This window comes from Periplaneta americana, chromosome 9, assembly GCF_040183065.1.
Source record: "Periplaneta americana isolate PAMFEO1 chromosome 9, P.americana_PAMFEO1_priV1, whole genome shotgun sequence".
NCBI classification, from domain to species: Eukaryota; Metazoa; Arthropoda; class Insecta; order Blattodea; family Blattidae; genus Periplaneta; species Periplaneta americana.
Window position 1 is genome coordinate 70384792 of NC_091125.1, and position 72089 is coordinate 70456880.

Below are 72089 nucleotides of genomic sequence, written 5' to 3' on the forward strand. Positions count from 1 at the left end.
CCATTTCGCCTTCTTTCATTGCGTCATTAATCATTACACTCATTATCTACACACGTACCCCATTACCTAATTGTTAGATAGGGTAGATATACAGAGGGTTCCTGTGCAGACTGGTCCCACTCCAATCTCTACCTAACAAAATCTGTTGTTGGGCGGCGAGCGGTCGTACACCAATGTATGAACAGATCCGTGCACTAGAGATTAACAAAAGCTAACTGCCACTCTCGCTCGTTGTGTTCGTTGCATATGTCTTTCGAGTCTCGTCTCGTCTCGATTCGTCATTCTCGTGCGTTTCGAGTCTTGCTCATTATTCTCGAAATAGCATTTGGTCGGCGTGGAAAGATTTCGTAACTTTGAATAACATACATCAATGAAATAAATAACATTATAAATATTTAAATGAGACAAAAAGACAAAACAGAACAGTATCTTAGTTATCAAAATATTCTGGTTCTATTATATGGTTATATAAATAGAAAACAAAATTCTCAAATAAATTTGCATTTCTAAGAAACATAAAACATAACGTTAGTATCTTTTCACTTGAGATTGCACATTTGATCTCAAACATATGAAAAGAAAATTCCTAGCTTTTAGTAAGAGCCTAGTAATTAAATAAAGACTGGGGGACGGATTATTATACATTGAAAGGCAGAGATGATGTTCAAATAGGCTACTTGATTGTTTATACATATATAACACTTGCCAAAGTAGATAAAAGTTCAGTCAGGTATAAACAACTGTGGCGATTCAAGGTTGCTTGACGTTCGGGATCTCGGGAGTGATCAATCTCGGCATCTCGAAACACTCACAAGCAGCCTTTACGCCAACGACGCGACGCGACGCGACGTGTAGATTATTGTCGTGCGGGTTTTCGGCTTTGCGGGCGCTGTTAGTCTTGCTTTCTCGATCGTTGTTCATCTCTACCGTGCACGCTTCCCTACGCAGTCCAGTCCTACTCCAACCTTTACTGTTTAACTTCCTCTGGCCAAGCACTTCGCACTACCGTTCTGCATAGGTACTCTCTGTATACATTTATATTATACTCAATTAGAATTACGCATCTTACAAGGAATTCGCGAAGTCACAGTCGGAAGACAAACACCCCGAGATTCGCTGCGTTCTTTTACGAAAGAACGGACAGCAACGTAGCACTAATCATTAGAAAATTTGCTCCCAAAGAGTATTAGAAGAGCCTAACTTTCACCACATGGATGACACCCTTATAAAACTTTTCTCCTGGTTGGTGTACTGTAGTCTGATTCAATCGCTTAGTTATTTTTGACGTTGTTATCAGTAAAAAGTAAAATTATCCCTATTATAGGCCATAAAGTCCTAAAGGGTAGCGGGCGGATAAGGCTCCTACTTTTCCACAAAATCGATATCAGTCCTACGTGCTTATCATCTTTAACCTCAAGGAAATACCCATGGTACGCATTTCTGTTAGAGGATGAATGAATCACAGGGCCATAGTTCGGCTAGGAGGATTAGATCAATATTGAGAAAATCCATAACCCCATCGAGAATCGAACCAGCTTCCAACGTAACGCCTTTTCCGCGACGTTATCGCGCACTCCTTTGCTCTCGTAGACAATGTGAAAAATGTTACTGTTGGTTAGCGGGACTGTATGACCTAGCCGGGAGGATTGTCAGGCAGCTCCACCCTCTTCACCACTTAGGGGATGCTTGTGTATGCCATGGCAGGTCAGCACGCTGAAATGACATTTCCTCCATTTCTGATGGAACAGTTATGACACCTTTACTCGATTCCCAGGGCTTCTTTTGTTAAAAACAGGTTGCATCACGGGGATGTGAGAATGGGATTTGAGCAGGAGAGGTTATGCAAAACACTTCACCACTCCTTGCAACTCGTGTGAAATGTATTAACTTTTCAAGTACAAATGTTTATGGTTAATTAAGAAATTATGAAATTATTATCATGTAAATCGGAGTACCATGAATTATCTGCCACTGCCCATCATATTATATACCGCTTGAACTCGAAAATAACATATAAGAACGGAAGTGAAATTATCCTGCAGACTGAAAGCGACTGTAGGGTACACTTTAGTGAATAGAAAACCTATATTATGTTTTGTGATTAAATAATGCACGGTTAATTAGAAAATTGAGTTGGAAATTTCAGCAGTCTGGAAACATCGCCGTCTCTTTCTTTTCGTAATAGAGATGTAAGAGGTCAACGCAGATCTGTCTGCCTTAGTGAACTACCTCCCATCTCCCTTTCTGGCTACAATTTTGCAAGCTGATCGCATTGGTCAGTGGTTTCAAATTAGTGGTTTTTAAATTCAATTTGCACGAAAATCGTCTATGCTATTGAAATACGCCAGAGAGATATATGAATCTTTGTTGGATTTTCTTTCGATATAAAAAAATCATGATCCTATTTGCAATAGTTACCGAATAAGAGGATGTTAAACATTTGGGGAAAGAAAACTTTTTTCTGAGAAAACTATGGACTTTTCACCAATAAGGTATTACACTTAGGTCTATTTGTTACATAGGCTACAACATGAGCTATTCGCTCTGAAATTCTGCAGGGTTATTATTCCACTTCCACCCTGTATATAAGTTTAGAGAATGTACCAACTTTCCATACCGTGTCAGATACTTGAATAGGCTATCACCAGACATTCACGATTAACGGGACTACGTCTTATTGATAGCGTGTCTTATGATAAAAAAAACGCAACCTGCGTAGCTCAGGTGGTAGTGCATTTGCCTGATGACCCGGATCCTGAGTTCGATTACGCTTGGGTTGATTACCTGGTTGGATTTTTCCGAGGTTTTTTCAAGTAAGGAGAATGTCAGGTAATTCCATGTAGAATCATCGACCTCATCTCGCATCACTAATTTCACTGACGGTAATTAAGCCTAAGTAGATATAACGTCGTTGAATCGGACTACAAACTAACAAACAGTAAATCAATACAAGATGAGGTCTAGACCTATTGTTCTCGCCAAGCTCACTCAATCACACCACTCTGCTGACTCGTGCCTTACCCAAAAACATAATAAATCATACGGTGCATGCCTGTTAGTTATCCAGCTTTGGTACATTATGACTCTGAATTTAGCCCAGCCGCTGGGCTGAGGCAAGTACGATGTTTTTTAACAGAGAAGTTAGTAGTTATCTCTTGCGGCAAGATAAGCTGACCTCTCTACTCGGGCTGAGGCCGTCTATGTTTGGCAACGCTGTTATAAAGCAGTTCAGTTATCGGACGCGGCCAACTGCATAACATAAACATCGAGAGCATGTTGATGTGACTTCTTTTCTTCTTTCCTCTGAGCTGAGATCGTCTAAGTTTGGCGAGTACAATACGTATCCAATTCTGATAACCGAAACGTAATCTCCACCTCTTTACCAGATACCAAAACCGAGTTCACTGGACGTAAAGTAGGAAATGGTACCATATGACCCATAACCGTGGGTTAAAGATCTTAAATCCAATACCACAGGCAACAGAGTTAAATTGTTCGAATATTGAGCATGAAATAGTGAAGTTGCATTTGTTATACTCCAGATTGTAACTTCCATCCATTTAGGATAAGCATACTGTAAAGAATGTTTCTGTGTACAGTCGCCATTGTCCCCCTGTACAACAACTCAATTAACCAGTCCGCCACTGATCATTGTGCTGTTGGGAGTGTTGCATAGCACAGCAACAAAAAGCCTCGTCGTCAATGGCACAATGGGTCTCTGGGAGCCTATAGAGCCCCTCTACCGGAATATGTTTAAATTAAAGTCCATTGTGCAGTGGAATTGACATCTGTTCCACAGTTCAAATATAAAATTCCACAATTCGGTTTGCAAACAAAGTTTGATTCAGTGTAAACCTTGCCATGAACTTAATTCGTGTTGCCATGATTACTGCATCCCAGAACCCCTGTGCATTCTGATTCCCTGTGCATGTCAATTGTTTTCCCGTTCACTATCACTGTTGCTGCGTTTGTTTCCTTTGCGACTCGAGCCGAATATTAAAATAATTATACGAGTAACTTCATGAAGATACACAAGGTCAAGGCACAGTATAAGGAGATACAATTGGGACAGCTCTTGTCGGCACCTTTGATGTTCGCACGAAAATCCAGCTCAAAAGGTTAAGTTTTCAATGAATCCAACTATGTCGCTAGTATCGACGGAGCTAATTTGTAGCCAACAGCTGGTTTTAGCGATCAGTTGTTTAAATATGTTAAACTTGCAGATAACATTTTATCTATTATATGTATCTCAGAACCAGACTATCGTATCTCCACTCTGGCCGATTTTCAGATATTTTAATATTACTATGGTTATCAGACTGCGTTTTAATGCCATAATATCGCATCTGAGCTAAATTATTCATCATCATCATCATCATCAGCCACATGTCGACGTGGTTGGCGAGTTGGTATAGCGCTGGCCTTCTATGCTCAAGGTTGCGGGTTCGATCCTGGGCCAGGTCGATGGCATTTAAGTGTGCTTAAATGCGAAAGGCTCATGTCAGTAGATTTACTGGCATGTAAAAGAACTCCTGCGGGACAAAATTCCGGCACATCCGGCGACGCTGATATAACCTCTGCAGTTGCGAGCGTCGTTAAATAAATCATAACATTTATCATCAGCCACATGGTTTAAGCCTTGTTTGGCTCGTTCTGGTCTCATGAAGTATATACATTTTAAAATTGTTGAAGCCATCTTTTCCTGGGTCTACCTATGTTTCGTTTACCAGTTGGTCTGTAGTCTAATATTAATTTAGGAATACGGTCTTGAGTCATTCTTTCAACGTGTTGCTTCCATTTATTCCTATATTCTGTGCGTTTTTCAATTAAATTGAATATATTCAGTTCTAGTCTGATGTCTTGTCTAAGAGAGTATAACCTGCTATACTCCTCAAAAATCTCATTTCTATCACCTCGATTCTTTTTTCTTCGGATTTAGTAAGAGTCCAGAATTCAGAGCCGTACAGCAACATAGGGACTGCCATAACTTTATAAAATTTTAACCTTGCTTCTTTGCTAGTGTATTTTAAAGTTCTTTTTATTACCCCACAGAAATAATTAAATTTGTTTATTTTATTTGTAAAATCTTCTTTTCTTGCATATGAGATATTGCAGCCCAGATAATTAAAAACATTAATTTGTTCTATCATTCTTCCATTCAACACGATTTTGCCTCTAATTGTTTCTAATCCTCTAAAGGCTAACACTTTTGTTTTAGTAGCCGATATAGTTAAGCTATTTTCTTTGCTAATTTTGTTTAATTTAAATATTGCCATTTGTAGGTCATCTTCGGAAGCACAAATTAAAACCTGATCATCGGCAAAAAGTATTGTATCTAAGTTTATGTTTTTTACTTTAAAATGTACTTTCAAATCCATCTGCCACTTTAGCACTTCAGCACACATTAAAAAGTGACGGTGACAATGGGAACCCTTGTCTTACTCCTCTATTTATATTGGCTAATATTACTACTAAAGTTCTCATGAAGCTAAATTATTAGATAACGAATAGTCATAACCAGACTACATTATGTCCCATACTACATTAGAACCAATCTATGTTGTGTGTACATACTAGTGTACTGCAATGTTCGAACATGAGAGAGGCAATCAAGACATTAAAAAATTCGTCTTAGTCCATATGAAAAACTAACCACGATATCTGTGCTAAAATTCTTAAACGATTAAAACGTGAGTGGAAAACAGCGAATATTTTTATAACAAGGTAGAACAAACATGACAGACCTCTTTGTGCACAGCGAACATCGGCGAATATCGAACTTCGCCATACTCGACAAACTTGAACCGAACATAGCGCCGTAATGCACGACGCTAGTACTTACAAAACTATGGCTTTAAAAGTTAAAAGCCATACTATAGTATGTCGATACATGATACTTTGGCTCTGTTATATTGCTGCAATTGTAAGGATAATATTGAATGTTCATCTTGAATCTATTTTAATGGCATTGTCAGTGTGTTACATTATATATCCAGAACATGGCTGGAAGTAGCGGAAAGTTTATGGTAAAATTAGTTCTTGAAAATATCATTTCACCTTGAGGTAAGACTTGGTTTTATTTTTTTTTTTTCATTATACTTTTTAAAGTAGGCTACTAACAAGATCTTGCATTGACAAGTCCTTGATTATTTTCGAAAGCAACATTCATAAACATTTTTATTAGATGGAAGAAGCAGCTATCTCATTATAAGATAGTATCCACTGCAGAAAGAAAATCCTGTTAGAATTTGATTTTTAATGCTGCATAGGTTAGCGGTAAGAAGATCCATTTAGGTGCTTACGAACATAAAGAAGAAGCAAACTGGAAAAATGCTTCTGACACATTGCAACTAGTAGCACACACGCAGGGATGAAAACAGTTGCAGCAACATAGTTAAGTCCACAGCTGTTGAGTAACGGTTAGCTTGCCTGATCGTCAAACTAGCGGGTCTGGGTTCAAATCCTAGTTGGAACAACTTTATTAGCTGAGATTTTTTCCGGAATTTTCCCTCAACCCATTAAGAGCAAATGCTGGGTTACTTTCGGCGCTGGACCCTGGACTCATCTCGTTAGCGTTATTATCTTTATTTCACTCAAACGCTAGATAATCATAGCAGTTGGTAAGGCGTCGTAAAATAACAAAAGAAAACTTTATGGAATGTATGCTTGTGCCCATTTCTGAAAACAAACCTATCTATCCAACAGCTATGTATTCGATAGAAAGCTTTAAATTTGATCGCTAGATGGTGACACACGTTTCCAGTTTGATTTCAGCAGTCTTGCAAACATGAAAAATTGTAACATCAAATTAGCTACAAAATATTACACATTTACTATTGTTGATACAGAATTTTGTCAACTTTTTAACTTTTCACGGGACAAAAACATAACATTCATAATCGAATATACGTGTATTCAACGACTTCAGCGCAGTTTTCTTATGGCCTTCCATGAAATGGAGTTGTCAACACTGATTGTATGTACACCTAATTACTCGCCGTAAAAATGACAACCAAACATGGAAAACATTTCTACGATTTTTAAAAGAATTTAGTTATGGAAATATTTTTTGCACAACTTGCGCTTTCCTGTTCTTATAATCGTATTTCAAGAATTCTTATTAGAATAATGCTGTCGTCTGTTGATGCTGAAGTTTATATGTACGTACAGGATATCATGAGATTTGACAGTAATAAAATAAATATAGGAATAATGAGAGCCGACAAAAATATGTGAACTCTAAAAGAATACAGTGATACAGCGAAAGAAAAGTACTAGAAGATAAAAAAATATTAAATGTGTGTACTCAATCGACTAACCTCTCGGATATGTGCATAACACATTATCCAATAGGGCACAGAACTCTTTAGGATTACAACACTTTACGTGTCTTCTCGTACTATTGTAAGGATAAGAGTATAATTAAAAAATTAAAATATTTTAAAATTGACGCGAATTCAACAGGGTTTCCGGTGGATATTGAGTTTTTTTCGTATATCTAAAAGTCAAACTCAACTTAATTTAAGATAATTTCTTAAAGTATCATGGAAGAATAAGCTGTAATAATTATTTTATCCGACATTATTCTTTAATGTTAGGGAAATTATAATAAACATTATGTAATTATTTCCAACATAAATACAAAAAATATAATTTTACTCCTCAACTAAAATTATGTATTTAAGTACTCCAAGCTGGATTTCCTTGGATATCACCAATTTGTGTAACATCAAGATTTTCTGGCTCGGATATGAGCTGTTCAGTCAGCATATTGAATGTTCATCGAATACACGTAAAGAGTTGTCTGATCATTTAGCTTCAGATAATATATGGGAAGGTAACTTATATGTAGTCAATAACTGCTATCCGAGGTTTCGGAAACACTTATCGAACAAATAGTGCTATCGAATAGATATCCGACGTTCCAGAAACCGAGAATAAGAGGGACTCACTGCTATTTAGCAATGTTAATTTCCAGTAACTTTAACAATCACCGGCGGTGCTAGCAACATAATGAAACCAGCTTCCTTAAGTTCACCATTAAGATTTAAAAACTGATGCTTTCAGTTGTGTTTGCAATATTGCGTAGACAAATTCAAAATTACAATTTTAACTCTAGTAAACTGCGACATGGCTAATTCACGCGTTAATGAATGTATTTTTTTTATTCCAGCTTACAAACAAAACTGAATCACTTGGAAGATAATATTATTTACATTTACAGTACTATTTATTGTAAGAAATTTTAGACTAATAATGTATCAATGAATTACAAAGTTGATTTTACGAACATTTTCGCCTTTTTATAAGGTATCTTAGGGTCATTACAAGTTATGTTAAATTTTAAAATCATTGGTGTTCTTTTTCTACGTCTTTCCCTTTCGCCTCACGGCGTCGGATCTGCCTCAGTCCATCTCCTCCATTCCTCTCTATCCCTAAGCAATTATATAATTAAAGTGTCTGTATCCAGATTTAAGTGATTTTAATTTACACGCTAGTGGTCTTATTTAGCTATTATATATAATTATTTCATATTTGTTTGGCTATGTAAATACAGTATCTTTATACACTTAGCTAGTATGTATTATGACAATCCAATAGTTTCTGCAGCCGAGTGTCAGGTTTACTCCTGTCTTGTATTTGTCATACACATACACCAAATCTCCATGGAAGGGAGATAAAACTCTTACTTCTTTGAGAGGATTCGTATCCTGGTTTCCTGGAGTTGTAGTTGCATACTCTAGTATAAAAAATACTGGAAGACTATGTATATTACTATATTATTAATATTGTTATTACGGCCTATCACTGTGACAGCAAAATTGGACAAATTCAGAATACTGGGACTCGAGCCATGCACTGGCACAGTGGGGAGATGCTACCTGCAGGCACAGATCCAATCTGAACATTAAAATGAACTCTCAACAGAGCAGGAAGCAAGGTGTGCGTCTTGTCTGTCTGTAGCGACCTCGGGAGAAATGGCATCGGTAAAAATAGGCGAGAGACTCCAAATCGTAATTTATTAAAGAACAGGTCGCTATGGAAACTACGTCAGCTAGGATTTCTTTTTTTCGGATTATTAATCCAACATCGATATGCAGTTCGCAAGTGTGATTCAGTTTCAAACATCTGCAAATAATCGAAATTTCACTTCGTCTGCCTCTGCATGTCTCTGTGAAAATCTGGGCTTCGCGCCGGATTAGTTGTATAAAGTTTCATGCTTTTAACTTCAGAGCTTGTTTCATCAAAACGAAAATGTTGTGGGCTTCGAGTACATACATCGTAACTGGCATTATTCATCATTATGCAAAATTTAGATGACCTCATTTTAATGTTTCATATAAATAAGCAGTGGCGTCTCGTGGCCTAGAATTTGTCCGGGGCTATTTGATTTGGGTAGTTTGTCATGGGTGGTGCTAAAACTAAAAAGTTATTTCATTACTGCTCATAAAATTACATTATCTTTACTTGTATTACATTATTTTACCGCGATACGAACGCGACCGCGACAGAACTGAATGAGCCCCAACAGTCGTCCCTCTCCCAGTGCCTTCACTCGCAACATCTGTGTTATAGGATCTAGCATTTCCGTGCACTGAGCGCTACGCCAAACCAAGAAATACGTCATACTCTCCTCGTAAGGTCTATATTGGGGATCTAGCATCTTCGGGCTGGAATTTATCTGTCGCTTCCACAACAGAAGACTGTAGCATCTCCTCCGCGCAGATGAATTCCAAATCTTGACTATAAAGAGAACGAAACTTCTTCTATATTTGAGAGTTGTTCATAAATATCTGACATATACTACGCAAATTTTCATGCGGGGATGAGCCCCGAAAACCCCAAAGGACGAGACGCCCCTCTAAATAGGTACTATTTTCCATCACTGTCATCAACATCTCATTATCTATATTCAGGTACTGTCCTCTCAAGCTTGACATGATTTTCAGCTATGAAAAGCGAAACTTCTTGATCGCGTTATCAGATTAGCATACCTTTTAAAACACACTACACAAGAATAAGATTTACTTTAGGCTTTCACGGTGATTTTGTTCAAAAGTAGACTTTTGGAGATTCCACTGTGTGTTGGAACTTAACCTCTACACCGTTTCGGAACCCTTCCAGGGCAAATGGTCCAGCGAAAAACGTCCACATACACAGAGTGAACCGTAAGAAATGTCATTAATTTCAGGGGGTTTTTCTGCGAGATATTTAAAAAAAGTTTAATAAAATTTTGCTCGTTTTTGCTCCCTTTTCGAGATAAAAATTGTTTTGTATGAAACATATCCTAACGTGTTTTGGGAAAGCCGTTGACTGAATTCCCAATATACTCAGTCAACTTAAGAGAGCAGTGTATTATGATAATAAATTTGTGAAAGAAATTTACATTTGTCCTTTAAATGTACAGAAATTTAACATCAATAAATGTAACTTTTCGTTCAGCAAAGTAATTTTATAATGCGACAGTTTTCGAAACAAATTTCTGTACATTTAAAGGACAAAACTAAAATTGTTTCAATCATTTATTATCATAATACATTGCTCTCTTGAATTGGCTGAGCATATTGGGAATTCAATCAATGACTTTTCCAAAACACGCTATGAAATGTTTCATATAAAACAATATTTTTATCTAAAAAAAAAAACAAAAAAACAAAAACGAGCAAAATTGTATTAAAATTTTTGTTTCCAACATTTCAAAGAATAACCCCTGAAATTAATGACATTACTTACGATTCATTCTGCATATTTGGCTCATACAAAATGGTTCTTGATATTTCGTTGTTACAATCCATTGAAAACTACCATCAGTTGGAAAAAAAGAGATCTTACAAGGGAACTGTCCGAACTGGCCGCGGCTATTTGAATAATAGAATAAAATTACACGAGCTAATTTTTGTATGATATACAACGTAATAATAGTCGCTTATGCCGCTTTTTTGTTATTAACGATATATAAAATCGTGAAATTCGAATGCATAGATTTATTCCGCTCTTGAGCTGAACGTGACAGCCTAAAACGGGCACCCTCTCTGCGACTCAAAATAGGGAATCCACGAACACAGTTGTATATTGGTTGTGTCCATGGTTAGACAATCTGCACTCTGTTTGCATTATCTTGTGTTATATCCTTATGTTTCTTTCGTAAGGAACGGACAAGTTTTGTGTTTACATTTTGTATTGAATAGGAAGCTTACAATTATGATGTGCATTAAATCCATTAGTGTTGTGAATATTTTAAAACTGGAAGTTGATAAGGTGTATGGTGAAATAGTCAGAAAAGGAGCAGAAGATGAAGTATTTGCGTATGAACTTCAACTTAAACATGACAGTAACGTGTGACACTTTAGAGTCGATAGTGATTCGGATAGTGGCGAAACTTTACATGAACGAAGTGTAGGTTCAGAATCTGATCGGGACCTTCCACTAGTGAATACGAATCTTCAAGCCTTGAAAAACGAGTGGTCCGCACACGAAAAATGCTAATGTTCTTCACAGGTACAAAAAGATTACGGAACTTTATGAGAGCTTAAAAGCTTTTAGAGAAAACAAGAATCCGATTACATCTATAGCAAAAAAAAAAAAAAAACAGTGCACAGTAAAATATGTAGAAAGGGCTATAGAATATTTCATAAAGCCTCCAAATCAAGCATACGGAACATTATAAAAAAAATTAAATGCTACAGACGAGCAATTTGTCTCGCTAACAAACCTAACTGTTCACGATTTTAATTTATAAAAAAAACTGGGCGATATTATCAGCAAAAAAAAAAAAAAATGGATATTTGCAACTGAAATTTTTCTTCGACGTTTCAAGAAACAAAACACGATAAGCTCCAGAAAAATAACACAATTCGTTTCTAGAAAAGATGTACAGGATGAGTCTAAACTAATTGAAAAAGCAAAATATAACGTGACAGATATAAACAAAATTATTTCATAAAACCCATACAATAATGACAGGGTATTCAACACCGACCAATCTCGACGATATCTGCACATACATGCAGTTGTGTAATCATTATTTTCTATGACGCATTCCTACACTATACAGGTCCATATGTCTACCGCTTGCACTTTAGGAACTCAATTTTACCTTTGTTTCCAGGAACCGAAAGGAGAGTTTGGGTCCAAAGTTAAACTACTGAAATAAAAACTTCATTTAATCTTGTGGTTTATGCTAGTAATTCAGGGAAACTCACGAAAAACCATGTGAAAAGATGGCTAATGAGTGCGTTCATTCCTGATGGTAAGGTTGATATTACTTCTACTAGATTCATGGAGAGGAAACACTGATAAAACACTTTTAATTATCCTGAAATAAAGATATTTTTAAATAATAAAACAATTCAGACGCAAATAACTCTCCCCCAAGACCGCAAGGTTCGTGTAGCCACTTGACGTTTACTTTTTCCAGCAGTATGAAATTGTAATTCGGAGAATAGAAGATTATTTCAGACACAAAATTATAATTGAAAATAGTACAGAAAATTTGCATCATAGGGTGCTATTCATAGACATTTCGCTAGCCCGGGCTACGAGCGTGCTAAACAGGATTCATATCATATCATATCGCTGACACTGGTTTATGAATACGAAAAACGTTAGTTCGCTGATCATCCACCAAAAGCCCGCGCTAGGAATGTCTATGAATACGGCCCTATGTCTTTATAATAAAATTACATTCTTTTGTTTAACATCAGTTTTGTTCCCCTCTACTGCAAGACATGTTAGTTTAAGCGTGGCCAAAATCTGGATATGTAACAAAAAAACTGGACAATGCTTTTCGAAATATTCTTCAAACTCTACTTCAAGTTAACAGTAATAGAAGATTGTGAAGAAGCAGTATTTGTTAAATATCTGTCCGAATCACTTTGTTTTGAATCCACACTACCATCGGTAAGGTAAAAGTAGTTTAAAATTTAAATTTATTTAGAATGTAATATGTTATCTTTATATGAAAGTATTAAATTAAATAAGGATGAAGAGTATAGACTTAGAACTTGCCGCTTGTTATTTGCTTGCATTTAGCGCATGAGTAGCATATTTACGTCCTTGTTTGAAGTTTTTTATATATCGTTAATAACAAAAAAGCGACATAAACAACGTGGTAATAGTCGTTTATCATACAAAAATTAGCTTGCATAATTTTTTTATTCAAATAGTCGCGGCTCAGTTGAAACAGTTCCCTTTTATTCCTAATAGAAGAAGAAGAAGAAGAAGAAGAAGAAGAAGAATCCAGAATGAATGGTTCATGCTTAATAGTCCATAGTTTAAAAATTTTTGGGTGTATTACTATAACGATCCATATTATTAAGTTCATATTTAATAATTGTTTTATTATTAACTTCACTTTTTTATTTCAGTCTGACAAACTAATGTTACCTAACTACAATACGTATGAATTGAACGTTTATTTTTAAGTTGATTAGTTGATCGTTGAGTTCGGATTTCACGTTCATTCTTATTCTTCCTCGTCTTCTATTTCAGCACGATTACTCTTTAGTTGATAAGGAACTGCTGTCAATACATTTGTAATATTTATTATTACACCATACTTTTAATAATTTTGGCTACCACTTCGTCCTCTAAGACTTTACAAGGTTCTTAGTTTCTATCTTCTAATAGCCTGAAGAAATAAATTGCTTGTACAAGAGAGAGTCAAAAAGTAACCGTAATAATTATTTTATTAATTGAATATGTACAATAAGACTACAAACACTTCATCACATTTCAACATAGTCCCCACTACGTTCAATGCAAGTGTTCCTGTTATACTATGTTGAAAAATGATGAAATGTTTGTAGTCTTAATTTACACATTCAATTAATAAAATAATTATTAAGGTTACTTGTTGACTATCCTTCGTATTTCTTCAGCTAGAAGCCGAACAATGATTAGCCGTGTACTTTCTACGCCATGTTTTCAGAGCAGTCCGATCTAGTCCTAAGATAAAATTGGCGAGAATCATATAGTTTCTCATCTTCATCCTGCCTAAGGTTTTTCCGTGGTTTTCCTAAGGCGCTAAGACAAATGTCGGGATGAGCCCTAAAAGAAATGGGCAACGGATCTGCATTAACTTCCCCAGATACTGGTGACGGCTCAAAATTAATGATTATTCACATCGAACTCGGGCTCTAATAGAATTTAATCGTACCCCTCTAAAGATCAATGGAGTCATCCACTGCTCTGGAGTCATCAAAGAGCCAATTGGTTGGTCTCCTGATCTGAGAAAAATCATCTAAGAATCAATTGGCTATTACCGTTAAGATGACTAATTCCTAAGCGTTCCAAACTTCGAACAGCCAAATTGGTTATTACCTTTTCGTTGCCTAGACTTCGACCACTTCTCCTCCTACTTGGTACCATCGCGTTTCTAACTCCTCTGGGTCAGCTCGCTGTACTTCTCCCCCCCCCCCGTTAGTTGTAGTTAATAAGTTACGTCCATTTTCGGCTGTCCCCCTCGAAATTTTCTAGCGCTCCTTCAGTGGAGCAGCGAAACCCGAAGTGAGACAAGTGGCCAACAGGCTTTTGGAGCTCACATATTCACTTTTTCACAGTCCCAACTCCCTTGCAAGGACGTGTTTTCACGTACCTTTAAATTTTCTCCTCCCATTTCCCCTCTCATTCATTCAACAGTTGCCTTATCGATGGTGATCGTTAAATTGGGAGTAACATATATATTCCTCTCGTTCAATACGTCGGCTACCTCTCAAGAACACCCGGCGTCGAATCCCGGCCAACGCTGGAATATTTATACCATATCTCGTGCACTGGAGAGTTTCCGCGTTTCCACAGCAACGGCTTAAAGCAGTGGGTGATTGCTTGTTGTTACATCAAAATCTGAACTTTCTCGAAGTCTTGACAGTGCCACAGTTGTAATAGGAAAGACAGAATAGAGACAAACTAGAGGCAGAACGCAAGAACCGCTGTTGAGTACACAAAGACAGAAACGTACAGGCAAGCAGCGTATCTTAAACCTTTCGAAAACAGGTAATGGGGTAGAGTGGCCAGTTCCTTTCCCTCTCCATTGCATACATCGCTGGCTAGTAATATATTTTACTAATCAGACTTTTGATGTATGCAACAATTGTTCTTCCTCTGACACATATCGCCAAGTGAGATGTACTGTCTGATAATAGATGTATCAGTGATAAGGTCTATCAGAGGTGAAATTATGGACACAGAAATCTCTGAGGTTCCGATAGCGCTATTTCCTAACGACGATATTTTTCAATAATAGACTTACTCTTAATAGGCTAATTGTGTTCCTACAGCTCACATAATTTCCGAAATAATCCATATTAAAATATGAGCAAACATTTTGGAACACGTATTTTCTCATTGTACGAAGTAGATAAAACAAAAAGGTTTACGATGGTCCAAAAATTCTATTTAGACAAAAAGCAACAAGGCAAAACCAAAATATAAATATAGGAAAATAAAAAAAAAAGATATATGTCATTGTGCCATTCTGAGGAGCAATATAATTACAAATTTATTGAAAGTCTTTAATTAATTTTCTCTGACCAAATTGACGTTTGTATTGTGTTTGCATCCTCTGCACGAATATTGCGGGGAAAGAGCACTGGAGGAAGGATTAGCAGGTAGTTACGCAATTGAAACATATCTGCAGAAGCTGAACTACTGATCCTAATGAATTTATCTTATGTTTGTTATTATTAAAGTAATCTTCTCTGTAGTCCTGTGTTTTTATGTCTAGCTGTATTAATCATAAACTTAAATCTTAAGTTAACTTTACATATAACAATTTGTTATTTGCATAGGCCTAATATAAAGATTCTATCGTTATTTCTAATTCTACATTCCTGACTAATGACTAATGAGTAAATCATGATAATCCTTTCAGCACATAAAATGAATGAAAAGCATCCTCGTTCGGTCTATTACACTTACGGAAGAAAGCGTGTTCTTTTTTATTATTTCTTTCGAAGTCAGCAGCATTTGTTGCCATGGTAGAATAGTATAAACAAAATGAGAGGCATTTCTTTGGGCTTCTTTCCAAATTGGCGCACCAGGAAAGCATCTACATACAAGAAAATGCGTTAACATATTTTTAAATAAAGAAGCGTCTCGCTGTCATGGTAGCAAATAAAAGAAAGCTGATTTTCTTGATCTTCTTAGATTATTTTCCTTCCACAGAAGACGCCACGCAGGCGTGTGCTTATTTCCGCCAAGAAGCGAGATCTGATTTCTACAGAACTTGCTAGAAATTTCATGCATTTGGTGAGCGTATCGAAACTGTATTTTACATTTCTGTGCTATTCATCAACAAATATAGCGATCAATAGAGCTTCGGAGTTGCTTCAAACAGCAGATCTCCATTCTCTACAATGTTGGTCGTGTGGATTATGTAGGTGGGGTATTCCCGTTTTCTCTCGTAACATTCCACGATTTCACCTCACGTGTATGGACTTCATACCACTCAAGAGAAACTAGCCTACTTGAAGATCTAACACTGATTCATACTTCGTGGATTAGGCGTTTAAGGGGACAGACTTATTTGTAACGTATGACGCTTTGCCGTTATCATGGGACATGAGGTCATTAATTTATCAGTACCAATCAGTACTATCAGATCTCTGCTATAGAGGAACATCTTAGAAAACTCCGTTGGTTTGCGCATGCGTCAATTTTAAAGAGTTACACAATATACTATTCACTTCTTCCTTCCTAATTGTCAGCCAATAACGGGAGAAGGCGTTACTTACGTACACTTTCAATGAAGCAGAATATTTTCCCATTTATTATAACTTAATAATAACTAAAAATTAGTATAGTCAGATTCTAATAAGGAAAAAAAAAGCATGCTGAAGAGTATTGTTTGTAGATTTTTAAGATGTTTGAGTCACCGCAATATAACAAATGTAAGACTTCTTAATTGAGGTTTTTTATACTACTACTGTAGTGTGGGAAAATATGTTTTAGAAGTAGAAAAGCGATCAGCGATAAACTTTTTTCTTGAAGAGGTAAGTGGGTAGTTGCAGTGTATGAAATCGTCTAAATAGATTCTACTTCATGTTGAAAAAAAAAACATGTTAATAGAATGAGTCAACAAGATATCGTTACTTGTTAAGTTTATGTCTGACTGCTCGCGGTCCGTCAAGTAGCGCGTACATAAACATTATTTATCTTCAAAACCCAACCATGCATTTATTGTTTTGATTGGTTTCATTTACTTAAAGAAGCAGACTAAAATGTTTAGTCAGTTGTCTTAAGTCTTTTCAATTGGATTTTCGTAACAAAAATTGGGTCACCACTTAACATAAAGGAACGACTGTGTAGTCGCCTTTTCGCAGAATATGAAAAAGACAAGTAGAAGAAATGTGTTGAGCACCTTAAAAATAACAAAGAACAATATTTTTTCTAGTACCAATGTAATAGACAGTGACACTGACAGAATAATTTCGTTAGGAGAATGTTTAACTGATAGCAATGATGCATCAGATGACTCGTCAATCAATAGCGACAATGGTTCAGTTAATGGAGGGAAACTCCAACTCCGCCTCCAGCGCAGCGGTAAGGTTTAGTAACCTCCTACAACGGAGTTTTCCCAGTTTATAAAAAGTCTACTTACTTATCAAGTGTTTGTTATTGTATTCAATAGCTTAATGAAAACGAGGGTCATTGATCGAATGTAGCCTACGACTATCTGTAGTTCGCAAGCCTGTGTTACTATGTCTTGCTTATTCAAATCTCGCATAACACATGAGCAATGATGAGCTGACAACATAGCTTTGCAGAGCTCAACTTATATAGTACGTAATAAGCAGACAAACTTAACGTTTCATAAAGCGATATCGAAGAGTATTGTAGCGGTCAATAAATGGTGTCATAAAGGTGATTCTTTGCAGTAGGCCTAATTCATGATCGATTACGGTTCGCTTTATGAGCAATCCTTCATGTAAGATTTACATAAGTGCACAAATCTCTGTGTTAATTAAAATAAACGCGTCCCTGATGGAATAAAAGAGTGCAACTTCAAACGTAAACACCGTGCGTACCTGCAATATTCGTATAGTTGTATCAAAAGAAAGCGTGCAGTGTGCTGTGAACAATGACGTCGCAGAGTTTTATTTGTGGTGGAAAATGCCAAGATTGTGAAGGCTTTATCCTCAAGTTTTTACAATTCTTCCTCTTCTTTCAAACAACATGCTCTGTAATTCCTCCTTCGTTATCACTTCCGCTTCGAAAGCCAGGATTAATTTACCACTTGTTTGTACGGCGCCGATTCCATTGTCCGCTGTGGTCATTCTCCCACTTTGTTCAAATATTGGTAAACGTCAGTAACGGAGACCTCTAGACGACTAACAGATCTGCAAAGGAGGCGAAGGAGTTTTTTTCAGTTTCTTCCCTCATCCTGGCAGAAACATTAAGACTTGTGTAGATAAGTGGAGAAAGGCAGTCAACCACAAGAAACGAGTATATGACATGCGTCTTTAATGGCTGAACAGGAATGCGACGGGCCACTTAGCCGATCAGCAAGCAAATCATTCCATAGCGGGTGCACAAAAACCCTACTTGGACTGAAGTGGTTATGGATGCTTCATGTTCCGTCAGTTAGAATCTCTATCTCAACCTCTATTGCAGAGTGGGAAGGAATGTTTCACGATGTGCAAACAGTAATGCACCACGCAGTGTCTTACAAGGCATAAAGCTTCTTCTTTCAAAGTGTAACCTATGAAGCACCTGGCTGTTTTTTTTTTTAACTTTAGGTGGAATAGTTGTTCAAATACTAGTAGAAAAGAACATTTTACGTCAAATATTTTTAGTTGGTTATTTAACGACGTTTTATCAACTAATAGGTTATTTAGCGTCGATGAAATTGATGATAGCGAGATAGTGCCGAGGATTCGTCATAGATTGCCTGAACCTCGAAGAAAGAAAAAAACAACCAGGTATTTAGTCCAAGTCGGAATCGAACCCACGTCCGAGAGCATCCCGGAACGCTATATTTATACCCAGTTTTTTGTTTTAAAGTTTGCACATATTTTGTAGTTACTTCTTTAAAATATTTGTCAGTGTGCAAACCTTCAAAGAGGCCGAACTTTTTGTCGTGAAATGTTCCCTTGCAAAAATACAATTCCAAAGGATTAGGCCTATAACAATTCTCGAGATACAAAAACGCCATGTGCTTAAGAGGTGCATTGTTGTGGTTTATTTCAATAACATCAGAATGCAGCTGACATGGTACTGGACTACACAAATGAAACAAAGTCTACATCGCAGCGCTTTTTTTTTTTCATATAAACAGAACACAGTTGCCATGGTAGCACAAAGCAATTGAAAATGCACTTGGTTGCCAAGTCTTAATGAGACGTGCTCATAATGCGCACGCGCGCTGCACCGCAGCTGGCGGCGCCAGGTGCAGTAAATCACGTCAGAATTATTTCGGCACCAGGTGGCATCTGGGAGAGAGGCAATTAAGGAGAAGGGCGAGCAGCTTGTGTGGGAAGTATCAGCTATTTTCATTTGAATCTGCCCCAAGAAAAGAATCTGCGTGCTAATAGCGCATTCCTGAGGCACGTTAACGACGTCGTATCAACTACACAGGATTTTTCTTTGTATAAACAGTTGCTCCAATGCCATTGTGGAAGCACTTGTTGCTCTTTTATGTTCTGGAGACTTATCTGCGTCCTAACACAGGCGAGTTCTCATTCTCGCAACACGCATCTTCTCACCCTTACGTCACTCTTAGCTTCACATTTTCTTGTTGTACAGCATAGAGAAGTCATATTGAATTGGCACATCCTTAGCAAAATTTCCCGATGCTATGCTTTCCAAACAACTCTTATCGGAATTCAGGATGATCAAATCGACATGTCCTGAAGAGCTACAAACCAAATTATCTTGTATATTCTAATAAAAATATTATATTTCATCTGGTTTAAAATACTTTTAATGGTACAGAAACTCTTCTCAATATAGTTCATTATTTATTTGTCTATTATTCATTCTTTCGCCATTCAAGGTCTAGATGAAAAAAAAAATCATCATTTGCAATTTCAAAAGCTAAGTCATCTCTATTGAGATACTCCAATATACATATACAGGTTGATTCACGAGGATTTACGGTCCTTTACGGAGCTTATTTCTGAAAACATTTTGAGCAAAAAAGTCTTATAAAGATAGTTCCTATTCTCAATATTTTCATAGTTACACTAATTTAAAGTTGTTTGTAAAATACGTTTTTCTTTAGTTTGAAGGTAAAAGAATAATACAAATATAGAATAAACCATTCAGAAGTATCATTTCTTTAATTGGCAAGTATCATGAAGCTAAAAATTTGCTGTGAACTCCTTAGTTGCTTCGTACAGACATCTTTTTTCTATTTTTAACTAGAAAATTACATTATTCTTACGCTCTTATCACAACAATTAATAAAATCATACCACTTCCACTGACTTAATTATTTTACATCCTAATTTACAGTCTTGGAGAGTTTACAACACATTTTTTTAAAATGTCGCCGTCCGCTTGAGTACACTCGGCCGCACGCTTGTGAACGGCACTCGTCGCTCTACGTAACTGCATACGGCTATCTTTGAATTCTATAGCGCCGCGCTGGCTGCTGACTTCACGCTGACCAAAATCACGCGTTCACAGCAATGCTTTCCAATAACGAAATGTAACTCTGTAAATATTGCGAATAGGACCCATGTTTATATGACATTTTTTGTTCAGAATGTCTTCAGAAATAAGCTCCGTAAAGGACGGTAAATCCTAGTGAATCACTCTGTATACATAAATATATAATTAATATTAAATAGTTAGTAAAATACATTACGCGATTAATGTATATTTAGGCTCTTTCTTTTATATGCATTGTTTTGTACTAAAATATATAGTAGGCCTATATATTCATGTAATTCAGGCATACCTATCATTTGACTCCAGCAAATAGTTATCTAATACAAGCAATAGCGAAGAATTATCGATGCGCAGTTGAAGCAAGTGGCGGGAAAGACCAAAAAGTACATCGAGAACAATAGTAAACTAACTGAAAATTACAAAATAAAACATGGGAACAGATTAAACATCTAGCTCCAATTAGAATACGCTAGGGAAATTTTGTCAAGGCTCGATGTTCTGCACAGATGATGATGATGATGATATGTACAAGTGTAAGAATTGCTGTATATTCAGTTAATGAATGAACAGTTCAGAGAGCCCTAGTTTAGAATAACATCACACACACAGGAGAGTTGAAAAATAAAGCACGAAAAGACAAGTCCAAAAGACTAAAAGGGTAATGCTGACGCAATAACAGACTTGATACTCCTACATTATGCAGAAAAGTGGGCTAACGAGTGTGGCTGAGATATACATTAGCTGTGTCAGTTTATAAATTCCACACAGCCGTTATGTCACTCGGCACCACTACATCCCGCCAGCTTGTGCGTTTCGGCGTTCAATTTGTTCCAAGCAGACCAGAGACTTTCCAACACCTTTGGCTTATGTTAGGTCACAACACTACGGTTCATCATATGTGATGAGCATCATGCAGGCAGGATTGAGGACTGCAATTGGACGGAAGTTCGATTCCCGCTTGGGCTGATAATCTGCTTGTTTTCTTTTTTCGAGGTTTTCCCCAACTGTAAGACGCATATTAGATTCCATGGCGAATCATCTCCCCAAATACCATCTCTATGACGCTATCACTAATTCCATCGATGCTAAATAACCTAGTAGTTAAAACATCATAGTTGAACTGAATTAAAATATAAGGAAAAGTCGACCTGGTTGGCGAGTTGGTATAGCGCTGGCCTTTTATGCCCAAGGTTGCGGGTTCGATCCCGGGTCAGGTCGATGGCATTTAAGTGTGCTTAAATGCAAATGCGACAGGCTCATGTCAGTAGAGTTACTGGCATGTAAAAGAACTCCTGCGGGACAAAATTCCGGCATATCCGGCCACGTTGATATAACCTCTGCAGTTGCGAGCGTCGTTAAATAAAACATAACATTTTATAAGGAAAAAAACACCTGTACGTATGCATGTATGTATGTATTAGTACCATAGATGTTTTGGGTAGGACAAACAAATGTTGAAGTGTCACGATGTCGTGAAAAAGATAGGCCTATTAAAATTCCTCTGTGTTTGTTAAGAAATAAGTTACCGGTAATAGAAAAATAAATACTTCTGTTCATAAAAGAGTGGGGTTTATTCAGGTATAAACTAATTTCTGAGAATACTCCACTAAGTAGCACATCTGGTGTTACACAGAAGAAAATTTTCGGAATTTCCTGGCCAAAATTATTTTTCATAATTAATTTTCAAACTTCCCCTAAAATAGGGGTTGCCCTGAAGGACAAAGTATACCAAATATACAAGTTTTAGTAAATTTTTATGAAAATGTTTTGTGAGAAATATAATAATTATTATTATTTGTTATTATTTACTTTATATATGTGATTTCTCAGAAGATATTTTGAATATTTTAGAGTTATCAAAGAAACAGTCTTGGCCAAAGAGGATTCAAGATTGAACTCTTTGCAGAAATTATTATTTTTTTTTTTTTGTAATTGTGCCTCTAGCACCCACTAATAACCCAATAATTTCAGTAGTTTGTAACTTATACATATGTAAATAATAAGGAACAGTTGGACCATAAATTTGATTCTTCTCATTGTTGACATCTTCCGGTTGAGTTGTATTCAATTCGAAGCGGATAGTAGGATCTATTATATAGTCTGTTGTGTTGTTAAAGGCTAATATATCAACCCGCCGACAGCTTCCTGTTTCCGATAGACCATGGATTTCTTCGTAAGTGGTATATCCCTTGTCGCGAAGAGCTTGAGCGATTGCGGACCTGATTTTGTGATGCCTGGCATTGCGTAATGTAGGTTGGAGTATTAAAATAATGATTATTAAGTCGCTTTAAATAATTACAATTTAACAACTATGTATAGCTAGCAGACTATAGGTTATGCCGATGTATTCATTTCTCAGGTTTAAATATCAGTATAATGCCTAGCAGGTCTTTGAAAGAAACGATGTTATTTTAGACAGAAGTTCAAAACATTCATTGTCCATCCCCTACTTTTTGTGTCGTTCGTAGTTAATTTGTAAGACTGTTAAGACACAATTCAGACTTACCTGTTGGCCAATGTTTAACCCAAATTCTCTTTTAACCTTTTTATGTCTACTTCGCTGTAGTTCACGGACACACACGGCTTCCTGCTTCGACATTTTTACTTCCACAAATGTATACAACGCCACGTGATCAAAGCTCTGAACAGCTGTTTTGCCGTACGACGGCCGAGTGTTGGTTTCAAACGTTCTGACAGTCTGTTCAAACCATACTGTAGTGATATTCTACTGCAATTCGCAAAGTTTAAATGACCAATAGTCAATTGCTACTATGCCTTCGATGTAAGCTGATGTTTGTTTTATGGTCCGCACTCCTGATGTACAATTTCAAAGCGATTCGGTTAATAAAATTATGGCGTATTTTATCCATTTCGAAAGTGAGATCACTATATAGCAATGTTTCTCAACCAGTGGTGCACGAAACCCTGGGATACTTGCAGAGGGCTGAAGTGGTACAGTTTTATTGCCCATAACATTACCAATAGTGTTTCCAGTGTAGTCCTTTGGCGGAAATTCTTCCCTTTGCCTGTGCATATTTGTGAGAGTTCAGTTTTTCACTTCTACAGTAACTGAAATGACAAGTAAGGTACGAAACCATTTAAATTCCAAGGGCAATTTAACAGTAGCTATAACTCCAGTTACATAAAAAATGAATCATATTACGTCTTGATGAAAACAGACTCGAGTTTACTATTAAGTTTGTTTCATATCATAACCACACTTACATTTTCTTAATGTCTCAATCGATTTATTACTGATGCTGTGAAATGTTTCAGCAAGGCACTGAATTTTTTAATTTTCTGTAGTTTTTAAATAACAATAATTACTAAAGTAATTTTCCTGAATTCATTAATAAATAAAATAACTTCAATATTTTCATATTTCATCATACCAGAAGGGCGTATCAAAAATTTTTACGTTATTGAAATATTTTAACGTAACCTATGTACGTTTGAAAACAATCATTTGAGAAATACAATGGATATGAGAAAGAATGAAAGACTGTACCTTGATATGTAGAAAAGGATAAGAAAATAATTCAATATTTAAATTACTCTAATGTAAACTTGTACTTCTGGCATGATGCCCTCCACATGTTGGTATTCATCACAATCATCCCGCATTACTGTAAAGGTGAGTAGGCCTAAGCTATAATTGACTGCAGAACAGGAACTTTCATAATTGTTGTTACACATTAAAATTACTAAATGATATTTATTACGAGTATACTTAAAAGCATTAGATGCCTAAGGGGATACGTTTACAGAAAAGGTTGAGAAACACTACTATACAGGGTGTTTCAAAAATACTGGGCATAATTTCAGGTATGTATTTCCCACATATAGACAATCAAAATAGTTCATTACAACATGTGTCCGGAAATGCTTCATTTCCGAGTTTTGGCCTTCACAACATTGAAATTCACCGGAACGTTTTTCTTTCCGCAGGTCGTTGTCATTACAGAAGATGTTCAAAATGTCCACTTCCTGCTTGAATACAGACCTCACATCGATGTCTCATTGACCTGCGAACACGATCCCAAACTCCAGGAGTATTGCGTATGTCCTCAGAACATGCCACAATTCGATTCCGAAGGGATTCCAAATCAGGCACCGGAGACGAATAAACCAATGATTTTAAATGGCCCCACAAGTAGAAATCGAGAGGGTTCAGATCAGGTGAGCGTGGAGGCCAAGCAACTGGGCCACCTCTACCTATCCATCGATCAGGGAACCTTCGATCCAAGCACCGGCAAGCCGTACGACTGAAGTGTGCAGGAGCGCTATCATGCAAGAAGTGAATGTGTTGACGATTGATCAGTGGAGTGTCTTCTAAACCATGAGGTATGGTGTTTTCCAGGAAGTTTGTGTACGCCTGCCCCGTAAGTCTGTTTACAAGTACATGGGGTCCAACTAATCGATCACCAATGATACCGGCCCACATGTTGAGGGAGAACCGCACCTGGTGATGAGATGGAACAGTTGCACGTGGGTTTTCATACGCCCATACATGCTGATTGTGGAAATTTGTTATGCCATCTCGTGTGAACTGTGCTTCATCTGTAAATAATACTAAGGCAGGAAAGTTCGGATTTACACCACACTGCTGCAAGAACCACTGACAGAACCTAACTCGTGCAGGGTAATCTGCCTGTACACGTTGCAAATGATAAGGATACAATTGATACTCTTTCAACAGTCTCCAGACAGTCGTATGAGGAACATTGACTTGCAACGCTACCCTTCGTGTGCTGATAGAAGGAGTCATGTTCACAGCCTCCAGAATCTCCTCCTGTACTTCTGGAGTTGTAGATCTTGGTCGTCCCCTTCCCAAACCAGGAGAGTTAAATTTTCCATACTCGCACAGACGCACGTACAAATGTCTTCCGATCTGGACATTGTCGCTGTGGGTACCTCTCCTGGTACAAACGACGAGCCAGCGCAGCATTGCCGTCCGCCTTACCGTACATGAAGTGTATCTCTGCCAGCTCTTGATTTGAATACATGTCGCACAGTCTAACGCCTACACAACACTGAATGTAACCTTCGCCTCGGAATGAACTGTCAGAGTGCCCTCTTAATGTCTCCTTTGACGGCAACGACCTGCGGAAAGAAAAACGTTCCGGTGAATTTCAATGTTGTGAAGGCCATAACTCGGAAATAAAGCATTTCCGGACACATGTTGTAATGAACTACTCGTATTTTGATTGTCTACATGTGGGAAATAGATACCTGAAATTATGCTCCGTATTTTTAAACACTCTGTATAGGACAACATTTCTTGGTTTCAAAACAGTGTGCACTAGCATCGTATGGTGGTTTATATTAATATATAATTCAGTATGATAAACGCAATGACTATGAAAGTTCTAAGGGTCTAAGTGCTTCTTAAATATAGCGTAAGGGTGCCGTGAAACAAAAATGATTAAAATTTTCACAAAGTGTTTCGTAAATTCAAGTATCTGGAACTGTGACGACCATGTAGATCAGCTGACTGTAGACCTAAATCACGGGAGGTATCGGGATTTTTGCCAATGTCAAAACTTACAAAAAGGGTCCACTCAGCCTCCTATCAAATTGAATACTGAAGCTTTCCCGGGTAAAAAACGATCAGGGTGTAGTACCGACCATACTTTTAAAAACAAAAGTCATTATTTTTTAAGAAATAAATTATTTCAAGTGCATCATTACCGCTGTAATTGATTCTTACACACTAAAAATATGCACAAAATTCGTTCAATAGTTTAGAAGAAATCCCAGTACATAGACATACTACAGAAGAAGATATATTCGACATTCCGGATTTTGAATCCGGATTTTCATATCTCCATGAAAATCTCGTACTAGATTTTTCGCAACATCACAATATATAAAACTGAATTTAGGGAGTTCGAAACATTTACAGCAATTCTGACTTTCTAAAGTCTTTCACATATACAACTCACAGTGGCATACGCAGAATTTTGTCAAGTGGGGGTGGGTCATTAATAAAACTGTTTACAATTTACATTATCGGCATTTTAAATTTTGTGTATTATTACTATTAATATGATTACTATTACTTTTATCACTATTATTATTACAATTACTATTATTACTATTACTACTATTAGTATTATTACTATTGTTACTATTATTATTATTATTATTATTATTACTACTACTACTACTACTACTACTATTATTATTATTATTATTATTATTATTATTACTATTATTATTGTGTTAAGGTCATAAATATCCTTATAAAATCCTTGAAAAGTAATTTTTTCACAGCCAACCAATTTTTAACACATTTTAACTTGTGTTTAATTTTGTATAATAAAAATGCTAGTTTCATTATTACACTTATACGATAATTATATATTTATGTAGTCGAGTTACTTGTGTATGATACGTACAACACTCTCGTAAGACATTTTACTTTACACAACAAGTAAATTCATGGAAACAATCAAATATATTGAAATATATTTTCTTTAAGTTCAAGGGATGGAGATTCAAACCCGTTAACCCTCCCTTGTGTACGCCCCTGAGTGCTCATCTCATTCAACAGGTCAAGTCAATGCTTTCCACTCACAACTCTCACAAACCACTGAAGTCGAGATTAGTGTACTCACGAATGTATGCGATCATTTTTAAAAGTCGAAGCTCATCCTTAACAGAACGGCTAACCCGCAGCTTTCCACACTGCAAAGCATGGGTTTTTCTGAACCAACGCAAGCAACGTGCGAGTTGCGAGACCCGCCTCGCACAAATCCGGACTACACGAAAGATAGTGAGTGGTTTATATAACTGCGAGATGCGAGGTCTGCGCACCTCACAGCCATAGAAACCACTCACTCACCCACTCTCTCTCGTGTAGTCCGGATTTGTGCGAGGCGGGTCTCGCAACTCGCACGTTGCATGCGTTGGTTCAGAAAAACCAAGGCTTTACTGGGACTCGAATCTCGGTAGGTTCAAGTGGAATTTGTGGTGGAAAAAGACGGTATTCTGTTGTACTCCCGTTTCCCCTACCGATATTTCACCATTGCTGTAATTACGGCGATTCCCTCCTAGAGTACCGGTAATTCCTGTTACTTCCTTCCATTGGTGAGAGGGGATTTTTAAGGAACGAAATAAATGAATGGTAATTTAGAATGTAACTCCATGAACTTCAGTTATATTCATATCGCTCTTACAATTCGGCCGGAATTTTCTTCCACATAATACGTTATTCAGCAAATCCGAATCGGACTCAGTTTCTGAAAACTGTTCACTCTTTTCTTGAGTAACTGTACTAGACGTGGCAAAGCACTCTACGGTGCAAATACCTGTGTAGCATATGAGCAAGCTGTTGATCGAATCGAATATCTTCTGCCTCGAATAGTGCCAGCCTGCGACCAACACGCAACATACCAGACATATTTGGGAGAGTGAGGGAGTCTGCACGACGACTTTTTCAATACCGCCTCAAAGCAAAAGGCTTGAACTTCGAACACAAATTACGAAGGAAGTGTCAAGTTAACCGAATAAAAGTCATAAAGGAAGTGTTAAGATAATCGAATAAAAGTCATGAAGGAAGTGTTAAGACAACCGAATAAAAGTCTAGTACAAAGTTGTTTTAATACTTATGCATTGATGATGATTGATGGTGGTTTCCAATTTATCCACACAGCTGATCGTACTTTATTATCAATAAAAATGAGAGAAAATATATTATGCTTAACATATATTCAGTTACCTCTTAATGTAATTACATTACATTCTATTTTTAGTACTTTATTCACCTGTAAATTCAACACGTCAAGTGGCACAGAGAACGGTATTCCAGAAGTAACTTACTACAAAATTCTTTACGTTTTATGATCCCATGCACCCATTTACAGTACACTGAAGATTTATGTAATTATTTTGTGCCCATCTATAAGTTAGTCACATTATTTGAAAGTATGTATACTGTGTGGAAGTGAAATAATCCTGCAGATTGAAAGTGACGATAGGGTACACTTAAATGAATAGAAAACCTATGCTACGTTTTGTGATTAAATACACGGTTAATTATACTATTGAGTTGGAAGTTTCAGCAGTCTGGCAACACCGCCGCTAACACATTGCTCTTTCTTCTCGTAACACAGACATAAGAGGTCAATGAACTCAGGTCTAGCTGCCTTAGCGAACTATCTCCCATCTCCCTTTCTGGCTACCATGTTGCAAGCTGGTCGCATCGGTCAGTGGCTTCAAATTAGTGGTCTTTAAATTAAATTTATTCGAAAACAGTCTACGAAATTGAAATACGCCAGAGGGATAAAGGATTCTTTATTAGATTTTCTACCAATATGGACAAAAATCACGATCCTACTCGCAATAGTTTTTGAATAAGGTGTTAAACATTTAGGGATTTTTTAAAGAGACCTATGGACTTTCCACCAATATGGTATTATAGCTTTTTGTTACATAGAAAATGAGCTATTCGCTCTGATAATCTTCGGGGGTAATTTCACTTTCACCTTGTATACGATATGCGTTTGAAAAGTTTGTGGCCTGATGCATAGATGGCATTGAAAACGCGCCATTGTTAGCGGCCATTTTACATTAGTTAAGCACGAAAAATCATAATATTTTGTTGACTACATTTTGTTTAGTTTCATTTTTAAGTTAGTTCGCTGACCATACTGAAAAAAAAAAGGAAAATATTGAACTTCGTCCTTTCATTAAATATTTCATAAAAAGAGGGTATGACTCCACTAGAAATTAAAGTAGATATGGATGTTACACTGGGGGAATCCGGTCCAGCGTTTTCGACTGTGAAAAAACGGGTGGCACAATTTAAACATGGTAGAGAGAATGTGGAAGACGACCCTGCAGTGGACGTCCAGCAACAGCAGCAAGTGAAGAAATCGATAAAGAAATCCACGATATAGTGTTGAATGACCGTCGACTGAAAGTGCGGAAAATTAACGAGGTTATGCGTATCTCAACTGAACGGGTGCGATAATGTCTTGGACATGTCTGAGATGTCCTCAAGGTGAGTTTTGAGTTTGTTAACACCGGAACAATATTACGCCAGATGTCAAATTTCGAGGGATTGTCTGGATCGATTCGAAAAAATACGCCCGATTTTTTAGGCGGTTTGTGACCACTGGTAAATCAGGATCTACTACTACATACTGAAGACAAAATACAAGTCGAAACAATGGAAGCACAGTGATTCTCCGCCTCCAAAGAAAGAAAAAGATTTTTAATCATGATTGACTATCTAGCAAAGGGTAGACCAATAACTGGATAATATTATTCAAATCCCCTGCAGCAAATGAAAGGGAAAATTCGTGACAAGATGTCGGATATGGTCAAAAAGAAAAATATTTCATCATGACAATGCACCTGCTCACGTGTCTGAAATCGCGGTTCCTAAACTACACGAACTACATTTCGAATTTTTGCCGTTGTCCTACTCACCAGACCTCGCACCCTCAGACTTCTTTCTTTTCCCAAAACTCAAAACTCATTTGGCTGGGAAGAAATTTTCGTCAAATGAAGAGGTTATCGCAGCAGTAGTAGGCTTTTTTGCAGACCTCGAGGAATCTGTGTACAAGGAGAGTATAACAGGAATACCGGTGGACCAAGTGTGTGAATCTGAGAGGGGATTATGCTGAGAAATAAAGATTGTTTCAGAATACTCCTAGTTTAATTTCTATGTCAGACTATGAACTATTTAAACAACCCTCGTGTGTGTGCGTGTGTGTGTGCGTGTGCATGTACACCTACGTGTATATATATATATATATATATATATATGTACAGTACGTATGTATCTGTATGTACTGTATGTATATATGTGTGTATGTACGTATATAATTACATGTGATATTTTTGCCTTTTTCTACTGTATATTTATACGGAGATGAGAAGACAGGAGATGTAAAAGAAGATACGCCAACATTATGCATATTATTAATTATGCTCAATTATATTGCATTGCATTATTATACTGTTTTTAATCTTATTTCATATCATAATTATCACATCATATCATATCATATCATATATCATATCATATCATGTCATGTCACGTCACATCACATCATCCCATATATCCCATAATATCATATCATAATATCATGTCATATCATATACAATGTATATAATATCAAATGATATGTCACATATAATTATTGTTGTTGTTTGTTCTTATTTAGTCAAATGTCCGAAGACAGGTTTGAACCTCACAAGTAACACCAGTAAGGCATTAGTCATGGGGCATCAAAGCCAGGAAATAATGGGGTAGAGTGACCAGTTCGTTTCCCCTCCATTTCATACATCGCTGACAAGCAACATATTGCGTATATCATATCATATCATATCATATCATATCATATCATATCATATCATATCATATCATATCATATATCATATCATATCATATATCATATCATATCATATCATATCATATCATATCATATCATATCATATCATATATCATATCATATCATTTATCTTAACATATAACATATCAAATATATAATATATATCAAATATTATACCATATCATACCATACATTATCATACCATAGGCTTACATCATATATCATATATATATATACATACACAAATATTATATCACATTATATATTTAGATTAATTTATTTATATTGTCTTAAAATACAACAGGAAAATAGGCCTATAATACGTCTGGATATAAAATAAGCACCGAGTTCCTTGAAAGTTGCCCAAACCGAATCAATTCACACTCTCAGAACCATTAAGTTAAAGGATTTGTCTACAGCTACTCAGAACACCCTGTAACAGCACTTGGATTGAGACAGCAGACAGTCGCTTTGAGCGCGTGTCTTTTGTTCTGCAGACTATTTCTGTGCCTTTAATATGGAAATGCGGGGAGAGGCTGTGAATGAAACCAAGTCCGACGTCTTACGTCACACCACAGCGCGTGGATCAAAGCAGCGCTGCAAACATGAAGGCGCCATTGTTGCGTCCACTTTCCACTCATTGATCGAGTTTTGAAAGCAGATGATCATCTTCCCTTTGTGCGCGGGGCAGACTTTTCATAAACTGTAAGTGGCTTCCATGCCAACCTCATGATGCCTTGAGCTGCCAGACCATACGTTTCTAAATGAAGGCCCGAGGTTTGAGAAAGGAATAAATTGCATGAAAATGGCACATTAAATCGTCGTACTTAACTCCATTCAGTTCAGGTCACAGGTTATCTCCGAAGGAGTCAGTCACTCTACAATGATGAAGGGAGAACTTCTCCGTTCTCACATGCAAGCTTTGGCATTCATTACAACTATTTATAGACGAAGGAAACACTTTACAAGGTATCACAAATCTAACACCACTTGTATAGGCAGCCACTTACCAACTCGTCACACTTGTTACCGCTTCAGCAAGATACTAAATATAATATTAACATCCAATTTGCAGAAATCTCTGCCAGTCATTCATTTTTAATTTTCACATTACAAAAGAATACATTTTCCCTTAACTCAATTTTAATTCCACCCCAAATGACGGAAAAATGTCTTCAGTCTACAGAAATTCATGTTGACAAACAATTTCATTATCATGTAAAGATAATAAGATTTCTTATAATACTAATTATAGTGAAGTTATACTGACAAAGGCAAAAGACGAACTTAAAAGAATCATACATCAATTAATTCCATATTAAAGAAGCTATGAAATATAAATGTCTACAACAAAACAAAAATCGTGGTATTTAAAGATAAAGAATCAAATAGGAGTAAAGTATGCACAGTGAATCGAAAGTAAGTGATGTCATTAATTTCAAGGGTTATTCTTTGAGATATTTCGAGCAAAAAATTTTAGTACAATTTAGATCGTTTTTGTTTCCTTTTCGAGATTAAAACTGTTTTATATCAAACATTTCATAGCGTGTTCCGGTAAAGTCATTAATTTAATTTCCAATATGGTCAGTCAATTTAAGAGAGCAGGGTATCTATACTAATAATAAATCTGTAGCCGAAATTTTTCTGGTAATTTTCGATTTTCCAAAAATAATTAGTCCTAACATATATAATTAACCACCCTGAAACCGAAAATCGCTTTTTTGAAATTTTTGTTTGTCTGTCTGTCTGTCTGTATGAATAATTTGCATAATACACGTCACTGTTCGTTAACAGAAAACCACAATTTAAGTCACACGGAGTTAGTGTGCACTCGAAGTTGGTGCTTGACGGTTGTCAGCCCACTTTGAGGTCTGTGGATATAGGGGGAAAAATTGGATCGGTGTCGGTTAGAGTTCGCGGGTAGCTCAGTGGTAGAGCGTTGGTACGTTAAACCAAAGGTCCCGGGTTCGATACCCGGCTCCGGAACAATTTTTCCCTCGAAATTATTCAAATCAACTTTACAGGGAGTTATACCTGAAATCTTGATTTGCATAATACACGTCACTGTTCGTTAACAGAAAACCACAATTTAAGTCACACGGAGTTAGTGTGCACTCGAAGTTGGTTGCTTGACGGTTGTCAGCCCACTTTGAGGTCTGTGGATATAGGGGGAAAAATTGGATCGGTGTCGGTTAGAGTTCCCGGGTAGCTCAGTGGTAGAGCGTTGGTACGTTAAACCAAAGGTCCCGAGTTCGATACCCGGCTCCGGAACAATTTTTCCCTCGAAATTATTCAAATCAACTTTACAGGGAGTTATACCTGAAATCTTGATTTGTCTGTCTGTATGTTTGTTACCTTTTCACGCGATAATGGCTGAACGGATTTCGATGAAAATTGGAATATAAATTAAGTTCGTTGTAACTTAGATTTTAGGCTATATGGCATTCAAAATACATTATTTAGAAGGGGGGTTATAAGGGGGCCTGAATTAAATAAATCGAAATATCTCGCTTATTATTGATTTTTGTGAAAACTGTTACATAACAAAAGTTTCTTTAAAAATAATTTGCGATAAGTTTTGTCCCTTGAAACATTTCGATAGGACTGATATTTAATGAGATAAATGAGTTTTAAAATTAAAATAACTGTCATCTAAGGCCGAGTAATGAATTAAAAAACAAATGACTTCGTCTATAAGGGGCCTTGGACAGCAACAATCGAAAGCTATGAAAGATAGCCTATAGAGAATGTTTCTGTGTTTGTATGAAGTAATATCGGAAGCAAAATTAACCGATTTGTATAATTAATTATTATTTCACCATTGGAAAGAGTAGTTTCTCTAGATGGACATAATGCTATAATGTTATTACAGTAACTTCTGATATAATATAATATAATATAATATAATATAATATAATATAATATAATATAATATAATATAATATATAATATATAATATATAATATATAATATAATATAATATAATATAATATAATATAATATAATATAATATGTAATATTATATAATATAATTTAAGTTATTTGAAGGGTTCACAACCATAGTGGGCCAAGCGCCATTTACTGAATACGTAGAAAACAAGGGTTAAAATTAAGTTATTAGCATAATTCAATGGAAACCTATAACAAGTAAAATAAAATATACACATTAAATCTAAATGATGTCAATCTTCATTAAACTATGGTTGCATGTAATAAAAATTAAGAAACAGGTTAAAGGAATTGTCATTGCACCAAATGAGTGTCTCTGGACCAAAATGATCGCATTTTAATTATTTGGATGCAATTTAAATTAAGTAACATATTAAATGATTTATCCTTCTATCAAACACGAATGTTCCCTGGATCAAACGGAGCGCACGGGTACGGCTAGTTATGATAATAAATGATTGAAAGTATTACAATTTTGTCCTTTAAATGTGCAGACATTTGATCCGAACAAATGTGACAGTTTAACATTTCTTTTCAGAGAGAAAAGTTACATTTGTTCAGACCAAATTTCTGCACATATAAAGGACAGAACTAAAATTTCTTCAATCATTAATTATCAGAATACACTGCTCTCTTAAATTGTCTCAGCATATTGGTAATTAATTCAGTAGCTTTCCCAAAACACGCTTTATCTTGTAAAGGAAACAAAAAAGAGCAAGATTGTATTAAACTTTTTCAATTTGAAATATATCAAAGAAATTAATGACTTTACTTACGGTTCATTCTGTATACCTGCACCAACAACATAATTCTGCTACAAATCAACGCATTATAATTCTGTATTTGGGATGTAATATGTTTTTCATGGAAACTAAAAGCATATAAACAACATCTACAAAATTCATCCAAACCACTTGGGTTATTAATTCGATTTTCACATTTTCATTACTACAGAAACACAATACGGTATCCTAAAAAATCGTCACATAATTAACTCTTACTTTTGTTTACTGATTTGTGGTATTTTCATTCATTTTACATGCAAGTTCTCCACATTATGTACTGTATTATGGAAGTCGTTATATTTAATGGTTATATCCTTATCTTCATAACATTCTAAAATTGGTTACTTACGGTAGTTTCAAACCTCATTTCTTCGCAGATGTTCAAGTTACTTTACAGACAATCATTGAAGATGCCTTATAAACAACAAATAGGCTAAGTTGCACAACATTAAAAGACAGTAACTATGTAATCTTTCTATAGATAAGTACAAAGACCATAAAATTCAAAGGCAAATATCGTCTAAGAAAGAATATTGCAACTAAATACGAAATTACAAACGAAATTAGAAACTTCAATAACCAAGAATGTAATTTAGCCTACGATTTGAAGATGGCATAAAAACACAAACACATTCACAATGACTTTCAAATGATACGAATAATAATTTGAAAAAGAGAAGAAAAACACAAAAAAATTTCGAAGTTACGGAAGCACCTGCTTTACTGTAGGGGAGGAAAAACTATTAGTCAAGTAGATCAGATTAAAAAAAAGAATTGAGTTTTCTGAAAGGACATTTTTAAGGGAAATTGCGGTTCGAAACAATACGAGTCAGATTAAAAGTACCGAAATAAGACGGATATTAAAACTATTCAATAGAGTTTGAGAAAACTATCACAATAGAAACCAGAAGAAATGGGAAGACGAGAGGACAAATATATTTATTTGTTACGTGATGTTACTTTGTGACGGATAGATCTGAAATGGTATAAAATGACCCTGCAATTTATGACAATGGTGACGAGTCTCCTGAGTTATGTGGTATCTTAAATAGTGTAAATGTGTATTCTGTTCCGGAGTGTGATTTACATGACAAGCTTTTTCTTGCTGAATAGAACTCTAAGACTCAAATGATTTACTGATATTCAGTTTCTACGTGGGACTTAATGATATGAATAAAAAAGAGCGGCTTAAACAATCCCTAGCCCAATTGGTGCACCGATATAGGTCCATTTTGCTAAACTAAATTCCAACATTGGCGAGAAACAGACTGACTGACTTTGCTACAGATCTGTGTATCAGGTACAGTATTTGTTTCTGCGTTAATATAAACACATAAATCTACGAAATTGATTCCCCACTTTTACTTCCCTTCTAAGGAAAGCCATGCTAAAATTTTACCATTCTTAAACGTAATAACCTCGACCTGCTTTGAACCCCCAAGCATCGGAAAGAACAGCTAGTATGGTAACCAATACATTATCACAAAGAACGACTACTGAATGTACATTTCTTTATCATTCTATTCTATAGTGAAGTCTTTTATATAGATAGAACAAAATTGTTTATGACATGCTAAATTCGTACCTTATTCATCCATCTATATACCCATCTACCCATACATCCGACGATCTAGCCATCTATCCACTTAGGCTATATATCCATCCATCAGCCTATCTATCCTTCAATTTCATCTACCTATCTATTCTTCAATCTATATATGTCCTATTCATCAATCTATCCACCTATATATCCATCAATCTACCCACCTATCTACCCACCAATCTACCCAGCTATCCATCCATCCACCTATCCATCCATCCATCCATCCATCCATCCACCTATCCACCCATCTACCCACCTACCCACTTATCTAACCATTCATCCATCTATATCCATCCAACCATCCATCCATCCATCCATCCATCCATCCATCCATCCATCCATCCATCCATCCATCCATCCATCTATCTATCCACATACCCACCTACCATCTATCCACCTATCCATAAATTCATTTATCTACCTATTTATCTATTAATCTTAAATATTCTCTATTGTGTCAATAATTTGCATACATATTTATTTACTAGTCTCAATTTTCCAGAACCACGTTGTTGTTGTTGTTATTGCTGTTGTTGATGATGTATTAACTGTCCGAAGACAGGTCTGAACCTCACAAGTGATACCAAAAAGCACCACTTATGAGGCAACTATACCAGGAGATAATGAGGTAGGGTGGCCAGTTCCTTTCCCCCCTCCACTGCATACATTGCCGATTAGCTACATGTTACACTAATCAGACTTCAGATGCATACAAACAAATGTTCTTCCTTTGACACATACGTAGCTTAGGCGGCTAAGGCGCTTGCCTGTCGAACCGGAGTTGCGCTCGTGCGCGGGTTCGATTCCCGCTTGGGCTGATTACCTGGTTGGGGTTTTTCCCAGATTTTCCCCAACTATAAGGTAAATGTCAGGTAATCTATGGCGAATCCTCGGCCTCATCTCGGCAAATATCATCTCGCTATCATCAATTCCATCGAAGCTAAATAACCTCGTTGTTGATACAGTGTCGTTAAATAACCAAGTAAAATAAAAAAAAATGACACATATCAGTACATGTCAGCCAGAACCTCAATCAGAGGATAGGACCACATTAATAATAATAATAATAATAATAATAATAATAACTTTGACCCTTTTTCTCTCCACTCACGAGCCATTCTGGATCGCGGGCCACCAGACTCGAAGTAATCGAGTACAGCAGAGTGCACCCGGTAGCAGAGTCTCAAGGAGTCATATTACCATCATGTCAGGTAATGGAATTATTCAACTTTAATGGGCGTGCGCGTGCACTCGGGTCGTCATTGTTTCATTATTCATCCAGACGCAGAGCCGCAGTGTTTTGTTTTGCATTGCGGTCACTAGAGCGATGAGATTCCTGCACAGACAGAGGCCGAGGTCTAGCTTCAAGGCGTCAATTGAAAGAACGAGCTAACTCCCAAGATAAATGTACAGGATTTCAATCAAGCTCACCAAACCCAACCATGACTTTGAAGGTCACAGGTTTTATGGTGCCACAAGTGAATGATGGAGGGAGAGGTTGAACTAGCCTAACAATTAAATTTTCGTGATTTTATTGCATTTCTCTCAACATTAGGGCAATAACCATCTTTTTAAATGCAACAACACATGATGGGACTACGTGAAGTGGAATCGATTTGACGATTGACTGTTTCCTTTAACTATTATTATTATTATTATTATTACTATTATTATTATTATTATTATTATTAAAAATATTCTAAACATTTAACATGCACCCAAAAAATTGAGCTTTTATTTTCTGAATCAAACATACAAAATGGAATATGTGTTATATATCTTTCACGTGTTAAATATTACAGTACCTGGTTAACTAGTTTCTCCCTGTTATGGGCCATCTTCAGAATATTTAACTGTAACTAATATTTAACACGTAAAAGATATATAATACGTATTCCGAAGTGATATAGTGTTAAAAGTTGTGTAATCAAGATGTATATACAAAATGCATTATTTATAATCTCAAAGTAAGACATATGAATTAATTATTATAATGTAATAGATACATATAATGCCGCAAAAATTACGTAAAACAGCAACCTGTATGTTGTGATAATTTCTAATTCTATTTCCGTATTTATGAAATGGGAATTTAAACGTGTTGTTAGTATTGAAATTTATCACATCTTGTTCCACAATTCACCGTTTCGTATTACGTTTAATAAACGTGATAAAGACAAGAGACACTAATCCTATAATCCTACAGGGTGTCCTCGTCCGAGTAGGGAATGAGTCATGCTCTGAAGACACGTACTACGTCCGGGATCGAGATAAGCGGATTTCCGGGTTACAAGCAATGTGCAGTGTTGCCAGGTGTAGGGTTCAACCCTTATCGTAGGAATATTTTAACCCTAGAAGGAACTTTTTTTTTTGTAAAATTGGCCAAATTGTAGGGTTTTTCTTATCCCTTTGTTAATATTCTTAACAATCGACATTCACTTTAATTAATTTAAAGTTTACAGTTCTAGGAATCTGAAACACACTTTGACCTGTACTTAGACAAAGAATCTGTGATTACTTCAGCCATACTCAAATACATGTTCTCTTATATCTTACTTCCCCGTTGCTTTCTATTAAGAATGTAGTAATTTCAGATTGCATTCTTTCACTTCGATTTCTATTGTTGCAAAGTTGCAATGCATGTATCAGAGTTCATCTGTGTCAGTTCATCTTTTCTTGTGAAGTACATGTGATTAAAATACTGTTCTCTAATGTGACAAATTCACTGTTTTTCCAAAGTATTCCGGCAACCAATCAGGTCCATCTGTTCCCAAGAAGAAAAGGGAATTGCTGGTGAATTAGCTAAATTGAAAAACCGTGGTGTGGTTATCGGAATCAGATTTTAAAGGTTTGTTATACAAGACTGAAAACATTAGTAAGGCTATATGTAAAGCATGTGAAAATGAACATGTAGTCGGGAAAAGTGAACTCAATACACTGTTTATCAAAAGTTAAAAAAGAATGCAGCACAAATTAAACAGGTTTAAAGTATAAGTACATTATTTTAAAATGTACTCGAAAAAGATGAACTGCTTAACAAGCCTCAACTTCGTCATATTTTGATGTAGTTTAACATGATCGTAGTTTTAATTCAATGTACCACTTTGCGCAAATCAATTAGAGCACTCTTCCAAGTAGCAAAATTATGAAAGACTCAACACTTAAAAGATCTTATTGAAGAGATGTAGTTAGACCTGAGGGGAATCTTGAATACATAAGGTAAAACATATTCTATTATTACTTATAAGTTGAAACAGATTAGAAGTAAGGATATTTTTAGGAGCAGTAGGGATTTTTGGCTATAGCAACTTTGTAATACTGGCAATATGTTTATCAGTAGAGTAATTCAAACTTGTGATAGTCTAAGAAGCGTTTCTGTTCTGTTCGCTATGTGTGTGTGTTTTTTTTTTTTTTTTTTTTTTTTTTTTTTAGTAGAATGTGAAATTAAGTCTCGAAGAAGGAATGTTCATTAAGAAAATATTTGCAAAGTACGGATCGTGGAGAAGCAAAGAAAGTTTCTTGGGAAAGTATCCAAATTCCCCAGTGTCATGCAGGGCAACAATTCGTAATGTAGCGAGAAAATTCCGCACCACAGGTTCCATATATATTAGGTCTCCCAGTTTAAATCCCTCTGACTTTTATTTATGGGATACTTTTAAAGAGGAAGTTTATGCAAACAATACTCGTTAGTTGGAGAAATTGAAAGAAAACATTACGCAGGAGATTTATACCAATTATAGCGTTGGTTTTTCTGAACCGACGCATGCGACGTGCCAGGTGCGAGACCGGGCCTCGCACAAATCCGGACTACACGAGAGATAGTGAGTGATTTCTATAACTGCGAGGTGTGCAGACCTCGCATCTCGCAGCTATAGAAACCGCTCATTATCTCTCGTTTAGTCCGGATTTGTGCGAGGCGGGCCTCGCACCTCGCACGTCGCATGCGTCGGTTCAGAAAAACCAAGGCTTATCATGAAATAGCGTCTCATCGAACATTTTTAAAAGATGCGAGCTTTGTTTGGGAGCAGAAGGTCGGCACTTCGAGATATTGATGAAACAAAAGCCACGATCTACTTCAAGGGAAAACCGCGTCGAAAAATCTCGACTTAACCCCAGCATGCGACGCGGGAAACTGCCGCGACGAGTGCAAGTTGACAAGACTCCCCTTTAATGAGACGTTCTTCACCAAGAGTAGTGGTTACATGGGTTGGTCTTGTGAGACTGGAAAGTCTTGCGACTTAGACAAAATTTGTAATGAAAGTACTATAAACACATAATTCTCAATACAGGCATAATTAATTACTTCTATACATATCAGTCTGTGAAGATAATGCACAGTCCACTTCATTTATCCCTTCGTCTTAAGCAAGATTTGTTTTATTGATTAAACTTTTTTTTATTGTCCGGTATGAAATGTAATTTATATAAACATTTTTATAAAATAAAATCGATATGATGGTATTATCGTAAGATCATTGCTATGGGACGCCATGTTTGTTTGAAGATTTCGACGTTGAAATTAACAGCTGACACGCTTTTAGATGCCTATGTAACAAGGACAGTGGATCTATGAAACGAATCGCTCGGATGTATCAAGATGGTACGAATGTCAGTCAGGAGAAATGTACCAGTACGGTAGACCTAAATGATTCGGCAAAAACTATGATTAGCAGAACTTCTACGACAATGGAATTTAATGGTATAACACGGTGAACGACGATAGTCGAAACTCCGCTGTATATGCCTATAGATACGTACCTCACAGCAGTTACCACTCTGTGTCAAGCGTCTGAAAGAAGAACCCCGAAACTCTTAGGCCTATTACGGAAGTCAGCTATACTTTCAACTACCTAAACTAAAAACTCCTCAAAATAATTTTAGAAAGTTTGCTTGTTTTATTGAGAGCCGGAAAGGACTTTGTCATTTGTCCTATGAAATATACTACTGTGTCTGAAAGGAACATAAAATTTATCGTACCTCTACGTATATATTAAAACTTACATGAACTGTGTCTGAAATACGAACCTGGAAACTAACTCATGGCTAATCTGTCCTGGCAAGTGTCTGAGGAATAGAACTCTGCAACTTCATAAAGGAAGTTAGCTTGTACAGTCAGAGATAGAAGAGATACCGGTACAATAAAATATTTTTATGGACGTGAAGCTGTCCTGACAAGTTCTTACGGAAGAAATAATGCTGGAACTTACTGTTCGAAATTAGCTTGATCTGTAAACTGAATAAAAGAAGAATCTAGTACTCACTACACTAAAGGCATCCTGTTTCGTCAACGGCCTGAAAAAACTATAAAATTTGTTTTATATAATGTTGTCTATTCTCTATTCTACGTTGCAAGGACTTACTTGCCTCTCTGTTGTATACTCTATTGCAGAAAATCCTTACTTATGGTATTTTCTTCACATGAAACAACGAAGATATTTCTCGTTATATTCCACACAGGTAATAATGGCATTATAGCAAGAAGGGCGATAGTATACAATAAAATACAGATCAACATTTTGTCCAAAAATTCCATTTGCTTAGAGTCCATATCTGAGGAGTGTAAAGAAGTAAGATCGTCGGCTAACGGCAAACCACGAAAAAAATTGCATCTGAATGAGTTCGAACGCTCGTCATCTTACGCCATACCCAGTACTGTTTTGGTTCTAAGAGTATAATGACATACAAGAGAGTCAATAAAGCTCAAGTATTCAACACGATAATGAATAATAAACCCATTACGAGGCGCACAATGCTCAGTGCACTAAGCAATTCCAGTTGCCCCAAGACACTTCATTAGTTGAGGGTTTAGAGTTGATGACATCATGTAGTCTATTCTACTCCAAGTCTATCGACAGTGGTAATGAAGATTGTGTTCAGATTACGTAATACACGGTGTATATGTACAATGTTTAGCTGTTAATTGATGTAATCTGAGACGTAACAATTGCAAGAATTTCTACACAAAATCTAATTACTGGATGTTGTTCACTACGCATCTCCTTACATGTATGTATTTATATACGAAACATATATATATCCGTCTGCCTGTCTGTTATCTATTCACACACGAATATGTAGCCTAGTTATCTACATAATCTCTGTCTGTTTCTAGCTGTGTGTCTGAAGCCTGTATGCCTGTCTATCTACCTGTCGATCTACTCGGATGTTTATCTATCTCTGCTATCATCTGTCCCCAATCAGTATCACTGAAATTATCATTCGCATAAAATATTTAGTAACACCTCTGTTTATTAAAATCTCTTGCTCCGTCGTTTCTTTTTTATTAATTGTTATTTTGGATTGTGACAAAAATTTAATAGGCACAACTCAAAAATGACAATAAGCACAGAAAAAAATATAACCTAAAGGTATTTCAACAGAACTGTTGAAAGAAAGGTGTAGTGTATCACCTAACCCTTTTAATATTTATTTAATAACTTCACCCAAAAATTGGAAATACTGGTCAATCCAGGGTTAAAATTAAATCAAATACGAGCTTAATTGTTTTACTATTTGCTGAAGATGATATAATTATGCAAAACAATAAAGATGACCTGCGGTCTTTACACATCTCGCGATATCATTTTGATCGTTGGTGATTGCAGTGGATGTCAGAATTAAAGTAATAACGGGCGCTCGTAATCGGCAAAATATAAGCACTGATCAGTTAATCATGGATCTCATCTGATACAACTGATGTTTTTCGGCTAGGGTGTAGAAATCAGAGTAACGCATGCGCAGTAGGTACCGTGCATTTCCAATGTAACGGTCGCTATTGCTGAAGATATACAGCGACATGTGTATATCATGTTATCAACGTGTGTAAATATTATGATTTTAAAATATTAGTAGAAAAGACCAAAATAATGGCATTCTGGGAAAATCACTAATATGATTGTACTTGAACGACAAACTTTAGACCAAGTTAGAATGGAAAGACAAAGAAAACAAGAGAATAAGGGTAAGACGAGACTAACAAGGCTAAGGGTAAGTATAAGACGAAGTCTAGCTGGTACCGTACCTGACTAATTACCTTGCTGAAAGGAATGCCTAAACATTACGCAATGAAGACGTGCAAGACGAAGATTGTTCGGTCTATTGCCACCTAGCCTGTTAGCTCGCTGGTAGCTGGTAGAATGGAACCCTTAATTTTACCCAGCTACTAGCGACCTAAATTCCTTTACTGAGCATGCGTCGTGAAAGCCCGTACACACTTCCTCACGTGGTAAACGCCTACTGCTATTCATTTCGACGCGTATAATGGATTGTGAAAGATTAATTTCAAATGTTTACAATGTTTGGAATCAGGCTCATCCCGACCATCAAAACCAATAATCTTACTGTAAAATTGTGAGATGAAGTAAGAATTGAAATGGAGCCCAATAAAGGTAAAGATAGCCCTTTCACATGCCATAAAGGCTCTGGGGGGGGGCATACAGATAGAGTCCTGTGCTTTCTTGATCTCTGCACTAGAATGAGGTGGCGTGAAATGGATAACAATAAAGGTAAAGGTAGCCCCTTCACATGCCATAAAGACTCTTGGGAGGCATACAGATAGAGTCTCGTGCTTTCTTGATCTCTGCACTAGAATGAGGTGGCGTGAAATGGATACCAATAAAGGTAAAGGTAGCCCCTTCACATGCCATAAAGGCTTGAGGGGGGGGGGACACACAGATAGAGTCCCGTGCTTTCTTGATCTCTGCACTAGAATGGGGTGGCGTGAAATGGATACCAATAATAAGTAAATACCTAAATGAAAAATTGATGTTTTACAGAAAGTGACGTTTATAGAAACTTGAGATAATTATCGATACTGCCCTTTTGGCAATCAATACATATTATTTTATCAATGCTCTATTTGCATTAAAATGAACTACATGAGATTTAATGGAAGAGTTTTATTATGGCAGAAGACAATTTCCAGAAAAGTGGAATTATTTATGTGGTTACTTCCGCATTGAATGTGTCAACATATCTAAGGTGAGTTTCGGAGATCCTGAAGACTAATGCGGTTCATCCTGGCACTTTTACAAATTTGTATTGTTTTTAGAGACAATTATGAAAAGCTGAGTGAGTTCAGCTACATTGAAGAAATAGACGTAAATGACAACTCTGTAATTATGTATGAATAAATAGACGTAAATCACTACCGGTAATTATGTATGTAGATGAACAATTTAATAGATTTTCCGGGAATCGAAATCATTTTGTTTTTGTAAGAATACGTCATCTCGGAACAACGACGGTGCCAGTCTGTCTTATTTGTCATGGTTTAATGCCCATTAACTGTAAAAGGCTAGGGAAAAATCAAATTACAAGCTATGTTATAAAAGAGAAGCTACATTTTCCAATCACGATGTAACTTTTGCATTCTGCGCTGTTTCGTTATCTCTCTGCTCCCTTTCGATGCGCCGAACGAGAAAGAAGCGTCATTTCCTCGACCAGAGGAGCTTTCATTAACTTGCATTAACTAATATAATCACAGATCCAATCAGACGATCATGAATGGTGCTTTTCATTTATTTGCTTCTTCATCCCGTGTCCATAGCAACAAGACCCTGGCGCCGCGCTTTTGATATGGTCCACTGAATCTCTGGATTAAAATGTGATCAAATATATTTTTCAAGTAGAGCGCACAGAGAAAGAGGAAGCGAACCCTGAAAGAAATACACGCAAGGTATAGAGAAAGATAACAAAAAGAACAAAATTAAAGGTGACCTGTGTGAAAGCATAAAGGCAATGGTGTAGAACTGTAGAGGGCAGGGAGGTAGACACACCGAGCTTTTCCATTACCAAGTCCTAAAGGAATACGAAACCTATAACCAGGGAAGTGGAGATATCAGGTTCTCACAACCAATTCATAAAGCCTTAGTTTGGACAAGAAGTTTGAGATCCCCTTCACAAAGTGAGGGGTAAATTTACGGACAAGCGATGTCTGTATTTTTAATAAGTTATTTAACAACACCATATCAACTGTGCGAATATCTAGTAATTGAATTTGAGATAGCGATACGAGAGCGAGGATTTGCCATGAAATTACCTGAATTCTCGTTACAGTTCGGGATCACATCGATAAAACTCAACCAGGTAATAAACCCAAGAGCGACCAGTCTGAGGTTCAGCCTAAGGGCACGAGTCCAGCTCGCATCCTCTAGACCATACCGGTGGATTGCACTGTCTTTGGGGAAAGTAAATTCGGTATTTTCAAGTGGAATGTATATAGCCTATTAGTCCTTCAAGAAGAAAAAACTGTAACGTTTTCACATTAAAGGCTTACTAAAACGTCAAGCGTAAGACCATGAAAACACAACTGTAAGAAGAACTTCACGATTCGTCGTTTACTACACGGTCCGTCTCGCTCCATTCTCTATTTAATGTGCCTGAATTTTTATTTTATGTTAGAGTCGACGGCAATTCGGAAGGCAGTAGTCTGCTAGCGTTTGCGTCGAGAGAGACAGATATAGAGGGCAAGGCAGTGTACAACATTGCCACATAGTACTTGACGCGCACGTGCGATACAAATAGCGCAGGAGAGAATTTAAATTATCAAAAGACAATAATGACCTTAGCCGTTGATTACTGTAAGCATGACACCAAACAAACCTGTTTCCTTCACTAACAATATTCTTTGCACGGTACTCAATCCCACACCACATGCTTCTGCAGTCGTTTCTTGCACATTGGCAACGTTGCAGCCAGCATCAAGATGGCCGGCAGCGTTGTGCTCGTCAACGTTTTTAAAATAATTATACACCTTAAACAATATTTTCCGCACCTGCCTGTGCAATACTTGCTTTTTACAGTCTCTTCTTCCATTTATTTATCTTACACACACAGTAAATGTTAGTTTTACTTATTCAATGTATTGAAACACTCACACGTGAACAAACGAACTTGGAAAGTACTGTTACAGACTGATTCCAATTGGTTCTGCTGTACAAGCTTGTGATATCACATGCCAGAAATGCTACGGCCCATATAGCAGCCGACCGCCTTCCGAACTGCCGTCTAGTCTAATAAAGTGAGAAATCTCTCACAATGACCGATTTGATAGGCTTTTCCCTAGAATTCATTACAGTCTCACAGTAACCAAATTGGCTTGTCAACACGACAACTCATCTTGTCCTTGGTTTCTTCGTGTTTTTTTTTTTCGGACGTGAAGACAAAAGTCAAGATGAGAATTAATAGAAATGAGACACGGACAGAATCCCTTTCTCCAAAATTTTCCCCTAATTTTTGGCTTATTTTTTTCCAAATTATCGAACTTCACGTCCTTCGTTGAAATCGCTCTTCCTCATGGACTGGCTTCGCGATCGATCCAAATGTCTGTCGATCGGCCTACCTACTCCAGGCTCTTGCGTGTGCTCACAGTGTTAAATCTAACGTATTGGATATCATAAACACTAACGATCCATTCAAAAATAACTACTGCTGTGCACTCAGAATACGAACCGTTTTGCACATAATATAATACAGCCACCCTCTTAAAGACTTTATAATAAAACTTAAATTTGAACACATGGCAAATTATACAAACTGCTAGTCCACAGGACTAAAGGTTTCAGCAGCTGGGTGCCTGGTTCTAATGAGTGCAATGATTCTATACAGATAATTAAAACGGAGACATGAAATAATTACTATGCATGGCATTACAATTTTTCACTTACTCCACTCCTATCTACTTGATCGACTGATTTTTTGTGGTTTTCCACATGGTCCTATCCCTCATATTATGGTGATAGTAGATTACGTTTATTTTCGGCTCTTCCCTTCAAAATTCTCGTAAGTTTTTTCAACGGAGCGGTGAAAATCTAAGCGAGACTAGTGGCCAATATCTTTGGAGCTCACATAGATCTTTCCTCAGATCACCAAATTCCCTTGTAATAATGCACAATCACGTACCTTTCATTTATTTCTACTCTCATTTTATCCTTCTTTCTTTGCGTTATTCAGCACGGTCCGCCTCTCTCCATTATCTAGTTATGGATAGGGTATACCAGCGTTGTCAGACAGCCTAAACGGAGCGGAGCGCTCCACTACAACTCGTTGCGAGCTCCGGTGCTTCCACAGACATAAGCAAGTTCACGCTCCGACTGGACGTCTCGGTTGCACCACAACCGGTTTCGGAGCTTACAACTCTGACACTACTGGGGTATACTCATCCTGCCTTTGATAGTATTTAATTCATAATCCATCCTTACCTAACCTAAAACTTACATACCAAGAATAAAGACGTTTCACGGAACTCAAGAGATTCCATAAATACCCTGTCACTTTTTTAAAAGAATTGAGTAAACTCCATCTAGTCGTTTTCACAGAGAGAAAATATTCTTGAATCTTCCGGGAATCCTATTCGCAGTACTCCATTACAGAGAAAGTCAGTCTATAAGGTAGATAATTCTAGGTTTTGATGATATACGAAGATAGCAAACGCTTTTTCTTTTAATTAATTGCACGAGAATGTTGGAGGAAGGTCGTACAGGTCTGGAAGTGCATTCTGACATCCGAGCTTCAAATAAATTTCCCTCTATTCTTTATGTGAGTGAGTGAGTGAGTGAGTGAGTGAGTGAGTGAGTGAGTGAGTGAGTGAGTGAGTGAGTGAGTGAGTGAGTGAGTGGCCGGATTGATTAAGTGTGATAAATTTTCTAAGCTGACGACAAAGTAAAACAAGGGAACGCACCTTAAAGAATTATTTGAAAGGAACAGAGAAGGGCGACGAGAGAGAGAGAAATTACAGGAGCAGCAGTTGGCTACGCTGGAAAAGACTGGATATCGGTTCCATTCATTTGCAGGAGACGGAAATGTTCCTCTGTCAACGGAAGTGACGTGCACGCCGCTAATGAGCCCGCACCCTTTGTTGAATCATTTAAAATGCAAACTTCACGTCTTCGGTCGCCATGGCGACTCAATCAGCGCCACATTGTCCCCTGATAATTAGACATTTCCATGGAAACGCTTCGAGATATAAATCGTAATGGATATCGAGTGAGACCATAGATATGGCGTTTTATTCCTTGTCTGTAATTATTCGTTGTTATGAATAATTTTGAGTACCTACCTTATATGTTATAAGAATCTGAATTCAAAAGACATCTTTATAAATACATATAGGTATATATTACATTATTAATATTAATATATTAATATTGTAGGCCGTGTTATTTGTGACCTTAATTAATAAATAATCCCGATTTAGAATCATGGACTCTCTCATAACTTGAATTAGACAATCATGAGAAACAATGTCATCCTCATCACTGTGGAGGTTATAAAAACTTCCTATTCTATCTTCAACGTGGTCGGTCAAGATCCCTTTTTTCCCCCCTTCTTTATTTATGTAAGAGTAGTCTGTAATTTGTTTCTTGCTTTATTTCTAATTTATCCTTGTTTTGAACATTATAATTTTTAATTATATTTATAAACCAAAGCCGCCACGGTGTTCTAATGGCTGAGTGTTGGATTTATATCTACTCCTGTGGACCCGATGGCCTTAAGGGGTTAGGTATAGCTTACAGTAGTAAAATTTTGGAAATATTCAACATTTTTTCATCCATTACTGTATCTTATACAATAACGAAAATTAGTATGTGTAAAACACTGTCCTTCTGCTATATGACAAAAAAATATTTTTACGATTTAAAAAATTATTTACCTTTTCCTTTTTTCAAAATTCAGTTTATGAAATTAAATTGTCTTTTCCAGTTTCTTTTTTTCGAATCACTTGCACAATGCCTTCTCCGTTGCAATTTTCTTCATAAACTCTTACAGTATTCGTCCGATGTAAAACTCTGTTTCCCTTTGGTAAGAAGCGAGTAAGATATTTCATTAAGCCACTTCTTGTCCTGATTTCTAAATTAAGTATACAGTACATGTCTTAGCTAACTTAGCATCAACGTCTTCAGATTCGTTGTCTGTCGCCGCCACGTGTTATTGCGTTCCCGGCTTCATAGCCGATGTTCCTTGTGCCACTTTTCCTCTTTCTGCACCGCATTCATAGAATCAAACGAATTGTAGTGGAACAGTTGAATTTATGTTATTGGCTGTGAGCCGAACAGAGTAACTGTCGCTGTTTATGAATAAACAAATGACAGTCGTGCTCAGAGCGAGCTGTCCTGTGACGGGAAAGTCTTCGTCCTTTTTTTTTTATTTTGTTTCCATGGAAATTGCGAGCCGACAATAGACAGAAGCGAAGATAATGAGGACAAGTGGCCGTGGGAAAGGTTAAGGAAATCCCCGTCGAGTTTGTGATGACGTCGGCTGTCATGTTTCCGGTCTGTTGGCGCTTCTGTCGCACTCCAAGAGATATGTCACAAGCAATCACATAGCAAATCCTTTCTCGCCTCGTAAAATTCAATGACGTCACAGACAAGCCATTGTTCCCAACAAAGTACATAAGCACTGTTAACTGCCAATACATTCCTTCAGAGTAACAAAAGTGTAACAACTCATCGAATAATAATAATAATAATGATAATAATAATAATAATAATAATAATAATAATAATAATAATTTATCTATTATGGCTACAATCAATATCATCATAACCTCCACATTACTGTCGCATCGTCACCATCATCATTATCATAATCATCATCATCACCAACATCATCACCATAATCATCTACTTTAAGAATTATGAACTCATTACGATCTTACTCTTGTGAAGAAACTCAAGCAACGCTCATGAAGCATGCCGAAGGTACAGCCTGACGCTTGCCCACACCTTTTAAGATACATAGGGCATTGGCGTAGCTCAGAAGCTAGCGAACTGGACTCGTGCTCCGTGACTGCGTTCGGGGATGAGTTTCGATCACGCTCAGGTTGACTGTCTGGTTGGGGATTTTATAAGTCTTCCCCAACTTTAAAATAAAATGTCACGTGATTCCACAGCGAATTTTCGGACTCACCTCGCCAAATAATACTTCGCTGCGACCAATTCTACCGATACAAGATAACCACGTAGTTGACACAACGTCATTAAATTAACAACTGATTAAAAATAATCTATGTCGATAAACGGGTATGATACATAATAATTGCTACGGTGATGACAAATCTAATTGTTCTTTGATATTTGCGTGTTATAGGCCCTAATTTTATATTACGGCATTTAATAATAATGAATAATCTTCTTGCTATAAGGTATATTGTAAATCTTTCTATACCTCAACTTATGAATTGTATACGCTTGTAATTTGAATAATCTGCTTCCTATGTATTGCATATTTTGTATACCTCCATGATAAATTGTTTATGCTTATAAATTGAATTAATCTGCATGATATGCATTGTATAGCTAATAGAATTGTGTATGCTGGTTGAGGTTTTTTCCGGGGTTTTCCCTCAACCCAATATGAGCAAATATTGGGTAACTATCGATGCTGGACCCGTACTTATTTCACCAGCATTATCATCTTCATCTCATTCAGACGCTAAATAACCTAAGATGTTGGTAAAGCGTCGTCAAATAGCCTACTAAAAATTAATGTTAGAGTTAAAAAGCGTAATTGAGGTTCCTTTTTCGACCAAAGTCATCAGTAGGCACTTTCCAACAATGTGCCCTCCGCGATCTCCAGATTTCAATCCGGCCGACTTTTGGTTGTGGGGTTACCTTAAAGAACGAGTTTTCCTGACACATCCAACAGCCCTACTGCAACTGAAAGATGCCATCTCGCAAGAAATTGCCAATATTCCAAGACATTATCTGCAAAATGCTGTGCATGGTGTCGCAGATGGAATGATGTACGTTGAACAAGAGAACGGCGGACATTTTCCCAAAGTTTTGTAAACCCCGTTGTTTGCCCAACGCTGTGATGTTTTTGTTTTTTCCCTATCTCAAATATTATAATATTTATAGCGGTTTAATGTTTGAACTGACTTTTGAAATACCCTATACATCACTTGACAACTTAAAAAAATAAAAGATGTATGACAATGGCATAGATAGATTTACATTTAGCGAAGTGGGAAAACAGGTTATCAGTTATTCTTTTGCACTTGGATAAGAAACTAATTAGTTGTCTTTTATACCACTGAATTCAGAATGATTTATTGTATAACCGTGGAAATTTTTATTCTCGACTGTGAACAGTAAACGCCTAGAAATATTGAACTAATTTTTTTTACTGAAATTCTTTAATCGCACAGGCATCACTACCCATTTCCCTTAAGTTAACAGCAGAATTTTCTGGTGTAGGCAAAACTACCTTACACTTTACTTAGCCACTCATTTGATTTTGTCACTGAACTATAGATACTGCTCCAAAAAATATCTTTCACCAATAATTACAACGATGTATAAACATCTCTTTTGAACTTCTCAAATTTTCGCCTCGTTTTTCTTTTACTATATTCTTTATGTGTATATAAATGTGGAAATCTCTCATACAAACGTCCGAGTTGTAGTGATTCAACGCTAAAAAAATCGTTCTCGTATTCTTGCATCAGCATTTCCATTATATTCGCAGTATGCGGTCTTGCATTGTCGTGATATTACTCCTTCCGACAGCAGGCCTCACGACGCCCCAAGACACCACAGCGCAGTGTTCCCTCTTTACAGAAATTTGACAAGTAATATGTACTTATTATTCTTAGCAGACTTTCTGGCTCTTGAATTTCTTCCCAGCGTTCAAGCGGTTTGCTTCCATTCCATTAAGGTCATTCTTGACTCGGGTGTTTAATGTGACTGGTCTATGTTTCGTCGCAATTAGCAATCCAACTAAGAAACACATTGATTTCCCTCTGATATAGCTAAGGAGGCGAGACCTGGCACGTGAGCTGAGCGAGACGGGAAAGAATTAGCTATAATAAAGAGAAATTTCAAAGGCATATTGGTTCGTTAAGTTCAATGTTAATTGAAAAATGAGTTCTATTCAGTCAATACTTAACATAAAACACAATAAAACATGTTATAATAACATTTACACAGATTTAACCCATGACATTTTTCGGTAATGTATCATACAAATTAGGTAACCTGTTTAGTAAAGAACAAATTAACGTAGCATTCCGTACCAACAACAAACTTAATAATATAATTCCCAATAACATTCAAAATTACAATAAATTTGCCAATAGCGGTATCTATCTATTACAATATAAAAACTGTCCTAGTAAATACGTTGGCCAAACAAAAAGAAATTTTCGCACGCGTTACAAAGAGCACGTCTCTGACTTCAAATTCAATAGGAATAAATCAAAGTTTGCCACGCATCTCATTTCCCTTAATCACGAACTTACTGGCATAGAAGAAGCCTTCAGGTCTTAAAAACTGTTAACAATCATAATTATATGAATGCTGCGGAGGAACTATATATTGCCACCTTTTCTAATAATAATGATAGCCCGCTCCTTAACGAACAATACCCAAATTCAAATAACCCGCTGTTTAAAATCACACGCAAGTAACGGTCACTCATCCAATAGTCGTGCAACGTATACAGTAGTGATGGGCGAAGTTGTTCTTTTCCCGGAACAGTTCCGACGGTTCCGGTTCCGAAAAAATACTATGTTCCAAATAACAGTTCCGAAATAACAGTCACCAGTGGTGATGAGTCGGAGTCGTTGAGTCGTTCAAACGAACGGTACAGTACCCTCCCTCTTCACCATAGACAAATAACACCATGCAGCTCACACTGGAGCACTCATAGGCATGGCATAGTACACATTCTTATCTATAGATGGCACTGCAATGCACATTCGAATCGATTTTGGAAAATTGCTGTGCATGCGGACAGAACTCAAAAGCTTAATGTTAGTAATTACACAGCTGTTGACTACAAGGACAGAATACAACACTTTGTTTTCGTACATAAAGTTATAAAGACATGGTAGCCAACTAAAAAAAAATAACATAACATTTAAAACATATGGTATGTAATTTCTGTTCTCTCTATTACATAATAAAAAAAAAACAAATCATTAATTTTTATTTTTACTTTTCTTAATGCACAGTTATAATAATAATAATAATAATAATAATAATAATAATAATAATAATAATAATAATAAATATTACAATTTCATAAATAAAAAAGATATATATTGGCAGTACTGAAACCTGGAAACCCCGCAGTGCGTTAGTAAAATGTTGGAATCGCATCTTTACCAAAGTGTAATTTAAACTTCGCATTAAACCTCGCTCTCCAAATCAGTACTTATATGGGTAGTTTCCAACAAATAATGCTACAACATTTTTGTCGTTCTTTGGTAACAGAGAAGATAGCACAAAAACTTGTGCTTGTCAGACTTAACCTCAACAAACGACATACAGACATTGTAACTAAACCACTCATTACCATTTACGACTTTAACCTTTGTATAGAATCAGCTGATCAATGAATTAATAATAGTATGCGTACTTTATGACTTTGTAGAATGTTTATAAAACAGAATTAGTCAACTAATGGTGAAATAAACCATAAAGCGGGAATGAATATTACAGATTATTAAATACTTACTATAACATTACAGATGATTGGCCAGTCTTACAAATGTTGATATTAAAGTTCGCGCCACCGCAAGGATTTCAATTTCCATGCGCCCCCCTCCAACCACGTGAGAGTTTCAAGTACCAACTTCATCCAACGAAGTTCCAAGTACAACATAAAGAACAACGAGAACAGTGTAACTGCAGCTGTCGTTGGTTCATCGGAACAAGCTCCGACGTTCCGACTGTTATCTCGGAGTCGGAACATACCTTGTGCAACGCGGTACTGCGAGCCCGCAACAGCTGGGCAAGTGAGCAGCTCGGAGTCGGAACACTGTTATTTCGGAACAGGAGGTTCCGACCTACTGTTCATTTTTGCAACAGTTCCGAGGGAGTCGGAACAGTTCCAAAATAACTGTTGTGTTATTTTTTACCCATCTCTAGTATACAGTTTTCGTCATACGCTACCACTTAATGTAAAGATCAGTCGTGTCGCCGGCCTCATGGATTTCAAGACGTTCTTCCATTTTTTGTAAGTATTGTTTTAGAAGATTTAAATAATACTTAAATGCTTCTAAATATTCTTTCATTCTATCCTTACAATTTACAGGATTTTTCCTGCTCTCCATAACGGCCACACGACCGACCTGTTCGTAGCATCTTCAAATCTATCTTGAAAACTGTATCTGCAATGACAGAAGAGTTTTGCTGTTTCCTTGGTTCACACACGCCTCTTTCAACACAGTGATTCTTCACACATCGTGGAGGCTTTTTGCTATATTCTTTTCTCTGTTTTTAAGTGATATTACAGTTGTAACTTTGGTTTTTAACGTCATATACCAAGTGTTCACTTTTTTATAACATGTTCCATTCGACCTACACGACCTGAAGGTGCCAATCAAAATTGGCGAAAACGTTTGTTTTTAAATCGGTGTAAATGTTATTATAACATGTTTTATTGTGTTTTATGTTAAGTATTGACTGAATACAACTCATTTTTCATTTTTCAAATAATAAAGAGAGTTTCTTTCAGAATGGTTAATATTATACGAATCTACTAACACGGAATTTCACTCCGTTTGTGGAATCTGTGGAATAAATCGACACATTTGGGTGGAGCCTATGAAGCGAATGGGAGGAGTCTATCAGTGCACGAGTGTACTGCGGGCTGCATCGGCTCACGGCCGCTAAGGTGTAAGATGCGCGTGATAGGAGGTGATAGATAGGGGTGGGATTTTACACGCTCGTCTTGAATCAATGCTTTCCCCAGAGCGGACTGGCACCGTCCATTCACAACTTGTGCAAAAGATTTTGTCTCGGATCCTATACTCCACAGATTCCAGAAACGGAGTGTAAAACTTATCCTCCTCTTCAATATTTATTGGTGATATAGCCACGGCATATAAGGTCATAAGACAGGTCTTGCTTCCTCTACTGTACACTCCAAATATTGTAGACACAATATCATGTACAAGGCTGTGTTGTCATCCGACAGTTCAAGCAGCAACCACAGTTAAACAACCTTGCAGGTTGAGGGATGAATAATGTGATGTATTACAATTGGAAACACAGTTACATAAACAACTTCGCGAATAGAAAAATACCTAAGATACCGGTACGTATTTTCTCTGGGAAAACGTGAACGCACGCCTGGTTATTTTCTGTTGTGATTGTTGATCGTCTGCTACAGCGCTTATTTTTCCACATTTAACTTTGACCTTTTCTATATTTCTAGATTTTAAACATAATTTTTCCGTATAATGAACATTCAAAATCCAATTTGTAAATCAAGAACTGTGTGAATTTCCAACGCCACATGGCCTTTAGCCCACAAAAATTTAATAACTGTATGAACTTTTATCAGAGCAACTTCCCAAACGCATCAAGATTTGAAATTGTTAATTGAGATTTTTAGGCCTCTAATCGGGTCAAAACCCCTGATAGAACTGATATTTAACAATTGCGGTGAATTTTGGTGAAGTCTGGAGGGCCTAATTAGTCAAATCCACTCTTCTCATCTACACATTGCATCTCCACGTTGGGGCCTCGTTGCATCTTTTAAGATGCGAAAGAGAGAGTGGTGTGCGGAAAACAACGGGAAGCCAACCTTTCCCAAGAAAAACTGCAAACATGGCATGATGAGAGAATGCCCTTGGACAGAACACTATGAATGAATGAATGAATGATTTTTTTTCGTTCGTCATGTCTTTTAGCGCCTTCTCGTCATATACACAGATTAATTATTATTACTAGGGCGACGGGAAAATTAAACTCTCGTCCTGAAAATGTTGTAGACCAACATAATACATAATGCCATTTTACTGTCTGAACAACCATTAATAAGACGAGAAATTCCCTATAATTTAATGATACCCTATGTTACTGGCGCTATGAGCAATCTTATGAATGAGGATTTGCGACGGTAGCATGTTAGCTGTTAATGGTGGTAAACTTCCTTCATATATTTGCCGTGATCTAGGTGGAAAAGTTATGGGTATAAAATCAAAATATTCGTGTTCGATTTTTGCAGGAACTTGCATATTTACCATCTTCCCACAGTGTATGAGTGTCTCTTATATTGCGCTTGTTCTGTGTTATCTTGCGTTTCTCACAACGTAAGCAAACAGTCCTCGTTTATATGCATGTCTAATATTGTTTCCTTCTTATCGAAAAAAATTAGGATAAAACGGATTAAAGACCCATACGATGATAACTCTGAGCCAGAAGGGTTGGAAGAGTTTCTTAGTGTAACTTTAGGACAGCTACAAAAGTCATGAAGTAGAAAACGAGTCAGAAATATTGCAATAGTGGATAAGATGAATTCTTACTTTATAGTAACTGTGATAAATGTAATTACTACCGGTACCGTACGTAATATTGTAAGACACATTAGATGGATTTTCGTCTTCAAGTTAGTTCAATAAATCGGTGCATGTTACGATAAATTATTTCAGTGTAGATAACCCCGTCTGCAAAGATATCATATCCGCACGAAGATCCGTAAAATTAGGTCAAGTGCTTGAAACTTAGCACCGACGCGTCGGACGGACAGGTATCGGCATTGCCGCCATATTTCAGCCGAGCTCATTTTCAGGAAATTACAGTCGAGTCCGCTTCATTTCAGAGATTACGCGCGGCAATTAGCGATCGCTTGGGCAAACAGTCGTGCATCACCATGGCGACGCGGCTCGTATCACCTGTTACATCCACTGGGTACGAGAGCGTTTGTCAATGCTCTTCTGTCTCTTTGTCCGCGGAGGAGTGCAAGTGGCGTATGTACACGACTCTACTTCTCCTATGTAACTTTCACTTCTACACTATCGTACTGAAGTGAAGAGAAAGTGATAAGCTTACCATGCTGCCAGAAATTATATCGATAGATTGGTGGAAACGAGTTTTCAGAAACCTTCTAAGTAACTAAATAAATAAATAAATAAATAAATAAATAAATAAATAAATAAATAAATGGATCATTTAAAAGGTACACGATAAGCATCGCGTTCTTGCAAGAGCTCTTAGGACTCAGCCTAACCTTTATATGAGCTCCTAGCCAAAAGAACATTTGTCTCACTTTGTTCATCCAGACCCACTGAAGGACCGTGGGCAAATTTTGTAGCGAAAATAAGTCGAAAAGACAGTCAAATAGCAGAACGTTAGTTGGGTTGGCAGGCAAACCAGCCAGGAACAATAACAGCAACAACAGCCGCATCCCACAGCATCCTCAGCCCAGTCGTCGGAGAGAAGCAGCACCGCCAAGATCAAGCTCCAGAAGCCTGCTGGTGTTTGAAAGCTTCTTCAAACTTCCAATGTAGCTATATCAGTCTGTCTGTTCCTTTACCGACCTACTGTAGCTTTCCGTTTGGCCGTTGGTCTGTATTTGTGTCTAACTATATGACAAGATGATCTTGTCCGAGGAAATTGGAGAATAACAATAAGGTGTGTCAATCTTCCTATCTATCATCCGTGTGTCTGTCTACTCGTTCTATTGTCTGTTTGTCTGTATGTACTCGTATCTCTATCCATATTTCTGTCCACTGGTCAGCCCGTCGTCTTTATCATATCTGAACTCGATCGTCCGTTCATCTCTTCGTCTGTCTGTCCATCCTTCCGTCTGTCTCTATGTTCACCCATCTATCTAAGAAGTGTAATCAAATTAAATCCGTTCCATCCAATTTATAAATATACACTAACGAACAATTAGGGAAACAAACGTCTGATGCAACATAATGTTGCATTTTACAGACTGCAAAGCATACTATTTGTGGATTTTTTTTTATTTTAGTAGGTTATTTTACGACGCTTTATCAATATCTTAGGTTATTTAGCGTCTGAATAAGATGAAGGTGATAATGCTGGTGAAATGAGTCCGAGGTCCAGCACCGAAAGTTACCCAGCATTTGTTCATATTGGGTTGAGGGAAAACCCCGGAAAAAACCTCAACCAGGTAACTTGCCCCGACCGGGAATCGAAGCAGGGCCACCTGGTTTCGCGGCCAGACGTGCTGACCGTTAATCCACAGGTGTGGAAAATATTTGTGGATAATAATAAAATTCATACATGCTTTCGTAAAGCAATCGGTTCTTAACATTGCTTAGTGTTTACCTCATTTGACGTAACCATAGTGTAAACCCCGCACGACGTAAAACGAATAGTTACTCGTTGTAAACAATTCTTCAACGTCCCCATATTGGCGGATTAGATAGGCATAATTAGTGTATGTAACAGAATGAGGCAAGTAAACGCGGAAGAGGTATCCAAAGCTGGACAATGCGGTATGTCCGCAATGATCTCGAGATGTCATTTATATTTGTTGCTATTGCTCCAAAATATGTGAATTTTTCCACCTCTTACTATAGGCCTACTGTACTATACGCAATACAAAAATTTTAGGAGAAAATCACATCCAATATTTGGAGTGGATCATCATTATGTGTACTTGATTTCTAATAAAGACTTGTTAATTTTTTACTAAAACTTATCTACATTTTTATCAGAAAATTGCTGTATACAGATAGACGGCGCGGCGTGCCCAAAATCACTTCTCCTGAATGCTGAAAATATGTATTTTAACGAAAATCTGGACACAGCCTTTGTGCAACATTACCAATAGTCTCTGTACATATTTCGTAAAATAAGTAGAAAAGTCCTGCAGCATAGAGTATCGAGAACTCGGGACAACAGATTATCAGAGCTCGCAGGAAAATACAACACAACATTCAAGAGATAATTGGGGCAATCAACTGTCAACTGTATAGTCGGAGTGAAAACGGATCAGAAATGAACTAGCTATTCAAATAGTTGATGACCGACTAGGAACAATGATGATATCACGCATTGATGTCATAAATTCATTGCTACAGTTCATTTCCATCTTCTTTTCTCATGAGTTGTTTATCTGCAAACACTAAATTAATTGCTGGAAAATAGAAGGTAATACTGAAATAACACTTTAAGGGTACCTTAAAGAGCTCAGCAGAATTTTAAATTTTGTTCATATAAAATAAGTTTGACTTCTAACGATCGGAGAAGTTTCTCTGATGTCGGATCTGTCGAACTTTCACTAGAAGTGTTCGAGAGCACTCATTTCCCCTCGTTTCCTCAATATCTTCACACTGAGAACAGTACTCACGTCCAACACATTTTGCCTTTAAACACTTCAGCTTTCTTGAAACAGGTAACATTTTAATTGACCTTTGGCTTTTTATTATCATTAAATGGCATTATATAAATAGTATATATATATATATATATACATATACTAGACCTTCATATTTACTTAAATTACCAATACATTAATCGTGAAATTTTCCACGATTACATTCTTCGCACTCATTTTTAATGTCACAAAGTTTTCACAGCCGGAGGTATCTAATTGCTCTAGTTGTATCGCAGAGATCCATCCACCAACAGAAACAAGACCGAGAAATGTAATCCTTGATATTAAACATTCCTTCTCCACTTGTTGCTGCAGAGTCCAATAACGTCATTTATTGAATGATATAGTCGCTGTGATTTTGTGTATAATATTATTACACTGAACCAAACAACTTTCAGTTCAAATGGTCTATACTCATTCACTTGGTACTATTTATTACGCAACAAAAATAAAGTAAACCGTCTCAATTTTATTGAATTTTGGCGTAAGAGCTTCAAATTATCTCAAGATTTTTTTAGCAATATTATCAAATTTCACGCGTATACATTTCAGATTAATTTTCTCACAGTTCACGAATATGAACAGTACATCAAGAACAAAGTCTATGCAAAGAATACATTCTGACAGGCTGACAGTCCGGCAGATAGATGGCATGCAAAAAAAAATACTTCGCAAGATCAGCAATGCTCAACACTTACAGTTCGTGAAGAATTAACAAATCTATTCTTTATAGCACAACAATACTTCATACGAGAAAAAATTAAAATGCAAATCTCATGTTCCTGAATGTGGCAAAACTAATACGTTTCTATACAATTTTCAGCTAATAAATCTTAGAAATAAACCATGTATATTAAAACATTAAATGGTACCTATAAGTCTTAAATATCAAGTTACTGCCGTCACATTAATACTGCAGGAGTTTTCGTCCTTCTGTGCGTACAGTAATGAGACTTCCACAAATTCGTGTAATATTTACTGCACTTATCTCTAGAACTAAGTGCCAAGTGTTCACATCTGGTCATCATCACTATCTTTATCATTATCAATATATTATTATTATTATTATTATTATTATTATTATTATTATTATTATTATTATATTAGTCACATATTTTCAATTCGAACTCAAAGGGAAATTTGAAAAAAGAAAAAAACTGAATTAACCAGCAAATTACTTTTTCAGAAAATTCATATAAAGAGAATAATTATGCAATCGTATATGGTAATGGGTAATGAATTTCCAGCGTACTTTAACTTAACTGTTAATATAATTTATTCATATTCTCACAAAACATAGGCTACCAATAGAAGAAAACTCAACTTACTTTGCTGGCGTTAAACTTATGTATGCTCTACGCTTCGACATTGAGAACGCAGAAAACCCAGTAAGTAACACGCTAGCTGTGACTAGCCTTTGTACGTATAATAATGAATATTCCCACAAATTCATCCTATTCCAAGTTATTGACTGGTGGGTAAGAGGGAGTGGAAAACGTACACCTATAAATAATAGCAATGGACATCCTACTCGTTACTCTCACTTACAGTCAGTCACTGGATAACTGTACGAAATTTGTTAGCAGTAGCAACAACCATTTTCTATTCCACTATGTGCCGATCGTTATGAGGTTTAAGAACAACATTTGAATTTTTGGAATAACAATTGAGACTTTCGCGAAAACCTTTCGAAGTTTTTCTAGGATTCCAGATAATATGTTATATTCGTTGAGCCAATGAAGTTCTGGCTTAGAAATTACGCAAATATAAGTTTTGAAAATTCTAATTATATGTTAGATTTCAACATTAGTTTATATAGGAATTTCAAGAGAATAAAAATTTATTCTAATTACCAAATATTTCGAATTATCCAATCTCTACTGTTATTTGAACACCTAGTATTACGGAGAAATAAGTATGAATTCTGATACAATTTCCGAAACATGTGCTTATGTATCCACAAGAGGACTTACTCGTTCCCATTTCCATGGTACTTCCACAGCTCACTTACCTGAAACAAAAGAAAGAAATATGTAATGAATATTCACTTTACTTAAAAATCACAAATGTACATTGTTTAAGCACACAATAATGAAGATGGACAAATTTATTCAGATATTGCGTACGAGCGTATTTATGTGTGTGCATGTATGCATGCATTTATGTATAAATGTATAGACTGGAAGTGATGTAATTAATTGTGTAGACTGAAGGGAGTAATACAAATTTTCAAATAAATAAGAAAACCTATTATGCGTTTTATAATGAAGTACATGGTTAATTACAAAATAGGCTAAAACTGTGCGTAGTTGGCAACAGCGCATCGCCAGCTCACTTATGAATAAGAAAGCACTCTGAATAGCAAAGTTCTGTTCCGTAGTCACTGCCGCAGGGTTGCGAGACTTCCTAATAACAGGACTTAACGATACGTGTTAATATTTAAATTTATTTAATTTGCAAGAAAACCGCCCACTTTGTTTCAAAACTGCAAAGGGGTAAATCATTCCTCATCAGTTTCTGTATTTGTAACAATAAAAATTGCATTCGTAGGGATAGTACTTATCGAGTAAAGCAATGTTAGCATTTACGGGAAAGTTTTATTTTTCTTTTTTCAGAGAAAACATATTCCTCTAGGACTAATACGACATTATAATTTTTTCTTGTACTCTATCCAAGGAAGGAGCTGTTAAAATCTGCACAATTACTTCTACTCCATATATCTATGTCTAAGGATATTTTTAAGTATGTATGCTTGTATGTGTAAGTATGATGTATGCATGAATAGAGAGAGGAGGGGACCTTCTCTAGCCCCGAAGCCCCAAGGGGGATTTACTCTGAGCTCATACCACAAAGGCTGGTGTAATCTCGATTTGTCGCAGAATACATTAAAGTTGAGATATCTCTTCAAAGATGTAGTTTCTCTCTCTGTCTCTTGGACTTTGACCTACATTTGTCAGCTAATTAATTCTCTTTTCTACTGTAATACATAAGAGTCAGGGATTACATCGTGTGCCGTTGTAATATTTGCAATACTGTCACTTCGAACACCTACCCTGATTACCCTACCCCTCTGTTGTCACAAAGACATGAATCAAATGCTGCAATGTTAAAATATGCTTGAAAATTTAACTCTCTGAATACACATTGTTGCATTAAATCGTGACAAAAGCCCACCAGTACGTAATAATACTTCGTAACAGGCAGACAATTAATCAGCTCACAAATGAAAGTCAAGGTTCACGATGTGTTGCATACTTTTCAGGGGATATATGAACTTCAGCGCTTTTTTTTCTTTTTTTTTTTTTTTTTTTTTTTTCAAAAATCGATAGCGGCATTTATATCCCAATAATATATTATTTAATTGCAAGTTTTAATCACGCTGAACAGAAAACGATATATATGAATGTAATTCTAATATATATATTAGCTTTGACGTAAAAATTAATTAGACATAAAGCAATGTTTCTTATAGTCACATTCCTTTTGACAATAAATTAAACCATAAAAAATGACAGAAAATTTAGATAAGAATGTCATAGCTCAGTCCTGGGCACAACAGGGAAGTAAAAAGGAACTCCTGTCTGTTCATATCGGACCAAAACATTACTGTCTCAGACGAGGAAGGTGGAGTGGGGAGTTAAGGGGTATCTGAAGTGACTCGATTGAGTTGTTAGTGCCTAGGCTAATACTATCAAACTCAACAACTTGTGATATTGACGGTAACCAAATAGTTACTGCATACTCCGGAAATGAACAACAAATCGGAGTTCAGAAATCATATTTAGAAACTTCAGGTTATAATGAGTAAGATCAGTTAAAAAATAAGACTTCGGAATTAATGAAGCCCATTATAACAAAAATAAACGAAAATATTAATTATCCAGTTTACATAATTCAACATATCAAAACTTTCAAGTATTTCTGTTGTAACATCTCCCTTTAAAATAAAAGGAAAGTACGAACATATCAAGACACATGTGAACTGTAAGATATTTAAAAACAAAAATATTAAAGGAAATAAAACTCAATTAGGGGAATCTCGGCTAATTCCACAGTACGGATAATTCCGCAATAGTGCATATATGATTTTACTGCGGCTTTACAATAACGTGAACGTAAGTTTTGAGAGGCTGTCAACAGGAGGCATGTCCTCTGCAGTGCTATAGAAAAAAATCAAGGATATTGGTCGACACCCTGTCGGCAATACGATGAAACATTGAAAGTTGGTTGTTTTTCAATGTTTTGCTACACAGCTGTGAAGAAAGTGAGCATTGTTACATTGTTTTATGTTACTTGCATAATGTAGTTCATAATTATTTACGACTGCGAAATTAGCCAAGTCCTATTGCGGATTTTTCCACACTGTTGCGGAATTACCCGAGTTGTTCTTTTTCAACTGTAATGTTTGTACAACTAAATATATTTACATTTTAATAGGTCTCTTTATCTCATTTGGTAATGAAAGGTTTCGTCTACATTCTTTGATAATATTTTTCAATAAACATTTTGATAAAAATATGATAGAAGTACTTCTTAATATTGCGGAATTAGCCGAGTCTCCCCGATATCAATGAAAGTTAATATAGTGCAGCTGAATGGCGTTGAAAGATTGAACTCTTTTCCAAATAACTTACAAAAAGAAAAAATTCGGTACATGCTACATTATAATTCGCGAGAAAAGAATTGTGGGTCGTCTAAAAAGCAACGATTAAATAACAGAACGGAACCGTGCTATGACGATGATTATTATCATGATCATGACGACTACGGCAGAACACGTAACAGTCCTAAACACTTAAGCCCAATTAAGCTTTTGTACACCCGTGATGGAGGAGTTTCATGCCGGTTGTGCTGTCCGGTGAAACTGGCTACATCCATCGCACCACAAATTCCTCGCGAGTCATAAAATGCATATCTGTACCATATTTTTGGAAATGGTCTTCCGTACCTAACAGATTTACATGATTTCGTCAAACCTCGATCCTTTTTCTCTAGATATGTGTGTTGTCTGGCATATCCACCACCACTGGCATCTACCAATAATTGGACAAACCAAGAGAAACATCAACCACGTCGGACAATAAATTCGGCGTCACATAAACACAAGTGGTGACTACTGTAGTCCTATTTTTTGAGACGGAGATAATGAAAGGGAAATTGTGGAGAGTGTTAGTAGAATGACAAGGAAAAACGTGAGAACACCGACAAAAATCCTGTCCAAAAAATGAAACTCCACTACCGCTGGGGTTTGAACTCAAGTCCGCAATTGCTGTAAGTCAGCAATCTTCCAACTAATCTACCAAAATGGTAGGTATTTATAAATTTAGTTCAATATAGTGATATAGTGTTAAAAGTTGTGTAATCAAGATGTATAACTAATCTTGGTTTGTAATTCTCAGAAAAATGAGAACGGAACGAGCCGAAAGACTCAACTTTAAGAAGGAAGAATGACGATACTTACTTTTAATTTTATATTTATTTGTTTTTACTACTAGGTCATATCGAAAATGTCGACTGTCTGTATGAAATAATATCGGGCGCCGGTTAGGTTGACAGGAAACAGGTGAAACGGTTCGAAATTATTTCCAGTGTATTCAACGTCGGCCACCACGAATCATGCTAGCTCATAAACAATTTCGTACGCAGTTGAGTTGCGAGTGTGGCGTTAGTTTGACAAGTTTATTGCTATGTGCGTGATTAAATACCTAATATAGAAAAAATCGACATAATTTGTAACAAATAGCATTTATTTACCGTACGACGGTTATGTGAAAAGCATATATAAAATCCTGCAAGAGGAAATTTCGTCGTATGAATGTTATGTTTTATTTAACGACGCTCGCAAATGCAGAGGTTATATCAGCGTCGCCGGATGTGCCGGAATTTTGTCCCGCAGGAGTTCTTTTACATGCCAGTAAATCTACTGACATGAGCCTGTCGCATTTAAGCACACTTAAATGCCATCGACCTTGCCCGGGATCGAACCCGCAACCTTGGGCATAGAAGGTTTCGTCGTAATTATTCTGGGATACACATCCCCACATCCCAAATAATTTTTAAGCGAGTTAAAGAAATATGACTACATTGTATTGTTATAGACAAAAATATTGAAGATATAGGCCCGATCCGGCTTTAACAGCCATAAAGCTTGACAACATGACGTAACTATTATAAAATTAACTTCACGCATTTTCCCGTGTCATTTCCAACAGAATTGACGCATATTATTTTAAGAGCAAGGTGTGAAATTATTTAAAGTACATCAGTAGAGTCAATTATTAAAACAATAACATCCGAGCAACGCTGCATTTTGCTAACGGCAAACACTGCTTGATCAACCTTACTGGTGGACACCTCTTAAATTAGAGATGCTCTCTGAATTGCTTTCATCTCCCGGTTAGCCCACGAACCGTCACAGTATTTCCATGTATCGTCCATATCCGCAGTTATGTTCTTTACGTACAATCCTTATGGAGTCACGTCTTGAGAAGCAGTAGCTGTTTCTTCCTTTACAATGAAAATGGGAACAATCTGACATTTTGTCTTTTAAATTACTAGATTTCTAGTTATTTTGTAATCCAAGAAATCACTAAAAAAAAAAAAAAAAAACACCGATGAGATTGACCGACATCAGGGTTTGAAGCAGAATTCGAGTTTATTGTTTCACCAGTGATCCACCTCTCTCGGTTATTATTATTATTATCATTATTATTATTATTATCATTATTATTATTATTATTATTATTATTATTATTATTTATATCGATTATAATGATCACTAGCAGATGGTTACAGAAGTGCCAACAATTACCTAAACAATGAGAATCATAATGAAATCGTGATCAAAACATTTCAGTTAATCTTTACCAGCAGAATCTAGGTCACAATATTAAAACGAAACTTGCGTCAACTTGTGAAAAATAATCCTACGTAGGTTTCCAAGTCGAAGCACATTAAAAAAAAAAAAAAAGAAGAACGCGTGGGACGCTCGGTATGAGGGACGTAGAGTTCACAGCTCCACATTATTTGCTAGAATGGGCGCCGTCCCGCCAAGCAGAGGAATGCAAAACCCGGCATTTGCAAGTGACCAATCAATACACGGTACGTATCAACATGGCCGTCATCAGCTGATAGAAAATCTGACTTAAAGGAAAAGGAGAGACTGCCGTTAGTAGGACTCTATCAAGAATTGCGGGGGCCATGGACCACACGTCCGTACCTAATCATGGATTAGTGTCCCAATTCGCTAACAGCGTCACAGTTCAATCGAATTATGGTTTATCACCAAAATAGGAACAAGTTCGATTCCCGGAAGATGCAAGACATTTTCTAGGCAAAGATAATTTGCTTTCTGATTTCGTTGTCATTTTACAACTGCTCCATATTTCTCGCACTATATAATCATTTCACCCAGTCTTAATAATCGCTATAAAATCTATTGAAACGTATAGAGTCCGATCTCCAACAAATTCTATGACCTATTAAGAGAATAAACAAGTTTATGTTTACGTTCCTTGTGTATACTTCAGTTTCTCCCACCTTCAACATTCTATCCTTGCTCCTTATTGCCATTTCCTCAATTAACTGGTGCATAAGTAGTTTTTAACGGGTGTCTGAGTTAGGAGGAGATTTTCTTCCGATTTCATCACGGCCGTGGTGACGGAAAGCGTAGTGCCGTTGTACGATTAAGCAATTGTTTTCACGGACACAAAAATCTCCACTCACTTACCTATCTTAACTTAAAATGGTGTCTCGAAATGCTATCCCTCTGCTAAGATCCATGTATCACATCGTTTAAAAATGTTAACTACGAGGAAAATTACTTGTTCTGTGTTGGTAATTTCTGTATTAATATTGCTTTCCAATTAATTCAGCATGGGTGAATGTTACTATACAATTCCTCCTCCAAAATTCCCCATAAATAGAAACCATAAGGATTTAAATCGGGTGAACGGGCCGGCCACAATCCTACATTTATGACATCATCAAAGATTGCCATAATTTCATTTATCGAGATATCTTCAGTATACGCGGTCGCAATACCCTGGATAAAATAAGCATAATTTTCTTTTCTTCTATTAGTTCGTTAAAGAACTTAGTCAATATGCTATTAATATATATTTCAGAATTTACGATATTCTCAAAAAACACTGTTACAGTAATTATACGCGCTCTTATTGCACACCGCACCTCAATTTTCAAGTTATGTAAGGGAACATCGTGAGGGATATATGGACTTCCAAACTACACTCCTCTTAACATACACGTTACGACAAAACCAGGCAAAAATATTTTATGGTCTAGTTATGTTAAAAATGTTGGTTTAACGTCATGGGAAAAGTATGTCTACTCCCATTAACAGTTAATAGGCCTATTAGTACTAATAAAAATATGTTTCTTCTAATGTATCCCTAATTTTTCCTGGAAGAATAAAATTTAAAACTGCTCTCCTGTAAAATAAGAAAAATGTGCATATCAGCTTATGCCACAACACCACAGAATATCTAATCTAACTGTAAAGGGAAATGTATATAGTAATAAATAAGAATAACGATAATTTTCTTTTCGTTTGCCTGGACGAGACGAGGTGATTACAAAATTTAAAAAACCCAAATTCAAATAACAGTTCCGGTACTAAAATATGATGAAACAAGATATGAGTGAAAGAAAACTCCATGCCAGTTATGTTATTGCTTTGGAAATCGCACAATCGTTTAAATGTAATAATGAAGGAAACTTCATAAAAACATGTATGAATAAAGTTTCTAATATTATTTTTCCCGAATAGTCTGATGTTTTTAATAGCATAAAATCCACACGGACAATACAAAGAAGGACAATGAACATTGAAACATTAGCTGAACGAGAAATAAAATCAAAGATGAATAAACAGTGGTCTATTCTATCGCTTTAGATGAAAAGACAGATATTGATATATAGTAGAATTGGTCATTTTCATTTGCGGAGTTACGGAAGATCTCTTCATATAAGAATATTTGCTCGAACATTTCACTTAAGGAAATACAGCAGGAGAAGTGTTATACCAAACATGAAGAAAATGTATAGAAGAATGGAATCAGAGTATGAAGCAACTTACATCTGTAGTAACAGACGAAATATCTATAGTCCTATCTTAGGTCGCCTGCCGCTACCCTACATAGCAACTATATTTGGCTCTACATTCAGTATAGTTCCGAACAATTGCTTCTGAACGAAAACTTGTAAAAACCAATCAAGATCGTTACTAACAAACGAAAATTTACTAATTGTGTTAAGAGTGGCAAATTGTGACGTATTTTTCTACCTTGTTGTGGCACAGTAAAAATTAAGATGAAATAAAATACTCGTATTTGTCCATCTATAAATCATTAACGTGTAGTCTACGTCACATGCTTGTGTTGAGAGTTCGCCACTGGAATCCGAACGCAGTGCTCTTTACTCCTCGATATTACGTTATAAGTTATGTACTGCGGCTTGCGTGTAGTGATGTAATCGTGAGTACAAATTTGCCGATGACTGGCTTATACTATATAATTTCTACTAAAAGGTACGAAGTTTGACTCCCGGTGAATTCTTTGAAATTAACAGTAGGCCTACCTTATATATCTAGTTATATCAGTTATCTGTAATGGAGAGTTTCTTAATGTACTTAGTTCGTACTGTTATTCTCAGCCATTGTTACTTCATTATCTCAATAACAAGATGTTATCGATTGGAATTAAATCTATCTACTATCTAAATCGACTGTACGGTATACAGCTAACCGCCGTCTCACCGCTCCCAATCTCCAGACCAACGATCTTGGGCATCTTCCAGGTTGAGTCCCTCTATCCCGCATCGCCTTGATTACGCCCTCACTCCATGAAGCCTGTGGTCTACCTCTTTCACGTTGCCACAATACCGCCTAGAAGCAGGCCGGATTTCGATACGTAGAAAATCCTGAGAGATTTATAATAGTTAAAGCTCATGAGGACAACGTTACTTGCAAGTTTTCCGTTAACTTAAGCATTCCTATTTCAACACTATCCTCCGATTCCAAGTTAACAACTTCAAATAACTCCTCAATTTAAAATAATATTAAATTACTAAATATTCAACTAATAGTAGTTAGTGACCATTAAAGTATTAAAACGTAAATTAGTCATTTTTAAATTCCGTTCTGAATCTTTTCCACTCACGAAAGTTTCGTTTTACAATATTATTTGCTTGAGAGTGTATTACTTGGTGTTGGCTTCGTAACAAGGGAACCTTCTAAGATCATTAGATTGGGGCCCATCTTGAAAAGTCGCAATAAAACGTAAAAGGGTTCAATACAAAGTGTAGCTACCAATACGAATTGTAAGACACGAGAAATAGAACCTAAAATACTGTAGTTCAAAATCTGCACTCAAGTAGCCTATTTTTCAGATTCTTTGAACGTATGTGGCTGACACTGATCTTCATTGTCCTTCTCGTGAGGACGAACATCATTTCAAGAAATTATCCAAAATAGTTAATTTTTCGATAGACTCGTTACTTATGAAAGACCCTGTATAATAGATAAAAATTATTACAGCTAGTTTATTACCGAGGAATAAGGAAAATCTGTTAACTTGAATTTACTGGAAGCAAAGCCGTTTTATGTGCTTACTGGATTATGCAACAAGGTAGGTGATGTTTGGATCTTGTGTCCCACCTCTTATATTCAATTATTATCGAGACATTAACTTTAAAAAACGCGCAAAAAGTGAAACTCGATATCCGAGCCAGTTACAAGGTTTTGGAATTAAGGTAACGATGTGTTCATCTTCTTCCAATCATGCGAAGAACATGGCCAGACCACGTAAGTGCTACAGTTTACCTGATTTACAGTACTCTCCCCCACATTATTGAATCTTTTCTTATTATATACCTACTGCGCCTGCGTTATTAATGTAATACTGAGTATAACTGGTACACATTGTTTAAGTTTTTTGAAAGAAAGTGACTTCAATCTCTCACAATTTAAACATTTTTTTACTACTGATAAAAAGACTGTACGCCTAACAAAGTTGCATATACTTTTCTGATTTCACCTTTCACGCAGTAACTAACAAAACCGTAATGTTTATATTTATTACAGTATTTTTATTTCATGTATGAAAGGAGCGCACAAAAAACCTTTTTCACTGAGACCAGTTAATCTGTTGTACATACAGTACACATCTGTTTATCTTTCATGCATACGTAGACTGCAGGTTGCGATTTATAGACACTGCAATGCCTATGTTGGAGACCTATTTATTTAGTTCATTGAACAACAGGATATCTGAAAGATTGGCCTAGAGCCTTTTGTTATTCCTATATCACTGTATATTTTTAATTAATTGTTTTCAATGATTGCTAGTAGTTAACATTAGTAGTAGGTCGGTATACTTTGTTTCTGTAATGCGATAGTGTTGCCTCTCTGTGTAAAATTTGGTCGTGTTATTGTGTCGTAGGGTATATTTAACATTGGAAAAACTCTCTCAGCGGCAAATCTACTACACGACGTCAAAATTTCTTGGAGTACACATTTTCTACAATATGTAGTGAAGATGACTTGATCCTGGTTGCATATTACAGTAAAACCCCTTATACCAGGCCTCAGTATACAACGGAATCAGATAAAATGCAAGTGCAGTCTGGATCTTATAAACTTACAATTTTTACTCTAAAATTCTGTCCAGTAATCTCATATTATGGTAATGAACGATCATTTCCAGCATTCAAAAACATCCTTGTACAGTAGTGGCAAAAAAAACCGGACCGACTCTTGTAGCTGATTTAAAAACTTTGTTCACTCCAGAGCACGATAGACTGGTAACTAAGATTCGTGGTTCGAATCCTGCCTGGGAAGGAAACTTTTTTTTTTTTTTTTTTCCTTATTCAAATTTATTCCCAATACTTTTCGATTGCTGGTAAAATTCATATTCTGGGAATAATAAGTTAATTGAGTACTAAAATATCGCTGCAATCGAAAAGTATTGGGAATAAATTTGAATAAGGAAGAAAAAAAAGTTTCCTTCCCAGGCAGAATTCGAAACACGAAAGTCTTAGTTACCAGTCTATCATGCTCTGGAGTGAACAAGGCTCTGAAATCAGCTACAAGGGTCGGTCAGGTTTTTTTTTTTTTTTGCAACTACTGTACATAACAAAGTAATACAACAGAGAATTTTGTAAAATAAGTTATTAGTTGTGCTTTGCAACCAGAAAAATAAGGTAAAGGAAGAAAGTGTATGTATTGAACCCTAATGTAAAATAAAGAACATACATACATAAGCTCTACCTACTTGACATATCATTGATATTTCGTTTTCTGGAAAGATAGTGACCTTACAAAAAAAATCGATCTTGCAAGCTTTCGCATATTTGTACTTTTATCGTGCATATTTCAGACTCTGTCTGTGCTCTTAAAGCCTACCTTTCTTATGTTTGTGTGTTCCTATCCTCTTCACTGGAAATGCCGCCGTAGTGTATTATTACCGGTACCTCTTTGCTTACTGATAATGGATCTGCCACACAGACGCATCAGTGAAACATCACTGTGGTATTACCCACCGACAGATCAAGTAAATGTAAAACTTATACTCATTTAGGAGGCTTTAATTTCACTCCTCAATATTAGTTGAGTGATATTGAGGGAAAGAAGACAGAGGACGGACACTGGAAAGTTTTCTTTTCTCAATCGTACTATCAGGGACTGGAATG